This window comes from Macaca mulatta, chromosome 14 (genome assembly GCF_049350105.2).
Source record: "Macaca mulatta isolate MMU2019108-1 chromosome 14, T2T-MMU8v2.0, whole genome shotgun sequence".
NCBI lineage: Eukaryota > Metazoa > Chordata > Mammalia > Primates > Cercopithecidae > Macaca > Macaca mulatta.
In genome coordinates, this window is record NC_133419.1 from 24,513,745 (window position 1) to 24,585,833 (window position 72,089).

The following is a 72,089-nucleotide window of genomic DNA, read 5'->3' on the forward strand; positions in this document are numbered from 1 at the left end:
AGGATATTGGATAGTAGGAACTTATCTGGGTCCATCCTGTACTGATTCATGTATGTATTCGTCAAAAATATCACAAAGCCTTTAAAGAGAATGGAGTAGATCTGTATGTACAGACATGAAAAGATGCTCAAGATTCATATTTAGTAAAAAAAAAAAAAAGAAGCAAGTTGAAAAATTAAATATGCCTGGATCAAATTTTTTATTAAAAAACACAAAGCAAAAATGATTCCATATGTGTAAATGTGTCTAGAGAAAAACTCTGGAAGGATGTATCTCAAAATATTAACATTAGCTACCTCTGGAAAATAAACTTAGTTGGGTATGGGGAGCAATTAAGACAGGATTAAGTATTATTTGTTATTTATACATTTTTGTATTATTCTATTTTTCACCACTATGATAATCACTATAGTAATTAGAAATAAATAATTTATAGCATATTTGTTATTATAAGATTCCATGTATACACAAAGGCCAAAGAGACATTTTTGAACTCAGTGATATTATAATCTAATGGATGGAGCAGACAAGTGAAAATAATAATTATAATACAAAGAAAAATATGTCATTCATTCTATAAGACTGTTGCACATATGTGAATATGAGGGAAATAAAAATAAATAAATGGCATCTGGGTAGGAAAGTAAGGGTTTTCTAATAGCAGAGAGCATTGTTTAACTTGGAGGAATGTCTATCATTTTTCCTTCATGTTGTCAGTTTCCTAGAACATGGTAGGTGCTCAGTAAAATGGGTTGTAGAAAAAAGAAAAGAAGAAAACATAATGGAATGATCTTCTGATTATAGAAGTTTAGAGCTGGGAAGGATGTAGGGGTTACCTCCTTTCATGTCAGTGTGCTTATGATTCTGAGGAGGGGTGGGTGGGACCTTGGACACCTCACTATAGTTCCACCCAGAGAAGTTTTTATTTCAGTACCTCTATTACTGGAAAGTTACAGACTTGAAACAATCTTTATCGTTTTAGCTGTGAAAAAAAAATGAAGAGAGGTGAACATTTTCCTCTTATTATATAAATAATTCATAAAACCCACGAACCTATGTTCTTAGGAGTTTACAGTTCATAGTAGCATTTCTTCAATGAATATAAGTCCAGGTAAAACAGCTAATTTGTCCAAAAATATGAAGCTTGAAATATTTTTGAATACGGAGTATATTGAGGGAGAGTAAACAACTCATATTAAATAGAACATGTGACTTACACTGGGGAGTCGTAAGAGAAAATCCAGGCATTCCTTTGAGCCATTTAAAAAGGAGGGAAGTGTACCTATCAAGAGGCTTCACAGGTGATGAGTGACTTCTACTTTTCACCAAATGAAGGAAGAGATATCAGTTCTAACTTCTTGCTTGAAACAACTGAAAGGAAATGAGGACAAAAATACTCAACACAATGGTAGTCAAGATATTGAATATTAAATTGAGAAACAATGAGAGACAATTATGGAGGGAAACAAATGAAGACCCTACCACTGTTCCAGCTTATTGAGAGAGTTTCCAAGCCCTAGTCTGAGGAGAGGGGACACATTCAAAGAGCTGGGAGTTCAGGGAGGCCACAGGGCTGGAGTTTGCAGGAGAAGGATATCAGAGAGGGGAGAGCTGTGGAGAGAGAAGAATGAGGGGAGTTGAGGATTGAAAGAGAGTGAGAGAGAATGAGAGAAGAGAACTCCAGAGATCTGTACATGTTCCTCCTCAGCTGTTCTGGTGACCTATGAGAATGCCTGAAAACAAAAGCAAAAACAAAAAACAAACAAATAAACAAAAACACGAGTATGGATTGGACTGAGGAGAAAAACATCCTAAGAATAGAGAAAATAGTGCCCTGCACTCACTCTTTGGTTAGGGAGAATTCCTATTCCCATCAGCCAGAGTAGGATATCTCATAATTCACTAGGCAACAGGTAGCATATACAAAAGAGACTTGCCTCAATAGAGACAAAATTAGGCCTGAAATAGGCACGTCTGTGTTATCAACAAACAAAGTTTAAAAGCAATTGAAAGGATCAAATTAGTTTTACATAACTTTGCTGCATCCCGGAACAACAACAGCAAAACCTAAAATTTGTTACCAAATATTTCCCACTTCTCAATTTTTATCATGAAGATATTTTGCAAGTTCGTGCATCACTTTACAATTGGGAATCAAATATTTTTCTAAACAAAACTAATTAGAAGCCAAAACTTTTAAATATAAAAATAGTCATACATGATTAATGTGTATAATTCAGGACATCTCTAATATTCTAAATATTACACTATTAGCCCATATTTCCAAAAGTTAGTCAATGAATTAATTGATAAGGAGCTTTCTCTGATTAAAAAATGTACTGCTTCTGCCTTAACTTTGTTTTTACCCAAAAGTCATTCAGGGCAGTTGTTTAATTTGTATGTAATTTTATGGTTGTAGGAGATCTTTTTGGTATTGATTTCTATTTTTATTCCACTGTGGTCTGATAATATGGTTGGTATGATTTGAAGTTTTTTGAATTTATTGGGACTGGCTTTATGGTAGAGCATGTGGTCAATCTTAAGAGTACGTTCCATGTGCAGATAAGAAGAATGTATATTATGTGGTTGATGGATGCAGTGCTCTGTTAGATGTCTATTAGTTTCAATTGGTCAAGTGTCAAATTTAAGTCTATAATTTGTTACTTTTATCCCTCGATGGCATCATTAACCGTCAGAGAAATGCAAATCAAAACCCCAATAAGGGATCATCTTACAGCAGTCAGAATGGCTATTATTAAAAAGTCGAAATACTTTTATTTTGGTTGGCAAGGCTGGCAAGGCTGTGGAGAAAAGGGAATGTTTATATTGCTGATAGTGATAATGTAAATTAGTTCAGTCATTGTAGAAAGTGGTTTAGAAATTTCTCAAAGAACTTAAAACAGAACTACCATTTGAACCAGCAATCCCATTACTGGGTATATTTCCAAAAGAAAATAAAGTTTTCTACTAAAAAGACATGCACTCATATGTTTATAACAGCACTACTCAGCATAGCAGTCATGGAATCAACCTAGGTGTCCATCAGTGGTGGATTGGATAAAGAAAATATGATACATGTATACCATGAAATACTATGCAGCCATAAAAAAGAATGAAATTATGTCCTTTGCAGCCACATGAATGCAGCTGGAGTCCATTATTCCAAGCAAATTAGCACAGGAACAGAAAACCAAATACTTCATTTTCTCACTTCTAAGTGGGAACTAAACATTGAATACTCATGGACATAAAGATGCTGACAATGGACACTGAGGACTACTAGAGGGAGGAGAGCAGGAGAGGAACAAGGGTTGAAAAATTACTCTTGAGTACTGTGCTCACTCCTTGGGCAACAGGATCATTTGTATCCCAACCCTCAGCATTATGCAATATATAAATGTAACAAACCTGCACATATACCCCCAAATCTGAAATAAAAGTTGAAATTACATTTTTAAACCTAAGACTAAAAAAAAGATTGCGGGTTGAATTTTTGAAACTCGTATTCATATGTATGGATTATTGAATCTTTCGGAACCACAAAAAGTTTCCTGAGATTTACTTGGAGGCTCCGATGGTGTGGTTTTGACTGCCATTAAGGACAGCTTCCCCACCAGGAATATACAGGAATAATAAACTCCTTTCCCTATGGATGGTGGATTGCTTAATCACATCCATTGCTCCTCCCTTTTCAATGATGTAGAAATTATGGGTTACACTGCTGATTCTAATTAACAGCAAAGATTTATCTTGATAAGACCTGTCAGCGAATTTGCATTCACCTTCATGTGACTGATACCAATTTCATGAGTTTTAAAATTGGAGTTGTAAGGACTCCAGTGGATACTACATATTAAGGGGTATGATTGTGTTCAAATGTTCATTATATTTAGGAGTATAGACAGTGTATTTAAATGTTATGCTTTAATTCCTATGGTAAGTTAGTATAAATTGATAGTCAGTATAAATTGATGATTGTTTTAAAAACAAACAATATGCTCATAGGTGGGAACTGAACAATGAGATCACCTGGACTCGGGAAGGGGAACATCACACACCGGGGCCTATTATGGGGAGGGGGGAGCGGGGAGGGATTGCATTGGGAGTTACACCTGATGTAAATGACGAGTTGATGGGTGCTGACGAGTTGATGGGTGCAGCACACCAACATGGCACAAGTATACATATGTAACAAACCTGCACGTTGTGCACGTGTACCCTAGAACTTAAAGTATAATAATAATTAAAAAAAATAAAAAAAAATTAAAAAATAAAAGAAAAACAAAAAGCAGAAAAAAATGTATTAAAGATAATAATATATAAAGCTTTTATCTCTCAACTTGTCATGATGTTTTTTATTCACTATCTAATATTATTCTAAATAAAATATAACATTTTAAATTAAAAAACAAAACAAAACATGCTTCGCTGGCTGATGTGTTAGGGTTTGGCCAAGACAGAAGAAAAACTGCAAAGTTGAACATCACTTAGGAGAGCATGACTGTTACAGCAGAAAAAATGAGCAGAAACGCAGGATTCAACTTGCATAGTGGCATGAGAATACATAAGCTGGAATGAATAGCAAAGATGTAGAAGTCTATATTTTTATAATTTGTTTTCTCTTGTTATTGGCAAAGTATTAGCCAAATGTCAAGTGTTGTTAAATGTTAATATGTGGGCCAAGATTACCAGAAATTGGAAAACTGTTTCGACTTACACTCTAAGACCATGCAAAATTGCCTTTCCTGAAGCATTATTTCAGGGTAAAAATGGTCAAACCTACCAGATGTTTGTGGAATCATCTCGAGGACTGGGAGCTTACTGTTTCTAATCCTCCCTCTGCATTGCTAAGCTTTCCAGAGGTGCAGAAAGGCATCCACTTCAAGAACCCATGTCACTTCATCAGTAGAGAGCTTTTGGGAGATAGAGGTCCTAGCCAAATTGCCCAGAGTAGACTTGTTAATAAAATTAGCAAACTTCACATTATTTCAGTCTGTGACTTTTTAAATGACAGAAGCATTTTTTTTTTTTTTGCCTCCTTTCCGGTGAAGCTGCAAACATGTATCTGTGTTTTGCAAGTCTTGCAGATTTATAATTTTCTGTATTGGATGTGAACCCCTTCACTGGGGTGGTCAGAAAAATTATTCTTGAAAAATACAAATCTTGCAATTGATAGATAAGGATACAATTTCTTTTCCTCAAGATATATAGTGCAAATATATTGCTAAGGCATCTGTGAATGTTTTTAGCTTGGGGGTTTTTAATGCAAATATTAGTGATGAAATCTTAAACTCTTCATAGGTTATCAATAAATATGACTTTTATGTATTGATCGAATTGTCTTCTGACAATTTGTTGGTGTTGAAAATCATTTTCTGCTCTCCATCCAAGGGGAGCTAACATTTTTGGAGTAACTAATAGGTGTTAGACGTAATGATCATATTTACCTTCCGTATTTAGGACAACCTTAAAATAATCCTATTCCAATTAAGGAAACTAAAGCTTGGTGAAGTTAAGTATTTTGACTAATGAGAAATATGCCAGAACATGGATTAAAATCAAGTCAGTCATTTTTCTGGAAGTGGAAATAGGGAAGAGGGAGAGCCAAATGAGTCAGGGCCTTCTGTCTAATCAATGTACCTCTGACCTATCAGGTCAGGTTTCCATGGGTTTTAAACATCTGTGTCATGGTTACTCCTACTTGGAAGTTGAATGTATTCCACATAATGAAGATAATAATGTGTGCAAATACTTTGAAGACTCTCCCGACAGGGAGATAGCCTTGGGGACAACTGCCTTCATCATTTTTTACCCCTTCCCCTTCATTGAAAACAATTTCAAATAGTGTAACACAGCTTATATTAGAATCTGTGTGGTGACTGTAATATTCTATCTAAATGAACTGAATAAAACCTCTCTTGGGGCAAACCAGGAGGTTTGGTTTAAATGATTCCTTACTCTGTTTTAAAGTATACTAGTAATACAAGGAAATCCAACCATAGCCAACAAGTGAGTTCTCAGAATTGCATTTTCTTTGTCAGGTAGATGGTTTTTCTTTGTGCCGGAATGGAAGGTAATGGAGAATAGTGGTTAAGAATATGGGTTTTGAAGTCAAGCAGCTGAGAATTGTAGCACAGTACAATCATTCGTGTGATCATGAGCCAGTTACTTAAACTCAAGAATCAATTTGCTCCTCTATACTAAGGCGTGAGGGGAAATAACCTGCCTGCAGAGATGCTGTGAGAACAAAATGTTATACGTGTGTAAATCACCTAACACAGTACCTAGCCTTTAGTTATTTAGACATTTCTTATGCACCAAAAGTAAGTTAAGTCTTCACACATATTACCTCTCAGAGAACAACTCCATGAGATAAATGTGATTTCATTATGATCCTGCATTTAAGAAAACTGAGGTTCATGAAAAATATTCCTGTAGTCATACATGTGGGCCAAGATAGAAGAGTAGGTTTATGTCTGCTTTCAACACTTGAGTTCCTAAATATACTACTATTTTTTCACATGATCCTGTGTCACTATAAAATAAGTAGTTGAGTAATTGCTGACATAGAAAGTTAGTAATAGGGGTTATGGGGAGTTAAATGACATGCCTCTGTTCATATGGTTGGTATGTGTTAGAGTTAGGATTGGAACCCAGGTCTGTCTGATGTTATCTTTTCTTTATTACTAGTATCTCCATTTTCTTTACCTCTTGGAATGCTCCATCTGAATAGGCTGTATACTTCAGGAATCTTTCTACAGTGCACATCTCACAGTGTCTCTCCCAAGCACTAATTCCTTCAATAATCACACATTATCTACAGGATAAAGCCAAACAACTTTGTATAACTCATCTTGCTCTTCCCAATCTGAATCCGACCTCCCTCTCTGGTATGCTGCATGCCAACACACTTAGGTATATACTCCAACCCTAATACACTACTTGTAATGCCCCCACACTTGTCATTTTGTCCCGTATTTCTACATTGGTTCATGCCTGGAATGCACTTGCCCACCTTGTCCAATGTGTGACTTCTTAATCATCTTTGAAAACTGTAGCACTTTCTGAAGTTCTGGTCCATGAGTAGAAACTAACACTCCCATGACCACTGCAATGAAAGTATGTCATTTGTCCTCTTGCTGGAATTATAATTGACTGATAGACCTAGAAGCTGTTCTTAGGATCCAGTGGGGCTTTTGCTGCTAGATTTTGTTTCCCGTGAGCTGCTTCTAGCCAACAGCTGCTAGTAACTCAGTCCAATTCTTATAAAACACAGGACTCCTCTAATGTGCAACTTCAGCTCAAGGATGCCCCGTTGGCTAGCTAAACCTTTCTTGGAACTGTGCTGCAGGACCAGACTCTCTCTATCCAACCTTTGCCCTTTCTATTCTCCTTCACATGTGTCAGACTTTCACTGTAGTCCGAAAGCTCTCCCTTATTCACTTGCCCATTCCCCCTTTATCCTCTACAATAATTTCTGCCAATAAATGTATTGTAAGTCTAATCCTGAGTGCCTGCTTCTTGATGGACTTGAGCTAACATAGCCATGACAATGCCTTCTCTATCCTATATACATACTATCACAAAATAATTGCCTTCATTTTTTTTTTCTTATCCCCTTCTCTAAATTAAATTATAAGCACTGTAAAATCAGGAAAAAATATTGCCTTACTTCATTTATTTTTAGCATTTAGCATACTGCTTGATCCTTACTGAGTACTTAATAAATATTTGTGTAAATAAGTGCTCAAAGTATAATTTTATCTAACATGAGTTGTTTAGGTTAAAACAATCAAAACTATATGTTTATTTCTCAGGTAGCACTGCCAATCAATGTGAAGATAGCTGGAAGTTAGCTTAGTGTTACTAATGCAAAGATTATATTTCGAAGTATTACCATTTAGCTTCCCCATGCCCAAAATATTTTCTTTTTTTTATTTTATTTTTATTTTTATTTTTAAATTTATTTATTATTATTATACTTTAAGTTGTAGGGTACATGTGCATAACGTGCAGGTTTGTTACATATGTATACTTGTGCCATGTTGGTGTGCTGCACCCATCAACTCGTCATTTACATCAGGTATAACTCCCAATGCAATCCCTCCCCCCTCCCCCCTCCCCATGATAGGCCCCTGTGTGTGATGTTCCCCAAAATATTTTCTTGAGTTCAAGTGAGTTTCCGTGCTTATGATCTTAATTTAACTAAACATGAAATCTTGAAATCTCACTGAATATCTCTCATCACTAAATGAAACAGCCTTGATTAATCACTTTGAGCACTTCAAAATAATCTGTCAGTTAACCTATATTTAACATAAAATCTATGTGAGAGCATTTATTTGTAGGAAAGCGTATTCTTAGACAGCTATAAAATGAAATATCAGTTCTTAATATTTCAAGTAAGGAGTGGGATGTAGAATGTTTCTATTTATTACTGGTAAAGCCATTACAAACCTGTTTTAATCTGTATAGTAATAAAAATTATCATGACTAACATTATTTTCTCTTGATCATTTCAGGTCTTATATTTTTATTGCAACAAAAAAATAAGTATCTCATTTCTAATTTAATTTTTTCTTCAAAATTGTTTAACAATCTAATTTTGAAATGCCATTTCACTGCTTGACTCCAGCCAGTTCTGTTTTTTGTCCCAGTCCATTTTTCATATTTAAGATCTCTGTTGGAATTTTTAAATATATTATCTTCTGAATGTATTATGTGATAATTCTTGTGCCATCAGAACCAGTGTCCAAAAATAAGAAAAATATTTTGTAACTAATTCTGTCAAGCTCTTCAGGCTATGATCCCCATTCCCCAGATAAGATGCTAAGAATTAAATCAGTAAAATAATGAGATGATTGCATAACTAGTAACTGGGTATGAACCCAGATTTACCTGATTTTTGACTATCTAATCTTAATTCAGTTGTCTAGAGTTTTGACTAAAGTTTGAGTATCAGAGAAGTCTGTTTAATATGAAAAGCACAGAATGCTCTTCTAAGAACTTTGTAGCTTATTCTGGAGGCAATAGAGAGCTACTCAGGTTTTAAGAAGGAATAATGTAATTTGATATATGTTTGAAAAACCTATCAAAAGTAGAATGTCCAGATAATGTAAAAGACAATGGTTAAAACTAGGAAGGGGGAGATCTGAAGTAAGTTACTGACAAAGTCCAAAGAGAAAGTGGTTAGGATCTTATCTAAGTATATAGGCAAGAAAGTTGAGAGGAAGAGCAGAGTGAAGAAATATCCCTAACTTCAGTGACTCAGCAATGTGGACATTTGGTCAAATTTCTTAGCCATCATACATTGTTTCCTGCTTGGTAAAATGAAGATAGTACAATATTCTTCAAAATATTACCATGAGCTTTAAATAATAATATACTATTCTAAACTTGTTTGGTACATACTACGTGCCTAGGCTTTTTCATGAGAACTTTGTTTATTCTAAAAATTTAATTCTCACAAGAAGCCCATTAGTTTGGTACTATCACTATCACAGTTTTATAGATGAGAAAACTGAGGCACAATGAGGTGGAGTAAAAAGGGATGACACTGTGACAGCGTGAGGTTCAAGTAATAGCAGGTATTATATGTCTGGCACATAGAAGATGCTTTGTAAATGACTGTAATTAGCCAAGTAGACTAATGTATTTGAGAAATTGAACCAAATTGGACTCAAGTTTGTTACATGGTAATCTAGCACTTGTTGATGTGACCTAAACTCTGATTGGACCTTCATGGATGGAGCGCAGGTGCTGTCCTTGGTGCTGGTAATACGGGGCAAAGTAAACAAACCCCTGTCATCACAATGATTTCTTTCTGATAAAACAAATGATCTAATGACAGGTAATTGAATGAAGGAAGCTGAGTTGGACTGTTTCCAAATTATTTTCTGCAATGCACTGTATTCTGGAAACATTTGCTCAGAAAGATGGCACAGGAACAAGGCTCAGAAACCATCTTCATTTTGCTACATTTTCAGTGAGAACAAAGGAAACAAACTGGCTTCAAATCTCATCTTGAGCCCCTTTTCTCCTAGAGTTCACTTTAAACTCTGGACTGTTACAGGTCCAAAGCTATATACAAAGTGTCTAGGTTCTGTTGAATTCCCAGGTCCCGAAAGTGCGCCTAAAACAGAGCGGGCAGTTAAATATTGTGTCTTGAATGAATAGATGAGTGAATGAATTCAGGTATTTTTCACTTTTTAAGCTATTCATCATTTATAGTAAGTTGATTTCTGAGAAAAAAATGAGTATTTAAAGATTAACTACTAACTTGTATATGTGCTAGGACTGATGGTTTTACAAAGAAGATATAATGATTTTAAAGTGTCTCTTAAGAATTATTTATAACAAACATTGAAGAGATAATTTTAGCCATTTTACTTGAGCACTAAAACCAGAGCATCTCTTTGAATTTCAGAAGTGTCATGGTGCCACCTTTTTTTAAAATTAAATCTCATTCAAAATTCATATCATAAACAACATTGTGAAAATACTAATGTTCAATATAAAAACATCATTTAGTATTACACCATAGCCAAGAAATCATGAGAAAATTATTCCATGTTCTTCCATCTAGTTTTTGTACATGGACGTATGTATCATCACAGAATAATTGTTATTTTAGAATTTCCTTTTTTCATTCACTATTATATCATAAACATTTCCATAACATTTTATAATTATATAATACTATTTTAATATCTGGATAATATTTTCTCTGCTTGTCCCAGCCCTGTGTGGTCACTCACCCACTCACCTTCAGTAGATCTCTGGAATGTTATCGATTCCAGATGGTGTCTAAAATCATGCATTTGCAAGACAGAACCATTACATTGTAGCATTTTCTAGTTTGAGAAGAGCTTGAAATTTGTGCAATTAAATAATTCCCTTCATATAAGGATGAAGACACAGACATCAAGGGAGTTGTGGGAACTTGAGCAGTGTTCTGAGAAGAATGGTAGAGTGTCAGATGAAAGTTATTCAGCTATGATCTGGACCAATCACTTCACTCCCTTGGGCCTTAGTGTAGTCAAGTCTGAATCAACTAGATCATATTTTTAGGAACGTCGCATTTATTTAAGAAGAGGCAGTAGGTGATTAAAACTAATGAGTGACATTTTCAAACATTTATACAACACAGAATCAAAATAAGTCATATAATGTGTTTATCATAATATTGGACACATAGTACGTGTTCAACACATAGGCTTGCTGCCATTGTTATTGTTATTGTTGTTGTTATTTGACAATGTCTCTACTTGGTGTAGTATAGGTATATTTTATAGCTGTTCCTCAATATATTATCAAGTACAGTGAATTATCCATAGGCTTTCCTCACCCTTTGCTTGGATCTTTTCTCTGTGACAGTACAGAATCATTGTGGTGCACTCATCCTAACGGAGAAAGGTCAGAGGGAGATTATGTTTCTTTTCCTGCCAGAATAACTGTTTATCAGGAGGAAAGGAACTGTCAGAACTGGAGGAAGACATGCGCTTGTTCATTCATCTTTGCCCCTTTCTGCCAATGCAGGATAACTACTGAAAGAACATTCTCAAATGATGCTTTTTAAATGACTTCAAGCAGTGGTGCTTCCAATTAGATTGATATTTGTCATAACTATTTTATTGGCTCTTGGTAGTCACAGAGTGAATTACTGCTATTACTCTCCAACATTGCAATGAATCAGTTCACAGAATAAATTACAAAGAAGAGCAGGCTGGGTGAATTACAAGTAGCTCACACTTGTAATTCCAGCACTTTGGGAGTCTAAGGCAGAAGGATCACTTAAACACAGGAGTTCAAGACAAGCCTGGGAAACGTGGGAGACCCTGGCTCTATAAACAAACAAACAAACAACAACAACAACAACAAAAAGCTGGGCATGGTGGCGTGTGCCTCTGTCCCAGCTACTCAGCAGGCTGAGGTGGGAGAATTGCCTGAACACAGGAGTTCGAGGCTTCAGTGAGCCACGATCACGCCACTTCACTCCAGCTGGGGTGAGACTCCATCTCAGAAACAACAACAACCACCACCCTACACACACACACACACACACACACACACACACACACACGCACAGGCACACACACTGAAGAAGACTGAATTATTGGAGACTGAATACTTTGCAACTGAAGAGTTATGCAATAAAGTGATGGTGTCTTAAGAGTATCCTAGTATTAGTTACTCTGTTTTATTTTAAATTTCAACTTTTATTATATTAGACATGGAGGTGTATGTGCAGATTTATTACAAGGGAATATTGTGTGATGCTGAGGTTTTCAGTATAGATTCCATCACCCAGCTAATTAGCATAGTACCTGATAGGTAGTTTTTCAACCCATATCTCCCACCCTCCCTCCCCGCTCTAGTAGTCGGCAGTGTCTGTTGTTAAAATATTTTTATCTCTGTGCTCAATGTTTAGCTCACACTTATAAGTGAGAACATTCGGTATTTGGTTTTCTGTTCCTGGGTTAATTCACTTAGGATTATGGCCTCAAACTGCATCCATGCTGCTGCAAAGGACATGATTTTGTTCTATTTTTATGGTTGCATAATACTTCACATTTATATGTACCACATCTTCTTTGTCCAGTCTACCATTAGATATATATGTACCACATTTTCTTTATCCAATCTGCCATTGATGGAAACCTGGGTTGATTCCATGTCTTTGCTATTGCTAATAGCACATCTGCGGACAATGTTAGTTACTTTGTTTTTAATTCACAATTAGTCTTCCAGATGCTCCCCAAACTTTCTCAGTGAAGAGTGGTTGCCTTCTTGGAACTCTACTGTATGGACTCCAGATTATATAATTCTAATTTCAAATTAAAATTTGTTTTTGTGTTACAAAGCTGTCTAGGTTGGCATCCCAGTTTTACCATTACTGGCTTTGTGTCCTTATGCAAATTATTTAATCATCCTGTGACTGTTTTTATATTTTTAAATAGACAGGATTATAATTGCAGCTACACGGCATTGAGAATTAAATAAAATAATACATGATGTTATCAGTTAATGTAGTGTCTGATGTATAGTATGTGCTTGAAAGTGTTAGATACTGGTCGGGAGCGGTGGCTCACGCCTGTAATCCCAGCACTTCAGGAGGCCCAGGTGGGCGGATCAAGAGGTTAGGAGATCGAGACCATCGTGGCTAACATGGTGAAAGCCTGTCTCTACTAAAAACACAAAAATTAGCCAGACCTGGTGGCGGGAGTGCCTGTAGTCCCAGCTACTTGGGAGGCTGAGGCAGGAGAATGGCGTGAACCCAGGAGATGGAGGTTGCAGTGAGCTGAGATCACGCCACTGTACTCCAGCCTGGGTGACAGAGCGAGACTCCATCTCAAAAAAAACACAAAAACAACAACAAAAAACCACAACAACAAAAAAGAAAGTGTTAGATACTATTGTTGCTATTATTAATTTTATTATTAGTATATAACATATTTCTCAGGCCCCATACATCTGGCAAATATAAATTATCTATTTTTAGATGTTAATAAAACTTATTATGGTGAAAAATAACCTATTTTACAATTCAAAAGACCCAACTTTAATATGGGGTCCACCACAAATTAATTACAATATCTGGAAATCATTGCAGCTCAGCTACATTGCAATACACATTTTTTCTCAGGGCTGAGTTAGGGTTCAAACTATGCTTTATATATATAATTTGGCATTCTTTTTAGTAGTTTTAGTACTCTGGTCACATTTTTACTGATAGTCCCATTTTATTTACTCAGCTTCCTTTTAAGAGTGATTGAGAATATGTTATTACTGTAGTTTATAGCTGAGGACCTGAGATTCAGAATGAAGTTACATTACTAAACATGGTGAAAGAGGAACTAGAACCTAAATTTTCTTAAATCAAAAGAATAAACTCATTTATTCTGTGACTTTCTAGTTATCTGAAGGAGTAAACCATCCAATATAGTTTTCTGCTCCAATAGAATAACTTGGGAATACATTCTAAAAATATGCGTCATTAGGCAATTTCATTCTTGGATGAACATCATATAGTGTATGTATGCAAACCTTTATTGTATACTCTACTACACACCTAGGCTGTGTGGTAATGCTCATTGCTCCTAAGCTACAAACCTGTACAGCGTGTTATTGTACTGAAATATTATAGGAAATTATAACACAATGCTAAGTATTTGTGTATCTAAAAATACCTAAACACAGAAAGGATACAGTGAAAATATGATATTATAATCTTACGAGACCACTGTCATATAAGTGGTCTGTTGTTGACTGAAACATTCACGTGCAGTGTATGACTCTATCAAGCAGACATGGCTCTCTTTTGTCAGGACAGACACAGATGAAAACAATAATAAAGACACAAGATTTTCCTCCGCATCTCACAGTTGAGGAAGCTGTAAAGGGACTGAATTTTGAACCTAATACCATCAATAAATTATTTAGCAATCTACCTACAACGACTTCATTTTTTTAATCAACAAAATATTATTTAAGCCACTACTACATACCTGTTTTGAATATATTTTGTTATTCAGGGAATCAAGGAGTACAGCAGTCAAAAAACTAATGGAAATCCCCACACTCATGGGGTTTTCTTGCTTAATGGGAGGAGAACAACAATTTTAAAGTCTGTTTGTCAAAGATGTTGTATGCTAGTTGGTCATACGTGCTTTGAACCAAAATTAAGGAGGGAAAGAATAAGGTCAACGTGTAAGTCATGTGTTAGTCTTTTTGAATAAGAAAATGGTAGGATGTTGTTCTGACCTGAGACGAAATGGCAGGAAGAGAAAATTGGTAGTGGCAGAGAGCTCCGTTTAGGATATTCTAAATTTAAATAGCTTATTAGAACTCTAAATGTGTAGATCAAGTAGAGAGTTGGCTGGGCTAAACTATAAATCTATCAATTCCAGATGTATAAATGGTATTTACAGTCATAAACCTGGATTAGACCTTGACGGGAGTTAGTCTAATAGGAAATAGGAGATAGCAAAGAGATAAGCCATTTATTGTTACATTTAGAAGGAAACCACAGAGGAGACTAAGAAGGTTTGACCCATCGCGGGAGGAAAACTTGAGAGAATGGTGCTCTGGAAGCCAAGTGGAAAAAAGAGTGTTTTAATTGGAAATAAATGTTACATTATTATAGCATAAACTATAGCAGTACTAACTAAGTCTAATTTACTCCAGGATAGAGTAAGGAGGAATCGAAAGTAATGTGTGAATGTCTATTATTTGCATAAGGCAAGTGGTGATTAAAGAAAGTAAACACACGAGTGCACACACACACGCACATGCAGATAAAGCATTTTTCCTGCCTTCAGAGTGCAAAGGCAGGGACATAGAATTAGGAACACTGGCTATAAATCTCATAAAATATGACAAACAAAGGTCTGTGGGATTACGGATGAAGTACAGATTAATTTTGATTGGCAACTTCAGGCGGAAAAGGTCATATTTGAGCTGGGTATTAAATAATGACTATGAGTTTGTGGATAAGAAATAGGAATAGACAAAAGAATAATGACATTTGAAGTGAATAAGATAGAATGAAAAATGGTATAGAGGCATGAAAAGGCACAGTATGTTTAAATGAGAAATAAACTCATTTGACAAAAATAGACCCTGCAAAAGAAGCAGGGATAAACAGCACCAGTTATGCCTTTTTTCCTTTGTTAAAAATCTTACTCAACAGTCCAATAGAAAGACAAATTTGATAAAGTGAGATTTTTCTCAGAACCAAATATTGTGATTAGCATCAATTTGCAGAAAGCCTTTTTTATTCTGGGAAAGCCTCAAGCATGACATATTATAAAATGAATATACACTTGGATAAACTGAACTGTAGAGAAATATAAATTATTCCATGTAGGTTATTCCATTAGGTCGGTTTTAATTTCAAATAACTTTGCTTGGGCTATTTTCTAACTTTCTTAAATGTAATGCCATGTTTTAATATTATGTCTTTTCTAGAAATGGTTCTCTTTACTGAGAGGCTGCCAGATCACCCAATGAGAGAGGGGCCAAATAAGCTGGAACATCATCTAATACACTGAATGTAAGTGAGTGCAACATTAATAGCTTTAAACAAAAGTAGAAAGAAATGTTGTTTCATATATGACTTATACTGCCTTGGAATAGTCCATGTTTGTGAATTAATATGGTCAATTGCTGGATACATGACATGGACCGCCTGGTGAGTGTGGGGTTGCTGCACACACCTGTGTCAGGGCTCCATTTCTCCTTGAAGCACACAAATTACAGTTTTGCCTGGAGTCGGTTTGTCTCTTGTAATTGCTCTGCTTCTAGTAAAACATGGAAAGCCTGCTTTCTAACTGCAGTTACATGTATTTTCACTTATTCTACTTTCTGACTCCTACTGAACTCATAATTTACCCTTCCTTTATCTTTCTCTATCAGCCTGGTCTATCAGACCCTACACTTAGCTTTATTTGCTGCCCGGGATCTAAAGTCAGTCACTGGGTTCTCTCCAGCTCTCTAGCTCTCTATGAAATCTATCCTCTGGCATATTTTTCTTGCCAGTTGACCGGTTAATATTTATTTGTATAATTGATTATTGGGTGTGCCTTTCACTAGACCAAATATTACATGCAGGCAAGAATCATGTCTGTTTGCTCATACCTCTTAGATATTCAACACAACCATGCTGTCTGACCGCATCTAGTCCTGAACAGGATGTGACCACTTAAAATGTTCCAGCTCTTTCAGCATTTTTCAAAATCTCTATTCTCCATGAGCTCAAACCTTGCCCTGACTTCCTTAGTTTCAAATTAATTAGCCTCCTCGTTTAAAAAAAGATGAGGCTATTTGATGTGAATATCACTGAATTTTTCTTCTTTAAATGTTAAAATATCTATTTATCTTCACCTATACTCTATTTTCCAAAATAATCACTCGTATTAATTTTAATTATAACACTTTCATTCCTTTACCAATTTTACTGGATCAGCTATTTGTCTCTACATTTGCATTTCTCCATTTCCCTGGTTCCTTCCACGCAGACTAAAACCAAACATGTTTCTCTAATCCTAGAAACATATCGCCAACTAAAATCCAAACAAAACTATTCCCCATGATTTCACTCTTTTCCTGTTTTTCCCCACATTAGCCCCTCTTTACCCATTCAAACTACTTGAAACAACTCTCAATATTCTTTGCCAATGCATGATAAATTCCACAGAAGAAGGATCTATTTTTGTTTCATTATGCAATGTATTTCCAGTATCTAACACAACATCTAAAATGGTAGGAGCTCAATAATTAAATAAATACATTTATTTCCCATCTCTCTTCCCACTCTACCTGAGTGTGAAAATTTTGCTCCAAGCACTGCTTAAATTACTCTCACCAAGATAACCAACTGTAATAACTCCCTCCTCTCTTACTCAATTTATAGCAATGCTTCAAATTCTCTTTTATATCCCATATCATAGTCTATCCTAAATATTTTAACTGTGTATATGTCTCATCACTTCTTCAGAGTCTCAGCCCCTAGAGGTCAGGACAATTAACTTGCTTATTTCTTTTGTTTCCCTAACTTTTAGCTAAGAACTTATTTTTCAACGTTTTACTAATGACTTTAGTTAATAGATTTAAGTACTGAAGGATTCTCTGACATTACTCCGACAACTTCAGCACTACCTTTGATAAAATGTTTTGTCCCTGAAATAAAAATATAAAAAATGGAATAGAATATCCTGTTATAAACCATTTCAAAATCATTAGAGGAAGAATTCTAAAACTTTTTACCAAATGAATCATGACATTCATATATAGGCTTCATAATTACATATAATCAATTAAAAATTAATTATAAGTATGCATATGTATGCTATACATACACCACACACACACACCCCCCTTTACCCTTGTCTACTTTAGTGCATTATGATCATATTTATGCATTAAATACCTGTACTATATATCAATTGGGTCTCTATGATAAACAAATATATGCATACGACCTTAGACATAAACCACACAAATAAGCCAAGTGAAATATAACCCCCTATAAATTAACATTCTCACAAAAGAGGCAACATAAAATCTTGAATTAAATCATTAAGACTCTGCTTATTATATATACATAAGCAATAAGAACACATGCATCCTCACATGTCTAAAAAAGTAGTTGTAACTATATAGATGAATAGCCATTGATTAAATTATTTCTAAGAAAATGAAAGCCTTTTCTACTGTCTTTAAATTCCCAGTAAATGCACACAATAGAAGGAAGAAAACCCTAAGCAGCTGTTTTAGGAGTTTGAACAGAGATTTAATAATTATTCCACATTTCCCTTCCCTCTGTCTTCATTTTCTGCAAACCCAAAATTGGGTTCTTGTTTGTTTGCTGTTTGATTCTTTTCTTCCACTAACTCATATGGATCAGCAGATCGACTTGAGTGTATTTGCTCCAGGTCTGATATTCTAAAACTCCTTTGGGACACTGTTTCTTGTAATTACCTATAGCTGCATTTACTAAAACCCACGGATTAAAGTTTTCCTACCACGCACCTTGCTCAGGCCTTTGGGAGATCTTACAGTCCCTGAAAGGGATCAGGAAAATCCAAACTGATTGGTGGCTTGAGGGCCAAATAATTTATTGTTTAATTAACTTTTCTGTTTTTCTATTAGTTGTGATTTCATATAAACATAATAATTTAAGAAATGTTTGGGGGATTTAATTTGTTTTCTCCCCAGTAAAAAGTCTTAAATTTAACCCGTTTTCAGACTTGCATGTAAATGCTATTGCTTGTATGATGTTCACTCATCTGGATCACTGTTTATCATAGGGGCATTTGTAAAATCAAAATAATTCACAAAGTAATAGTATTTTAAAAATCTAGACACAGTAACAATTCAGGGAGAGCCATAAAGGTTTATAGAGAATCACTTTAAGATGGGAGCTCTCTCAGTCTCTAATTTGGTAAGTTGGATGATTATGTGGTTTATGGTCTTTGCCTTCTCTGTAAATATTTGGCATATACATTGGGTCAAGCCTGGAAACGATGTCTGCATGTGATGTATCAGAGACACTAATTCAGAAGGACCCCAAATTCTATTATATTAATTCTATTTAGTTGTTCAGCTAGCTCTCTTTTGTTTGCCTTTTCATGCTGTCCTCTTTCCTGTAAGTTGACCTGTAAAGACTAGAACAACAGGCTCCAGTCCCCACGTTGGCCATTGGGAAGCCCCAGCAGCAGATAATAAGAAAGAAAAAGTGAAATCTGGGTCTCTACTCTCCAGGTTTCTTTGTGTGTTCATCTCAGACTGGCTGGATTCCTCAGTCAAAGATTTGGTATTTTTCTTGGCTACCTTCTAGCCATGAAACATGCAGACACTGCTTACCTGAACAGTTTCCTCCCCTGCTACCTTCCAGACTACAAGTGGTAACAACTCTTTTTCTCTTATTAGCCCCGGGTCCTGCATTCTCATTTATGGTTCCCTAAACCCTGGTTATATCTTTGTAAGAAACCTTCACTGAATTATCTTAATTTGAGTGTGCCACCTATTTCCTACCAGAAATCTGATTGATAGAATTCTCATTGCTGTTCCTAAACTAGCTTCATATTGATTATAATTTTGCAAAATTATGGCTAGTAGAGCTGAATGTTAAATTAAATGTAACTATTTAGGATAATAGACATGAATTACATGTCAATAGGGAAAAGGTCTTGGAAAAAGAAGAAAAAAATATTACATTCATAACATTTGCTCTTTTCTTTCATGTGTTTACTTTGGACACTAAATTACATTTAAGAATTGAATAACTAGAAGGTAGTGCTATTTCTGGTGAACTTTCCCTTTTTTCTATGGATGGATAGCACTGAAGTTACAATGAATTCATCAGGACATCCAAACTACATTTTTCCCCATTTAATTTTTTATGTTTAAAAATGTTAGAGGTTAGTTGACCGATATAGCCAATAGTTGCACTATTTTGTTTTTATTTATTTATTTTTATTTGTATACATTTAAGGGGTACAATGGAATTTTGTTACATGAATATATTGCATAGTAGTGAGGGCTGGTCTTTAAATGGATGTAGCACCTGAGTAAGTTAAACTCTTTTAGACCTTGATAAACTTTTAAAGAAGTATGGGACTAATGTGGCATAAATGGCCATATTTGCCAAAAAGGAAGGCTGGTTGTATTGGTATTGTTGGCATCCAATACATCAAATAATTATTTTAATAATTTGCTTTAAGTTTTGCAACTTTAAAGAGGAAGTGTCTAATATCAATATAATTGGACTTCTTCCATCTGTGAAGAATTCAAAAGAGAAACATGTTTTCTTATTTAATTATACAAACTAGCCTCTGAACACTTTTTAATATTGGTATTAGAGGAAAGAGGCAGTTCTTGATATTAAATTTAACCTTGTAGAATGGTACACAATTATGTACCAAAATGTTGCCACAGCATTTTAGTGTTTTAAATTTGCTTGTTGATTTGAATTTATAAAATAAATTACAGACTTATGAAGTATTTGGGGAATTAAGAAAAAAAGTATAACCCTAGTATAGAACAATTATAATTTTAGTTACCACAATTTTCTTATATAATTTTAATTCACATATGATATTTTTATTCATAGGTCAAATATTTTTCCAAATTTCTACATAGTTTTATAATCAAAATTATTAAATGATTTTAGTAATTTAATAATTAAATATAGCATTTGTACAGAATGTCAAAGTAAACATGCAATTTAGTGAAACTATGACTGGACATTGGCATTCTTAAATACCTTTAAGAAGTCTGCTGGCCACAGAGTAAATATTCAATAAATGTTAGCTATTATTACTTAATGAAAGAGATAATAGAGTTTTAAAAGTGTAGATTACTTCCATTATTGACATTTTAAAATACGTAACTACTCCCATATTGTGAATTAGCAACTTTCACCAATTCTAAGATGCATAATTATTTTTTCAAAACTTTCCAACTCCATCTCATGATGTGCCTCAATTAAACGCAATAATGTTTAATTTTCAATATGTTTTTATTTTATGTGATACATTAAAAAACCAGGAAGTCCATGACATCTTAATATTTATTTTATAAGATTAGGTTGTCAGACACAGGAAACAGTGTGTGTGTGTGTGTGTGTGTGTGTGTGTGTGTGCATGCACATATGGCAAGGGATTCTGAAAAAAAGGTTACGTTAGACCATACTACTTTCATATCATCATCTGGAAGTCCTTCCTATTTTTCACCATGAAAATTGCTACACAACACCGTAAGAGTTAGATAGTGAAACAATAACAAAGCAGTTAATTTCACTACTTGAGTTATAGGATTTTTAAAAAAACAATGTATTTGTAACTAATATTTCCCTTTTAAACTTCTAAATAATGTTTTAGGTTATATATGTTATGGATCCACTTAAAAAAAACTTTACATTGATTCCTTAGGAAAAATTACTAAAAGCAAGTGAAAAATGTTTTCCCCCTTCTGACACAACATCTTTGTAAAAATGAATACGTGGTAGTCTGATACACATACCTCTCCCCAGTAATTCAGCAGAAACTAGGCTCTGTGTGAAACACGTAAGTGAACTATAGTATGTCAAATGCATGCCTTGAAGTACTTCCTACTTATAGGCAAAAACACAATTTAGTTGTAATAATAGAAATTATATTTTAATCAATATACCCTTTGCTATTAATCCATTTTTAACTGCCTGAAGAGGCTTTAATAACATGTTAGGAAAATCACCCATCTAAAGAGTAACTCCAAAGAGAAAAGGGCTAGAATCTTTTCGTTTCCAATTTATTATGTACAAAATTGACATATAATTTACACACTTGTTTTTCCTAGAAAAAATAGCTATTCTTTATGTACTCAAGGTGTCTTTCTTGGCAACTCAAAAAGAATCTGTAGGTTTTATTGGCAGTACAAACTTTATAAAAATTAATAAGTACATATTTTATTATCTTTAGTAAGGACTAGATGTTTGATAATATTCTTTTTTTTTTTTCTCCATTGCTCAGGCTAGAGTCCAATGGCACAATCTTGGCTCATTGCAACCTCAGCCTCTCGGGTTCAAGCAATTTTTCTGCTTCAGCCTCCTAGGTAGCTGAGATTACAGGTGCGCACCACCACGCCCGGCTAATTTTTGTATGTTTGGTAGAGATGGGGTTTCACCACGTTGGCCAGGCTGGTCTCAAACTCCTGACCTCATGATCCGCCCTCCTCAGCCTCCCAAAGTGCTGGGATTACAGACGTGAGGCACCGTGCTGACTGATAATATTCTTTAATTATCAGCGCCTGCTGTATTACAGACACAATCTAGATTTTACCTTTACTCAAATTTGCTTATTTTATTGATTAGCTTTATGTTTTACAGTAACATACCCATTTTGGAAATATCAGGAAATAAATACAAGTCCCTTAATGATCTGAACACTCATGATCCTCCCCTGACAAACATAGCCATCCTTAACACTGATGCACACATATTTACATAGTTTGTGCACATATCTGAAGTTTTTATTTAACGTTTTGTTGAAAATATTTTTCTTGTTAAATATGTGTAACTTTTTTTAACTTTTAAGGTTTGCATGGTATTTCTGTGTAGACTTCTATCTTGATTTATTTAATGAACAGTATTAAAAGAACTCTGGAACTTAAAGTATAATTTTTTTAAAAGTATACTATAACCAAATTTACATGGTTAAAAACAGTGGTTTTTACGACATGCTCAAAGATATTCTGATAAAGTGACAAACCTGCTAGAGACAATCTCTTCTTCATATTTAAAAAACTAAAGGAAACAGCAGATACACATTTGAGTCAAGATTCATGTGAAATAGATTTTTAAAGATGTGTGCCATCCTAAAAGAGGGCTGCTAAAAAAGGGCATGATGAATCTAGTAGACACCTGGCAAATAAGGGAATTGGCAAGGCTGATTTAGAGAGTTCTGGGAAACTCTCCCCCAAATAGGAAATAGGTCAAATTGTTTATTTTAAAAATTTACAAATTTGATTTCATATATATATATATATATATATATATATATATATATATATATATATATATTTGCAGGCATCACACTCTCTCTTTAAATGCAAAACACACACACACAGGTGCGCACACACACATGCACACACATATCCCATATACTAGCATTATTTTAAATTTTGGAATACTATGCAGTTAGCCTTAACACAGACATTCTCACAACTAAAAGACATCCTCCAACTAAAAGGCTGTGTCCTAGATCTCATTTCTTCTTACACAAAGGCTCACTGGGAATTCTTAGTGAAAGACAAAGCTTTTCAAAGGGCTCCTGATCGACCAATCATATAGATTAATATGATCTTTGTCTATTCAACATACTGATATTGAGTTTTTTCTGTGAGCATGGTATTGTTCTAGGCATGTGAAATTCCAAGCAGGCATAATACCTTGTTGCTATGCTCAATAAACAGTTTTGATAGGCAAAGAACGTCAAACCCACACTGTTTTTTGTTATTGCAATGATATTGAATAATGCAAATACTGAACATCTACTTTGTGTGTAACTGTGATGACAGGGCTTGCTTATGTTATTCAAGCCTACTGTATTTCACAATACCAAGGGGGACACTATTTATCTTATATATATTATGTAAATGGTGGCCTCTTGAATTACAGAATGCTGTGGTTCTCCTTTATTTTGTTAAATAACTAAAAAATCACATTAAGTAGTTTTGTTATCTCTTTTTCTAAAGGGAGAACAGTAAGCCTCACTAACTTTATAATCACATAGTGACTAAACGGTGGAACTGGGTTGGGACTTGGATCTGGATGATGCTAAAGCCTCAGTCATTTCATTTCTCCATTATGTCTGTTGTTATAATATTATCAAAATGGCACACAACTCATAATTTAAGTGCCCCTAGGTTCTTTTATAAGTGGAAATCGTACATTAGAGGCCATTTATATCATTTATCTTTGGAGAAAAATAATGTCCTGCAAATGCTCTCAGTTCTTGGTATATGCAGAAGCTGAAGGTCCTGCCCCTTTTAGGGATGAGCATTCACAATTTGAAAAGCTCTGTAAAATGTTCTATTAACCTTCTTATGAGAAGTTACCCAGGAAATCTCTTAGTGATATACGATCCGAGTCACAAATGCATATGTCTACCCTTTTCCTAGCCACATTATGGAGAGAAGGAAAAAACTGACTGGATTAGAGCCACTCCAAAACTTTGGAACTTGCAAATGAAAATTTAACCTCCTATTGAATTTAAGACATATGTAAGTTAGATAAATATTATTGAAGTAAACTCATTAACACGCCTGGGAAACATCTCAAAGCCATGTACCATGATGAGTCACTAGGTTTGTGATTATATATGTATAAATTTTTACTATATAAGTGTATGAAATAAACCATGATTATAGGTCAAGAAAATATTGGAAAATACTATATTACATTTAGTTTTCTTCTAAGAAATAGCTTAATTGAATTTTGTCTGTTGTAATTGCATAAATTCATATAACATTAATGATATACATATTTCATGTTCTTTTTAAAACAAAACTTGTAAATCTATGAATATAAACCTCAACCAGTTTTCTACCCTCCCTCTAAGACCAATTAAGTGTCTCAATAGTCATTGTGTCTTACGAGACATTTTTAAACTTTCTGAATTTTTAATGAACATGGCTTACTAAAACATAGACTTGCCCTTTCATTGAAAGCCTATTTGCTTTTTGAGACCACAACATCAAATGATATTAAAGCTACCTTTTTTTAATTGCTGCGTTGCATATGTGTTAGCTGTATTTCCATAGCCAGATTATAATTTCTTAAAGAATAGCTCTGAGTTTTTTTTCCTCTATGTGTCCATTGATAGAAATCTTCCTATTTCATAATCCTTTCCTTTTTTGTCTTGGGTAATTTGTTGAATAAAATAGATGCTCAATATATATATTGCTGAATTGAATCATGTTTATCTTTCCATCTCCTGTAACACGCATGGCAGTCCAGATCTCACAGAAGGTACACAATACGTTTTTTATTGATTAATGATGGATACATCCTAAGTCTATGCATGAGACTCTTTTCCTTAGTAGAATTGCATTAATATTCCTATCAGGTTGTATAGAGACCAACGAGTTTTAAAAACAGGTCTTATTTTGATCCTTAATATTGTGTGACTGAAAGATAATATGATTCCTAAATTTTAAAGTAGAATTATAAAGAGAAGACATGAAGGAAATAATAGGGAATGTATAAAAAATTTCTATGTTCCATTAAAATAAGTGATTTTCAGTTGTCTATTCTGTCTTCTTATCTTAATCACAGAAACCAGGTAGAGTGAAAAAAAATATGTTTTCTAAGACGCTAAAAAAGTGGCTTGTCATTTAAGCATTGCCTTTCAATACCTTTGTGAACTTAGGCAAAGCATTAACCTTTTTGAGTTTCAGTTGTCTGCTTTAAAAATAGTATAATAATTGTGTATGTGATGCAATATGGTGCTGAGAATTAAATAAACTGCCCTTTGTAAAAGAACTGAAAAGAGAATTCACAAAGGCAGAAGGTCAAAAGATCTGAGTCATGGCTTTCCTCCCACTCTGCTATAGTTACATAATATACATAATATAACTGATCAAGAGAGGATAATAACTCATTGAAAATTGATGTGTAGGACTGGTCTCTATGCTTCATTATGGGAAAAAAATGTTGTTCTCTGTATGAAATTATCTGTGAATATACCACCCTAAAGGTATACACTATCATTAGAAAATTTTCATTGTGTTAGATACTGATCTGCTGTGTTTATTTATTGCTTGTTTTTGCTTATTTCTTTGCTGGCTAATAGCCTTCTGATGTCAATGTTTTTCATTCTTTTCAATGTATTCTATATAATTATTATATAACATTTTTGAATATTGACTTCAAATATTGTCTGTTGAAATCTATACTAGGGCAAATTTAGTCAAAGCAAGCTACAATTTATCAACTTGATAGTTAAAATCACAATGTAAAGTTTTTAAAGAATAGAATCTTACATAAAAGATTGATTTGAAAGGAGATGATAAATAGCTGACCCAGAGAAGATAAAATTCCTCATGTAAGCAGGCACAAAAGCAAGATAATTATTTCCAACCCCTACCCTCAAAGCTTCAATGGGGATGTTACAGGACCATCCGTGTTAAATGTCTGTCACATAAAGAAAATAACACCTACAAAGCCTTAGTTTTTCGTTATGTTATTTCATTTTGCATTAACTGTTCACATAGTAATGATGTCAGGAGCAAAATTGCACTTTGTTCTGCCTATCTCACCTCCTATTTGTATACTCCCTAAATGGCATAGGTAATGCGTGCAAAATACCCAGCCCAGTGCTTTGCTAGAAGTTCAATAAATGTTTGTTGAATTGGATTAGCACATTAACATGTAAACTCTCAGACTGCAGAGTTTACAGCCTGCAAATCTTATTTTAAAATCTAGGTTTATGCAAATTTGCATATTATTTAGAAAATGAATAAATTACACTCATCAATGTCTAATTTATATGCACTTCCACATACTCATTTGAATAGTTTGAAGTATTACCACTGACCAACAAGTTGGATAGGGCAAGAGAACTTCTTCATTTTGGGATTGACAATTTTTTAGAAGATCACCTAAATGTTTGTTTATTTACCACGTAATATTTTTTCCAAATGAACTTTCTTTGGAGGTTTTTTATTTATTTTTCATTTACCACTTTTTGAGTTCTGTTTTGTTTCTTTCGTTTATTTTTATTTTTGGTTCTAATGTATTTCGTTTTTGACGGACAGTTCTTGAATGCTTCTCCAGCAAATAAAGCTTATCACGCCTTGTTAGTAAATGATGAAAGTGACTTAAGCAGTTAAAAGGTTGACTTTTTTGCTTAACTAGTATTTTATTGAGTAGTGGTTTTTCATTCAAGAAAGAGAGTATGCTTTTTTTTTTTTTTGGCTTGTGGCATTATGTCTACATGTACTTTTTCTTTTGAGCTGATATAAATTTATGATAGGTGTTGGCCTCTTTAGTTTTCAATTTAAATAGAAGTGAAACTGGCTTCTTCACAATTTATTTTATCTTCCTATTCTTTTACTCAGGTATGTATATTTTACAAACCTTTATATAAAGTACTAGAGAGAAACATCAAACAAAGTATGTATTCAACTGTAGTGAAATATCCAATGTGAAAAAAAAAATTGCCTTGCTTTTTATGATGCAGTGCCCTTAAACTGAAGTTGTGTGTCTGATTAGACAACAATAATACCTATGTTTCATATTTCAATGGATCTAATTTCGCCTTTATATACTCAAGTAAATACAGAAACTTCAAGTGCACAATATTGGAATTATTTTAGAAGATGATAGTTTGCAAGATCTTTTTGACAGGGTTTCCAAAGAAATAACAACAACAAAAAAAGGTGATAAATTCTAATTTTAAAATAAGTTACATTTTTAAGTGACTTAGAGAAGCCACACTGAGATTTAAGAATTTTAAAATTTTTGAGAAAACATTGCAGCTCTGTTGCCAATCAGAGAAGACATTGAATAATGCATTTTTGCTGAGAATAAAGAATGAAACTCAGTATACAACAAACAAGCTGTAGAGAGGAAGAGTTGTATTTTAAAGGCTACATAGTTTCAAGGTGTTCAATTGATGAAACCTTTGTCTTGTCAGCAAGCTTCTTTCACTGTTTCTATAATCACAATGCAGTTTTTATACTCTGCAATTATCTTTAATTGTGAGGATACGCAACCTCTTATTAAACTAAAAGAAAGATAGTAGCTGTGCATATTAAAGAATCTGTGAACTCCAATAGCCTGTTTTGATTTCTAAATGATTTTGACACTCTCTTGAATAATGATTGCCCCATTATATTCCTTGCATGTGGTGAGTTTCTTAAAGGAAAAATGCTGGCAGCATCCTCTTAGTAACTTTCCTCACTGAAGTATGGTTAACAAGAGACTCCATCTGAAGATGGTCAGCTCCTATGTGTCCAGCTACAGGGAAAAGTTACTCAGCACTACATGGGCTAGCTATTTTAGCTGAAAAAAAAAAGGAAGAAATTCTACAACATCTCAGTCTCTGTCAATGGCTATAGTTTCAGCCAAAGATGTTGAACTATCTGATAGAAGACTGTTTAAATCTGAAAGAATAACAAGCTAGTAGGGTAGAAGTAACTGATATATTTGCATATCTCTATATTTGCTGGACTGAAAACAAACCCTCTGCCTCCTGACAGTGCACACACATACACCCTATATATAACCCCATACATTAAAATAAATCACTCCTTTAACTAGGATTGCTATACAATATATGTAACACTCTTTAGCCTGTATTTTATTCTGCCTTATATAATTATAACCTATTAACACGGCTGATAGATTGTAAGCTCTTTGAGATCAAGTATTAGTGCTTTTTACATTTTATCTTTTCTTTTTATGTGTAAATGTATGTATAGAACACACATAAATACATAAAAATATTCATACATACATATAGAAATTAAGCAGAATACATACATGTGAATTTCTTTTAAATACACACACACACACACACACATACACAGAAACATACTCAGAAATATTGGAGGTTCAATTCCAGACCACTACAATAAAGGGAGTATCAAAATAAAGCAAGTCATAGATTTTTTTTTTGGTTTCCCAGTGCATATAAAAGTCCTGCTTACACTATACTTACACTATACTGTAGTTTTGTTTGTTTGTTTGTTTTGAGATGGAGTCTCTCTCTGTCACCCAGGCTGGAGTGCAGTGGTACAATCTCAGCTCACTGCAACCTCTGCCTCCCAAATTCAAGCAATTCTCCCACCTCAGCCTCCTGACTAGCTGGGATTACAAGTGGGTGCCACCACACCCAACTAATTTTTGTATTTTTAGTAGAGACAGGATTTCACCATGTTGGTCAGGCTGGTCTTGAACTCCTGACCTCAGGTGATTCACCCGCCGTGGCCTCCCAAAGTTCAGGGAGCACAGGTGTGAGCCACTGCTCCCAGCCTATACTATAGTTTTTAAGTATGCGATGGTATTGCGAATCAGAAACAAAGTACCTACCTTAATTAAAAAGACTTTATTACTAAAATGATTGTAAGCTTTTAGCAAGTCTTAATCTTGTTGCTGGTGGAGGGTTTTGCCTCTATGTTGATGGTTGCTGACTGACCAGGGTGGTAGGTCCTGAAGGTTGGAGTGGCTGTGGCCATTTCTGGAAATAAGAAAACAGTGAAATTTGTCACTGGGTTGAGTCTTACTTTCACAAACATTTCTCTGTAGAATGCAGTGCTGTTTGATACCTTTTTACCCACAGTAGAACTTCTTGAAAAATTGGACTCAATCTTCTTAAACTCTGTGGCTACTTTATCAATTAAGTTCATGTAATATTCTAAATCCTTTATTGTCATTTGGACAATAGGTACAGCATCTTTGCCAGGAGTAGATTCTATCTCAAGAAACCACTTTTCTTGGAAATGTGCAGACAGCTCTTGGAGAAAGTGGCCAGGAATGAGGTCCTGCTCAGGCCACTGCCCCAACCTGGGAAACAGGAACAATCTGCCCTGTGCCTGGTGCTGTGCTTGCCTTGGGGAAATCAGAAGGTTGGGATTTGTCCTTGCCTTGCTTTCAAGGCATGTGTAGCCTGTGTAATATTTTAGCAGCAGTGGAAAGCAGAGCATATGGAACCTGTAGTTTCTGCCTATTAGTTTTTCCTTGTTGCTTCAATCCCTGGGGTACGAGGGGTTTTCTTGTGCTCAGAAGAAACCATTTGAAAACTCAGCAACAGAGTTTGTCCACATGACCCTTTTCAGGATGCCTTGAAGATGGTACTTTTTGTTTTCTCCTGCCTTCTATTTGTGAGCCCTGAGATTCTTCTCCCAGCTCAAGGGGATATTCTGGAATAAGGCTAGGGGACTTAGACATGTGAAACTGGGAATGAAGAGAAGAGCTATTTCTCTTTTTATTTTGTCTAGAAGAGCTTTTAAAGAATGCATGCTTTTCCTAGTTGGAATTAAGTAGGAAATGAGGCTACACTTCATCAGATATGGTACAATCAAGTTTGGGGTTTTCCCACCAAAACATTCAAATCCTCCCCGCCTATTCCACCCCTTTTAATTGGTGCCTGCTGGAGAGGATGTCTATATATACACTCCTGTACAACTTCAGACTTGGGCTCTTTTCTCTCTCTCCCAAGATGAGTCTCATCAGACTGAGTGGTTGGGGGTGGGCGCGTGCACGTGCGCACAAATGTGCTTAGCTTGGTTGTATTTTTTGACAAGAGGGGCCTGCAGCTTTCCTCTTGGGACTGGTTTATCATGTCTCACTTTCTTGCTTCATCCTTTGAACATTGACTTTTAAGTCTGATACAGGTAGGGGCTTGATGAAAGTGTATTCCGTGCTCCCCTCTGCTACCTAAAATCAAGACATAAAGAAGGCTTTGCCTAGCATAGGACTTTAGTTTGGGAAGGATCTAGATGGAGAGAGAGAGAACATAAATCTAAACAAGAAGGGGAGATCTTAGCAAAAGGAGAATGGTGCCTAACCTGCAAGCCAGTGACCTGCCTTTGGAAAGTGAATGGGCGGTGGTGGGTCTAAGCTACAGTCATGAACTTTTGTGTCTGCTGATTCTCACCAACTCGTCACTCCCCCACAATTATAATGGGGACCAATGTTTTTAACTTTGCATATTTGTTTGTGGGTGGATTTCCCCCTCATCTCATTCTATCCTAAGATCATGGGCAAAGCTCTTCATTTTGGGGAAGAAGAAAAACTGTTGGAACCACAAAAAATTATATTTTCTTTTATAACACTTGAAATTTGAAAAAAAAATATTTTGCTAGCAGATGTGCTATTTATTTATTTTCTATGTATATGGGAGTCTAAAAAAAATTGAAAGGTGTATAGATTGGATCTAGTCATTAATTCTTTGGGAGCCTTCTATGTGTGACTTATGACTTCTCTGTGTTCTGTGTATCTCTCTGAATTAATTACATGGAAAGAAGCTATGGTAGCTTTCAAATAGGAGATGATTTTCAGAAATTTGTATATTTCACAATTGCCAGCCCCGTAAAATACCTGGTTGAAATACAAAAACAAAAACAGAAAGAAACCACTTTCTTTGATCATCCCTCAGAAGCAACTCTTCATTGGATGAAATTTGATTTTGACATTGCAGCAATTCAGTCCAATCTTCAGGCTCCACTTCCAGTTCTAGTTCTCTTGGTACTTCTGTCATTTTTGCAGTTACTTCTGCCACTGGTATTTTATTAAATATATATTTTTTAAATTTTAAATGTTGGTAGGTATTTTGTATATATATATGAAGTACACGAGGTGTTTTGATACAGGCATGCAATGCATGGTAATCACATCATGGAGAAAAGCTTTTATCCTTTATCTTACAAACAGTATAATTATACTGTTAATTATTTTAAAGTATACAACTAAAGTATTATTGATTACAGTTACCCTTTTGTAACTGTAGGTCTTAATCATTCTTTCTAACTATTTTTTGTACCTACTAGTCATGCCACTGAAGTCTTGAACCCCTCAAAGTCATCCAGAAGGTTTGAAATCATCTTCTTACAAACTGTAATTAATGTTGATAGTTTGACCTCCTCCTATGAATCACTGTTGTTCTTCATGGCATCTAGAATGGTGAATCCTTTTCAGAAGGTTTTAAAATTATTTTGCTTACATCCACCCGAGAAATCATCTATGTCACCTGGAGCCTTACAAAATGTATTTCTTAATTAACAAGACTTGAAAATCAAAACTATTCCTTCATCTGTGGGTTGCAGAATGGATGTTGTGTTAGCAGGTCTGCAAACAACGTTAATCTACTTGTGCATCTCCACCAGAGCTGCTGGGTGAATAGGAGCATTTTCAATCAGCAGTAACGTTTTTAAATGAATTATATTTTTTCCTTAGCAGTAGGTCTCAACATTGGGCTTAAAAACTGTGCTGTAAACAGATGTGCTGCTATCCAGCCTTTGTTATTCCATTTAAAGAGCACAAGCAAAGTAGATTTAGCATCATTCTTATTGGCCCTGAGGTTTTCAGAATGGTAAATGGGCATTGGCATCAATATAGAGTCACCAGCTACATTAGCCCTATAACAACAGAGTCAGTCTGTCTTCCGAACCTTCAAAGCCAGACATTGACTTCTCTCTAACTATGAAGGTCCTAGATGGTGTCTTCTTCCAACATAAAGCTGTTTCATCTACATTGAAAATCTGTTGTTTGATGTAGCTACCTTCATTAATGATCTTAACTAGATCTTCCAGGTAACCTGCTGCAGTTTCTACTTGAGCGCTTGCTATTTCACCTTGTACTTTTATGTTTTAAAGATAGTTTGTTTTCTCAACCTCCCTGAACCAAACTCTGATAGCTTTAAACTTTTCTTCTGCAGGCTCCTCACCTCTCTCAGGCTTCATAGAATTAAAGATAGTTAGGGCCTAGTTATGGGTTAGGCTTTACTTAAAGGAATGTTTGGCTGTTTTGATATATTCAGACCTCTGAAACTTTCTCCATATCAGCAGTCAGGCTGTTTCATTTTATTACCATTCCTGGTCACTGGAGGAGCACTTTTAATTCCCTTCAAAAACTTTTCCTCTGCCTTCACAACTTTGTTTAATATTTGGCACAAGAGGTCTAGCTTTGGGCCTATCTGACTGGCTTTTGATATGCCTTCCTATTTAAACTTGATCATTTCCAGCTTTTGATTTTAAATTGAGTGTAGGGTGACTCTTCCTTTAACTGGAACACTTAGAAGCTATTGTAAGACCATTAATTGATCTAATTTCAATATTGTTGCATCTCGGGAAATGAGGGATGCCTCAGAAGAGGAGGACAGGTGGGAGAACAGCCCATCATTGAAGCTGTCAGACACATACAACATTTATGAATTAAGTTTACTATCTTATATGGTGTGTTCACGGTGCCCCAAAACAATAACAACAGTAACATCAAATATCACTGATCACAGAGCACCATAACAGAGATGATAATAATAATGAAAACATTTCAAATATTGTGAGAATTACAAAAATGTGACACAAAGACATGCTGTTGGAAAAACCCCGCCAATAGAATTGTTCAATGCAAGGTTGCCCCAAAATTCCAAAATGTTAAAATTGCAATATCTATAAAATGCAATAAAGCAAAGCCAACAAAAAAGAGGGGTGTGTGTGTGTGTGTATTTGTGTGTGTGTGTGTGTAGAGAGAGAGAGAAAGAGAGACAGAGAGATGATCTTTTCTTATATGTCAACCTATTAAAAGGCAATAGCATAATTTTACTTACCAGGGAGTTACCCTGTTTCAGTGAGAGTGGTAAATCAGATTAAATGTTATATATTCATATATAAATTAGCACCATAATACAGGCATTTGGGTTCACTCCCTCTGTCTTCCCTTTACAAAACAAAAATCAATTATTTGAGTCAGTCCAGTTGCTAGGGTATTTCAGTATTGTTTAGTATTTTGTATGGTTCACTCTACAAATACCTTTGGGAAGTAATTGTATTGCTTCCTATCTATTCTTTTCTATTCACATTTTATCCCTGCATTCTGACAATAGTTAAGGTTCACTTTTCCTCCTTTTAGGATTTACTTAAAAGATTTAATACGAGTAACCATTAGTAATTTTCTGGGTGAAAAAAAACTGGTAGAGGTACACTGCAACTCTAAACCTTTTGAAAAATGTCATATCAAATAATTGTACATTTTTACTTTCAGTATATATAAACATTCTTGTATGGCCTTCAAGGATGTTTAGAAAGATCACATTTGAATTTTCACGCTTCCTAAAGAGGCATGAGAAGCCGGAGTGTCAATGTGTTTTACCAACAAGCAGGCTACATGGCCCTGGTATTTTACTGCTAACCTTTGGAGTTATACTACTTCCGTGAAATGCATTAAATTTTTATATGTACTCTATTTTATAGTTCAGGTTTACAATTAAACATATTCACAAGTATGACATAGACAGTGCATGTGTCCTTACCAGGAGTGCATTTGCGCCGTTTGTGGCTTCTGCACGTCAAGGTGTTCTGACACTTTTACAAAAATAAGATCAGGCAGTTTGTGAAATTTGTACATTTCAATGTGTTTGAAAAAATATTTTGCTTAAAGAGATATTTTTAGATAAAAGAAAAGGAATTGAAAATGTGATCAAAGAATTTCCCCACACAAAGCAACAGGCCCAGATGGTTTCATAAGGGAATCCCAAAAAACCTTCAAATGCCGTACCATCCCAAACACACCAAATTTTTAGAGTATAGAAAATGGCAGATAACTTCCTAGTTCTTTTTATGATACAATTAATCATATTATTGGTATTAAGTCTTAGTAAATGTAGGGAGAAAAAAACCCTACAAATTAACCTCACAGATATTTATGTAAAAACAATAAATGAAATTGTATTTTAAATTTTTAATTGAATATAGAGCAAAATATATCATCTAAGTAAATTTTAAACATAGTAGTCTTCTGTATATTTGCAATGGGATTACAATCTAAGGATAAAAAGAAATGAACATTATTTAGTAGATTTGGTGTTGATATTGATATAGTTCTTCCAAAATATTTTATATGTGTTATAAATATTAGTATTGTCATTTTGGAGACAGAGAAATAGACATATGACATGAGAAAAGGAGGAGATAAAATCCTGGAATTAGCGTGAAACCATGATTTAACATAGCTATCATCCATCTATTGTTTTCCTTAGTTTGGTCTAAGGATGCATCTTAAAATCAATTATTTCTAGTGGCAATTAGCACAATTATTGCCAAGTGATTTCTAAATACCACTTGCCACTGAGACAAACCATTAATCTTTAGATAAATGTTTAATTCCTTGGCTGAGTTGGTAAAGTGCAAGTTGAACCTGGATCATCTTATTCCATAAATTAAGAAAATGATTGAAATTGATGGGCACATTTCAAACCAACACACAAACTCACCTGAAGGTACTCCAACTGGTCACATTTAGAGCAATTTGTTCATTAAAATGAATAATGGGAAATACATTATAATTTTGTAGAGAATCCGTGAGTCAATATGGGTCTTAAATTTGTAGATAAGCATAAAAAAGGGAAAGCTGTTATTAGCATAAGAATGCCAACTGGTACTTCATGTAAAAAAAAAATGAAACAAATAGAAAGTTCAGCATTTCACATACACAATGGTAATAATTTAATTCAGGCAAAAATCATTAAAATTAAAACACTGAAACCATGGGGCAAAAGACTATTGGGGTACAGGATATTCATATAGTCTTAAAGTAATCCCCAGGCACATACATTTTAATTTTTGACTACAAAAGGAAAAATATATCTTTAAAATGGAAAAAAATCTGTAAACCATACTTTAAGTGATCAAGCATCACCAATAATGTGAAAAGTGAATATCATGCTCTTTGATCTACCAGTTTCTTTTGATCCTAAATTTTGTTTCCATCTTTTCCTTATAGTAGTGTGTTTGTGCCTAAGAATAGGACTACACTAATTAATCTTTTGAATCTTTCTAGAAAACTGCTATGTGTGCAATCACCATGCAGTCTTCTTGTGCCTCTGTAACATATAGCTCTCCTACACAGAAATATTCTTCATTAAGACAGTTTTATAAAGAACACAAATCTATGTCGGGAAAAGCTCAATTTTGTCTAGATAATCAGAAGGGGCCTTAATTAGAGTCGTGCTAGCTGTTTTTAAAAAAAATAAATCCAGAATTTCATGACTCAACAAGACAAGAAAGTTTATTTCTTTCTCAAGAAACAGTCCAGCATAGGTATTCATGCTGTGAAATCCAAGGGACATGATTTCATCTGCTTTTAGTTGATGTCATGAAGAGGGACACAAAGGGTCATGGTACGAAGATTTTCAAGAGCCAGGGACCTTCCAGCTCTTATTCCACTGGAGAAAACTGAGTCATATAGACACTCCTAGTGTAAGGAAGTTCAGACATGCAGCTGAAGAAAGGGAGAACTGATCTGAGGACACATCTTGCAGTTTCACAAATATGGTCCCTCACTCCAGCTCAGGCATTTATAAATGGTAATACTTGGAATGAGTTGAATGAGTTCTTTACTAAATAAAATGCTTTTTTAAAAAAAAAGAAAAAATGACCACATCCATTTTCTGAAATGCACATTCTAAATACTTGCTTGTATGTAATTAAATACAGTAAACCATAAAGAATGCAGTGTTCTCTGTGATCAAAATTCAATAACTTCTTCCAAAAAGTTTGATTCTCAATTTTAATGTACATATCTAAGGAAATAGGATAAGCTAGTTCTTTCAGGAATCTTCTGCAGATACCAAGTAGCTTTGACAGATCTGTGCTTATGATGGCCCGCATGTGCTTAGGGACCCTATTACTGCTTAAAATCCAGTTTAACTGGGACTCGTGATTGGTTAATGTTTTTCTTTTTTGTTTATCAAATAAAGCAAGGAATTTTTAAAACTTATACAATTCATAGCTTAAACATTTTATGTTACCTTTGAATCTACTATTTTTATTGTAACACAAAGGTCTCCCTAATGGAGTTCTAAGTTTTCTCCAATTTATAAGCCAGACTTCAGGATGTATCTATAGTTTCTAGTTTCGTTTTAACTTTTCTTTCCTTTTTTCTTCCTTCTTTTCTTTTTGTGAGTGTGTTTGTTTGTGAAACACAAGTTTAGAGCCATTTGCGATACAATCTGAGATCAGAGTCCTTTACTATTCATATGATTGTTCCCATTCTTACCAATCTCAGGCACAGCTGGTCTTCAATAAATAATTTTGCTAACTCTCCTTTATTGAATATTTCCAAAGCAACTTACAGCTCACATTTCTTTCTTTTTTTTTTGTTTTTTAAGATGGAGTTTCACTCTTGTTGCCCAGGCTGGGCGCAATGGCACGATCTCCACTCACCACAACCTCCGCCTTCCGGGTTCAAGCAGTTCTCCTGCCTCAGCCTCCCGAGTAGCTGGAATTATAGGCATACACCACCACGCCTGGCTAATTTTGTATTTTTAGTAGAGACGGGGTTTCTCCATATTGGTCAATCTGGTCTTGAACTCCCGACCTCAGGTGATCCGCCCGCCTTGGCCTCCTAAAGTGCTAGGATTAAAGGCGTGAGCCGCTGCACCCACCCTCAACTTAACACAGCACTTTTTTTCTTTTTGTAGACCTATTTTATAAGCTTATGAAATATTTAATGGGATTTTAAAGTTACAACGATAAAGGTAAAACTGCATAAACAGTTTTGGGGGCGAGCAAAACATATTCTTGCTGGGCATGCAGATGTAACTCAACGGTAGCAGTATGGCATGGTATGCCATGGGGTAGCCAATTAGCGATGGCTGGTCAGCAAGCTGCGGTCTTCAATCAGTATGTTTTACAGAGTGATCAAGGATGGCTGTGATTAATCTGGCCAGTCAGTTAAAATGTAGGTCAGTCAGTTAAGAGAACTTCGGTTGTGATTCATGTACTTTGGCTATTTATCAGCAGTAATAGCTGTATATTGCTTTTTCCATCATTAGCAGAAGTGTTCCTTCTTCTATCATCCCATGTAAATGCCAAACATGGGATAATGTTTTTTAGTCATTTTGGATAAGAAAAATCATTATTTATAAAACGATGAAGTAAATTTTTGATTTAAACATTTTGGTACTTCCAGTACATTTTAAGTTTTCTTCCTACAGTGTTAGATTGGGTCATTTGTTTGTTTAATTACTAAATTCCCACTATTATTTGGATTACATTTGATCTGATGACATGATGATTCAATTAGTGGGCAGAACCATTATTTTAGACTTCATGACTTGCTTTCTTTGACTCATGGTTCAATTAAGATTTCTTGATTTTTCTCAGGGTTTCTGAATTCCATGGAAACAATCCCCTGTGCTTACCGAAGTCTGTAATTGATTTTCTTGTTTTTAAAAGATATTTTTAAATAAATATGCATACAACACGTATCTTTGCTTTATTTTTGTTCTGAATCCACACCATTCTTCTCAGGATACTGAGTATTCTTTCTCGTCATCTAAATGCATTTCAAGTATTCCTCATGAAAATAACAGGTAGAGAGGAAACATCGATGAGACAAAATTTAAAATGCATTTAGTGATCTGAACACTGAATCATCGTTGCAAATTTCTCTTTTGTTATAAATATACATATTTCAGAGTGTTAGAAATTTTCATTACTAAATATTTCCTTTTAACTTTCTGTGTATTTAATTAAGGTTTATCTTTCTCAAAACTCTCCTAGTGCTTTAGATATTTACTTTTCCTTTGTTATGCCCTTAAGAATTCCTATTTGGAATTAGATGTATCTATCTCACTTCTGTGATGTCAGTGAAGTCAGGTGGCATGCTTTAATATGTCTCCTTGACAGTGCCAAGCACAGCACCTCGTAGATTGTAAGTAGATGTGCACACCTTGTTAAATATGCTACTGATAATTCCTTTGATATTTAACAATGATTTTTTTTCTTCTATCACTGTATATATTATGTTTCTTGGTTAGCTGTATTAATATATACATATATAGCATATATAATATATATTTGCACATACACACATATGATCTTACTCTTTTCTATATATGAAAGAACAAAATACTGTAATTTAGAGTCCCAGATAGTAACTCTCTTTAAATTCCAGTGTTTTAAAATAAAATCTAAAACAATAAATATTTTCTAATTGTGCAGATGCAAATTTCTATCATTTGTCACATTCTCAAGTTAGTTAAGATTTGTAAAATATTTCAAAAATATTAACGTATAATCCATTGAATTTGAGGTACACTCATACTAATTACAAGTAAGACTTGTCAGTGAGAAGATGTGATTTTTTTCCCCTCATGAAGAGCTCAAGGCAATCTCGAAATGATATATTTCAAGGTAATACCATGTGTGTTTCCTTTCTGCTTAGAATGGTTATTTATAGTTGGTTCAATTAATTCCTAGAGTGTGCAGGGCAAAGAATCCCTTTATCCTGCCATCCTATAGAGCTAAGGGTATGGTCTATGCTGAGCTGGAGCAAACTTTAAAGCTGATCAAACTTCTAAGCAAAATCCTATATTATGATTAGTGATGGACCCAATCCTGTGAAGTGAATAGAGGTGAAGGAAACACAAAAGGTTCCAAGGTTGGAGTTGGATGAAAGAATCCAAAAGATGAACTGTGTATGTAAGCCTTATCTAAACCCCCTTGGTGGCTGGAATTGGGTCTGAAATCTTGTTAGGACACACCTTCTCAGGAGATTTTATGCCTTTCTTCATTTTAGTCAGGTCAGAGGAGCCAAGAGAACAGTTTGCGGGTTCAAAAATACTAAGGGAAATGTGACTGAAATTTCAGAGACAGCCCCCAGATTGAAGAGTTGAGCTCAGACGCCAGGATAACTTCAAAGCCTCAAGAACTATTTGGACCTAATTATTAGCAGATAATGATACTTCAAAATCATTTTCTAAGTTATAAAGGCAATTTAGTGTAATTTTAACTGAGAAGGCTGTAGAAAGTAGCCAGTGGCCAAATGAATTTCACTTTCACAAAACAGAGAAAAAGAATAAAAGGTTTATAAAAACATAGTTTTTAGAGATTTGGGTTTGGACAAAGAATAATGCAAAGCTTTGTGTATCTGTATTTCTAAATGCCTTTTAAAATAGAAGGCTCAAACATCTGCTTCAGCAGGCACAGAACATGATGTCCCTGGAATTCAGAAGCCCTGGGGCTCTTATAGACAATTTTTCCATGTACATTTTGGGGGCATTTTTATATCTTCAAAAGTGATTGGATATTTAATACTCACTGTTACTATAATGTTTCTGTGATTATCAACTAAATGTAATTTTGTGGGTTTTTTTGGTATTTTAATTAGTTTAGATAAAATTTAATGAGGGTGATGTTTTTAACATATGTTGTTACTTTAAAATATATGGAAATCATTATAATAACAAAGCTCATTTAAAATTCTAGGATCCTTTACAAATCAAATTTGACCAGGTATCTAACATAAATAATTCTAAGATATAGCTATTTTAAACATTAAATTTTATTGTTTATAATTTAAAAACATTTCTAGCAATTCTGTCAAGTTTTCAGTACATTTTATTTTCCTTGAACAATTATTTCAGCCAAAATCTCCGCTAATTCGCCTCAGGGTAACAAGAGTGACCAATAAATAAATTCTGTACAAAGAATATTAGAAATTAGCTAGCAAGCCAATTAATAAACATTTGTTAACATTATACCTTACAAAAAAGAGCGATATGAATTAGAGGGGCTGTGGTGAACAAGATGAAAAGATACCTACATTCATGGAACTTACAAAAAGATGACTCAGATAAGAAAACAAATAACTATATACAAGGCAGAGTATAATATGTACCAGAAGTCTAAATGTCAAAATGGGTCCAGATCTTATCTATATAAAAGAACATGGTGAAATTAAAGTAGTTCCAGGCCTTGAATTGTGGGTGGACTGTTGTTGATAGGTGAAGAGAAGGGGTAGAGTTTCAAGAAATAGCCATGTGACAGAGTTAACGTATGCACACATATTTAGTTGTTGGGTGGAAAGCTTGATTATCAGACAGGTAAGGAGTGTAAGGCATTTTGACATATTTCTGTTCTTAAGAAATACTGAAATCCTGGGATGCAGAAAGTGACTGGATCAGAGCCAAGCATAAAAAAAGTTTCTAACAAAATTCCATAATCAAATGGTTTCATAATATTTTTTAAATTTATTTCTTCTTTATTTAAAAAAAATAATGCTCAGTGTCAGTATCTCTGTAGAATGAATCATGTTGCATTTCTAACAGATTTAGTCATAGTGTAGACTCCCCATAATCTGCTAAGAAAACTCACACTGGAACATCCCTCAGAAACTGGCAAAATGGAAGTCTTTCCTTTGCTGCTTTATAAAAATTCATGAATCTATAATAATTAGGTACTGATGTGAGGGAATATTTATATTTTGATTAAGTTAACTCATTAGTTACCAAAGCATTTTAGAGACATTTATCAATATGTTTTGAACCTTTGGACTAAAAGACTAGAAACTGAATTTATGGTGAAATTACTGGATATTTAATAGAAAGTATCTAACAATTTTAGCATTAGAGAAATTAGGTAAGGAAAAAATTGATCTGCAAAGCATCAAAGAATTCAATTAACAGACTGAACCAGCTATAATTGGCAAATGATTTCATGGATATTAATTTGTCAAAAACATGTGCAGATTTGTGATCTTGGGGTTAACTGAAAACCATGTATAAATTCCATTGAAAATGTACTGTGCATGTTTTGAATTTATTGTCAAGAAGCAGAGCAGCTCAGATTTCAAAGCTTAGATATACAAGCAAGTAGGCAGAGATATATATGCTTCTGTGTGAATGTGTGTGTGTGTGCGTGTGTGTGTTATAATATGTAACTAAAACATTTTTCGGTCATCCTTTCTGAATCAGAGCCATCATCTCCAAATCTGAAGTCATATACATTATAGTCTTTGAACACTATGACATTCTTCCATGACCATAATTTGGTAAGCATTTTGTAGATCCAACTAAATGACTGTGTAAATCCAATTATATGCCCTTAATAAGAGCCTGTGAGATTAAATCATCTAGCTAAGTTCTGAGAAATGTCTCTTTATAGTTTTCCTTTTTAAAAATTTTTAATTAGTACATAGTAGTAGGGTACACATATTTATGTCTATACACATAAATATAATGTATATATTTATGGAGTACGTGAGGTATTTTGATACATGCTTGAAATGTGGAATAATAACATCAAGGTTAACAGAGTATTCATCACCTCAAGCATTCATCATTTCTTTGTGTTATGAACTTTCCAATTGTACTTCCTCAGTTCCAAAAAGTGCAACAAATTATTGGCGACTGTACTCACCCTGTTGTGCTATGAAATACTAGATCATATTCATTGTAGCTAATCGTATTTTTGTACCTAATAACAATCCTCATTTTCCACACCCACACCCACACCCACACTTGCCTTACCAGGCCTCTGGTAACCATCATTCTACTCCCTGTCTCATGAGTTTTTTAAATTTTAGTTCCCACGATTAAGTGAGAACATGTGAAGTTTGTTTTTCTGCACCTGGCTTATTTCACTTAACATAGTGTCCTCCAGTTGCATTCATATTGCTGTAAATGACAGGATTTCATTCTTTTTTATGGCTGAATAGTACTTCATTGTGCATATAAACATGTTTCTTTGTCCATTCATCTGCTGGTGGACATTTAAGTTGCTTCCAAATCTTGGCTATTGTGAATAGTGCTGCAACAAACATGACTGCAGAAATCTCTTGAATACACTGATTTCCTTTCTTTTGGGTATGTCTAGCAGTGAGATTGCCGGATCATATGATAGCTCTATTTTTAGTTTTTTGAGGAACTTTTTTGAGGAACTTCTATACTGTTCTCCACAGTGGTTGTAGCAATTTGTACTCCCACCAACAGTGTATGAGAGTTTCCCTTTCTCCACGTATTCACCAGTATTCATTATGTCTTTCTTTTGGATATAAGCAATTTTAACTGGGGTGAGATGGCATCTTGTGATTTTGATTTGCATTTCTCTGATGATCAGTGGTGTTGAGCATGTTTTCATATATCTGTTTACCTATTGTTTGTCTTATTTTGAAAAATATCTATTCAGATCGTCTGCCGAGTTTTTAATCAGATTATTAGATTTTTTTTCCTGTAGAGTTATTTGGGCTCATTATAGATTCTGGTTGTTAATCTCTTGTCAGATGGATAGTTTGCAAATATTTTCTCCCATTCTGTGGGTTGTCTATTTCTCTGAAGGATGTCACTGGTATTTTGTTGGGGATTGTATTGAATTTGTAGATAGATTTGGGTGTTACAAACAGAAATGTCTCTTTAAATAATAAAATAATACTTTTAGAATTCAATTGAAATGTTCTATGAAGTTTGCTCTCACTTTGGTTTTTGTTGGTCTGGCAAGTTTTTGTTGTTGTTGTTGTTGTTGTTGTTTTTGTTTGCTTTTGTTTGTTTGTTTGAGACAGAGTTTTGCTCTTGCTGCCCATGCTGGAGTATAATGGCACAATCTCAGCTCACTGCAACCTCCACCTCTGCCTTCCAAGTTCAAGTGTTTCTCCTACCTCAGCCTCCCAAGTAGCTGGGATTTCAGGCACCTTGTACCGTGCCTGGCTAATTTTTGTATTTTTTAGTAGAGACATGGGCCAGGATGGTCTTGAACTGTTGACCTTAAGTAATCCCCTGGCCTCAGTCTCCCAGACTGCTGGCATTACAGGCATGAGCCACCACGCCCAATCTAGTCTGGCAAGTTTTGAAAAGACCTAGCTGTAAATTTGAATTCAGTTCAAATTCTGATTCCTTTCCTTCCCGTAGCCTTTTGACATTGGATATGTTTCTGATTTTTTTTTCAGCCTTGTTGCTCTTATTTTAACATTTGAGACTGACACATTTAACTTCCAGGGTAATTTTGGGGATTAAGTATGTTATGACATAGAAAGGGCCTAGCATGCAACCTGTGCTACTTACGAGCTTGGTAAATGTTGGGAATCCCGTTCTGTATTTTCTATCCATGTTCAGCTATCCTACTCCCATAGAACAATGGTCTCCTCACCAATGACGAACACCATTCTAAAATTTTGATCCAAGTTAATGAGACAAATTGCTCAAATAATGTATGCAGCAGTGCTATGGTTTAAATATGTCTCCCAAATTTTATGTATTTGAAACAATCCTAAATACAACAGTGTTGAGAGGTAGGAACTTCACGAGTTAGTTAGGTCATGAGGCCTTTGCCCTCATGAATGGATTACTGTCATTACTGAGGGAGTGAGTTTATAATCATGAGAGGGTTTTGTCATAAAGGGAATTCAGCCCTCTTTTGTTCTCTCTTTAGTGCTCTCTGTCTCTCTCTTCCAAACCTTCCACTAGCAAGAAAGCCCTGACCAGGTGCCAGTACCTTGATATTGGACTTCCCAGCCTTCAGAACTGTGAGAAATAAATTTATTATATTTTAATATATTACCTAATTTGTGATATCCTGTTATAGTGACACAGAATGGACAAAGATAAGCAGGGTATGTGTTTTCTTTTTCTTATCTCATTACAACACAAATCTCAATTCTCCATATTAACAAATGTGACTAAGGCTTTCCTGAAATCTGAAGATGCAAGGAAGATATGACAGAGACCATTTGACAGATTAAAAAGTGTTTCTGGTCTGTAGAATAAGAATCTAAATATTTAAACTTCCTTTTGGTCATAAATTGAGGAGGTAAGAGACATGTAGTATGTTCTATACTGTGTTAGACTTTTTAATCATACACTGACTGTAAGCCAGGATATGTGCAAACACTACATTCATTTTCTCATTTAATCTATAAAATAATATATATGAAGTAGATCTTATTATTATGCATATTTTGCAACCAAACAAGTTTTCTGGGATTCAGAGAACTTGGGTAACTTATCTAAGTTTAAACAGAATGTGATGGATATCAAGTCACAAACAGAAACAGAAAAATAGTACAGTGCTGCTACTGAAATATTCATATATAACACATTGGAGTTGGTTATATAGGAATGCCAGAATGCAGAACACCCAAAAAGAGATAATGATTGGTTTTCTAATTCATACACACTGGAACTACAAATAATATGCGTTATATAGCATGTATTTTTTATTCAAAAAATATTTTGTTTTTGTTTAATTTTCTTGAATCAAGAATGGCTCTGTTTTTGTTTTATGCTTATTTTAATAAGGAATACCTGTTAATGGTATACAAAATATACAAGAGAAAAGAAAAAAGTTACATAAACTCTCCCCACAATGGAAGCAATTGTTAACATTTTTGTGTATATTCTTGGAGATATATATTTGCATGCAGATATAAACAGATTTGCTGTTCATAAAATTGAAGCATACCGTTATACTGTTTTTCAATCTTTAATTCATATTAAACAATATATTATAAGCATCTTTTCTTGACAGGAAATTCACTTTCACAAAACCTAGCTATATTTTAAAGGACTGTATAGAATGTATATGGATATTCCTGAACATATCTAACTCTTTTCTTGAACATTTAAATTTAATGCTGCAATGAACATACTTTTAATAAAATCTTGGGGCACATTCTAAATTATTTTATTAGCATGAGTTCCTACAGTGGAATAGCTGGGTTATGTAGTACACTAAATTTTACAGCTTTTCATAGGTATTGCCAAATTGCCCTCTAGGAAGGCAGGACACTTTATATAAGAGAATATTTGGTAGTTTTATTAATAATGGCTCATTGCCTTAAATAAAGATATTTAATGTGTTAGTTTAGTCCAGAATTCCTTAAGGAGAAAAAAATAAAGGAAGATAAGCATTTTGGTGTGAAAATTTTATTGGCAGCACAAGGCCATTGCTACTTCGTAAGCATTTACCTCTAAAATCATAAATGTACACATGAGAACCTTCAAAGATCTCAGATATATGTGAAGAGAAGATATTTCATTATAAACATTTATCATATCATGCTCTAAAAGTTTGAGAGTTGGTTAATCAAGAGAAATTTCCTTATTTCAGTGAATAAATTCGCTGTTCCATCACCATGAAATAAAAAAAGTTCCTTCCAATTCTTTTTATGGTAAAGTTGATGTCTTGAATGTACAACTTGTTTCCTTGAGGGAACAACATTTCCAAATAAGTGGGAATCATTTTTCAGCAAGGAACAACTTCCAAGTTGGTGAAAACTGGTTCAACATTCTTCTTGAATTATATATTAAATGCAAGTGTGGAAAAATATATTTTCAGGGTAATCTTTGAATATATACATGCAATAGATTGAATGCTGTTATTCAGATATAAACTTTAAATACTTGAAAATATCCCTTCCACTTAATGGAAACAAATAAACAAAATTTTAAGAGACAAATATAAGAAAGCCCATATAACTTTACCTAAAATATAAATTTTATTATAAATTATTATTGATACATTTCGTGTATGTTTGTATCCATATGGGAGAAAATAAATGTTCACATTTATGATCACATTTATTCTCAGAGAACAAGAACTCATGTACTTATAATGTTTCAGAACCCTGGAATTTTCACAAAATACCAGGATTTTAAGCTACTTAACTAACAGGAACTAAAATGAAATGAGACATATGTTGATTTAAAAATCAAATGGAGACTCAGTGAAGTAGGCTCTGATTCTGATTACTAGTGCCAAAGACTAATTCTTTATAAGACTATGTATCTCTTTTTAAAATAATAACCAAACTTTTACATGTTTGATGAAAAACTTACAATGAAGGAGAGGCATGGGAAATCAAGTATAACAAATGATTTCTATTATAATGTTAATCAATTTTCTAGGCAGTACCTTAATAAAGAGCCACAAGGATATAGGACGCAAACAAAGCTATAAAAATATTTACAACATCGTTAATATTCTAAAGAATTGGCAAAGATGCCATTGGTAATTCAAACTTAGCATGTACACAGACAATGCTTTGCATCTAGAAAATATGTTATGTTAAAACATACCCTGGGGAGATCATAGACCTACCTTTTAATTTCTGCTCCAACCTAATACCAAACTCTAGAACCTTGGCAATGTGTTTCTCAATCTAAGCTGGTTATGCTATGGGTAACAACCAACTCCAATGTGTTTTTTAAAAAACTAAGTTCATTTTGTCTTCCACAAGTTCAAAGTGGGTCAGCCAAATCTTTGTTCTGTACCTCAAATATTTAGTATTTCTCATAAACTGGAATTTAGACCTAACGACTTGATACTATTCAGGTTTAACAGCTCAGCAAAAATATTTTATAGATGGTTCTGTGTAATTACTATTTCAGCATATCAAGAAGTGCATCTAGTCATCCTATTTTAAATGATGCTAAGTTTGATCAATGGAATGAACAGAGACTAATATTTCCATATTTCCTAATGGTTCTAGAATCCACTGATGATCATTATCTATACCAATTGTCTCATTATGGCTTGCAAAATAATGATTTTTCAAAATCTCTTTTTTTTTTATATGTATTAGCTGAAAGACTTTTGTGAAGGAGGATTTATTATCAAATAGTGCCTTTGATTACCTAGAAAGTCAGTTCCAATAGTCATGAAGAATGGCTTCTTAATATCTTCCCCTTTTGATTGCTAGCATTCTAAATAAATACTTGGTACCCTGGCTACTATCTATCTATCTATCTATCTATCTATCTATCTATCTATCTATCTATCTATCTATCTATCTATCTGTCTATCTCTCTATCTATCTCTCTATCTATCTATCTATATTTGCTCATGTGTGTATATATACACACATATATAAATATTTGCTTGTGTCCATATATATAGACACACACACATATATATATAAACATATTTGCTTGTGTATTGATTGTGTATTTGTACTTTGAAGGGGAGGGTCAGCGGAGAGAGGGATAATAAAGTACATGAACAAACAAGGCTAATTTATGTAGACTTTTGTTATAGTTTATCATTTCTTCATTTAGTATAGAGTTTATAGTGCTTGAATATCTTGCCTTTTTTCTAGCTTTCAGAAGTTTCTGTATTTAAAAAGTTGTTTCTACTGACAGAAAATTGAATAATAAAAGATGTTGCATAACTTCAGTAATTAATGTAAAGCAGGACACATTTTAAAATTCATCAGTTGAGAATAAACTCCTTAATTTTTAAAAAAAGAGAACTCCTCTTTGTTTCTACTCTGTTGTTTTGAGAATTACCTTTTCTAGGACAAAAGGGTTTCTATTGTGTTATTAAAATGGCAGGTGTGAGGTTTGTGAGAGTGTGTGCATGTGTGTGTGTGTGTGTCTGTGTGTGTGTAGCATTTGAAACCAGACTTTAGACTACAGTACCACTTCTATTACATTGAATTGGCAAATAACTCCTACTGGCTATTTCTCCAGTTGAGAAGTAGATATTCAGGTTATTTTAGCCAAAGTTACTTAACTGGATTTTTCTAGGGCTAAGAGAAATTTGGAACATGAATCACACCACTGAAATTTTTGACAGTAATTTTGGATTCTAAATGAAGTAAAATCAATACTCAACTCAATAACTTAATAACTAAATAATTGATAGAATTTAGATAAATAAATATAAGTGTATTATTTATTGTTTTATTAATTACTATGCCAATGGAAATAATATCCAAGTTTACAGAAGGAGCAAGGTGCCACTGACAATTTCTCTCATTTTCTACCTACATTCATTTCTACCTACATTTCTACCTCATTTTATACTTCAGACACTATTAATTCTTCAGTAATGAGGATGGGAGAGCCCTGTCTGCTTGCTCCTAGCCCCATGCATTCTGCATTCTGCAGCCATCCAAAATATAGGGGGATCCTTGGAGCAGTGAGGCCCTTAGGGAATTTCAGGTTGATGGAAAATCAATAATGGCTTTAATAAATAAGTACTTAACATGGCACCTGGTACAGGATAGAGGCCAAAATACATTTGTTGAATGGGTATGTTGTTGAAGGATATGTACTCTGACTAAATAGATGCATCGTTTTAGAATGATTCACTTTTGGGGAATGTATATACTCCAAAAAGCTGCCTTACAGCGTTTTTGGTATTTTATTTTCAGTACGATACCTGTGTCTCTAAATTATAGCAGGAAATCTAGAGAGTTTGTCATTGATACTGCCTATTTTACTGTGAGGCTGTTTACCATTCCATTTGGAGTTTAAATGTAGCTCTCAAATCATTACAGAGCTTATGTAGCAGAGGATGAAAATGGATGAACTATGTTTTAAACATGTCTCAATATAAGCCACAAGATCCTTGACCTTTGATACTACGGATAGCTATAGATAATGGGAACACAGCTGCTGCCTCATACAGTGAGTGTGGCCTGGTGCCTGTGTGCAAATAGATGTGATACCACCCACATCTTGCAACTTAGATCTTGCTCCTTATCAAGCTCAGATCTGCTTTCTCTAAAAAGAAGACTTAAGTAATTCTAAAAAAATTCAGTGTCCATATTTTAGCTAAATAAGTGCTAAGCAATAACTTTAACAATTAATTTATTCACTACTAAAAAGTTTATTTGTATATTTGTAACAATGACTAGCAATAAATGTATTTGTGATACAAAAGTAAGCCTAAATAGAGTTTGTATAGGGGGTACAAGTGCATTTTTGTTAACAAGGAAACAATGCTCAATGATGAAGTTTGGGCTTTTAGTGTAATCAGAACCCAAATAGTGTACATTGTTCCCAGTAGATAATTTCTCATCCCTTGCTCCTTTCTCACCCCCAACCTTTTTGAGGCTCCAGTGTCTATTATTCCACTCTTGTGTCCATGCGTACACATTGTTTAGCTCCCACTTGTAAATGAGGACATGAAATATTTGACTTTCTGTTTCTCCATTATTTCACTTAAGATAATGGCCTCCAGTTCCATGGGACATATTTTAAAGGTAACGTTTTTTAAGTAAAACATTCAGAAGCAACTCTAACAATATCTACACTTTTTTCAGGAAAATAAAAATTGCAAAGTATTGTATACATTTACACATCTAGTCTATAGCATCAGTATCAAATTTAACCTAAAACCAGAATTACAAATGCCTTTCAGAAATTAACATGTCCAATGATATAGAAATAACTGTGTAGTAATAACTATTTCTAACACATTTCCTACTGCTTCAGCTTTAGAACAGTTCCTGCTATAAAACTAGCTTATTTCTCTGCATCAATGCTTTCACACCGTTGGTGAGAGTGTAAATTAGTTTAATCATTCTGGAAGAAAGTTTGGTGATTCCTCAAGGATCTAGGACCAGAAATACCATTTGACCCAGCAATCCCATTACTAAGTATATACCCAAAGGATTATAAATTATTCTACTACAAAGACACATGCACACATATGTTTACTGCAACACTATTTACAATAGCAAAGACTTGGAACCAACCCAAATGCCCATCAGTGATAGACTGGATAAAGAAAATGTGGCACATATACACCACGGAATACTATGCAGCCATAAAAATGAATGAGATCATGTCCTTTGCAGGGACATGGATGAAGCTGGAAACCATCATCATCAGCAAACTAATACAAGAACAGAAAACCAAAACTGCATGCTGTCACTCATAAGCGGTAGTTAACAATAAGAACACATGGACCCAGGGAAGGGAACATCACATACCAGGGCCTGTCACAGGGTAGGGGGAAAGGGGACGGAGAGCATTAGGACAAATATCTAATGCATGTGGGGCTTAAAACCTAGATGATGGGTTGATAGGTGCAGCAAACCACCATGGCATATGTATACCTATATAACAAACATGCATATTCAGCACATGTATCCCAGAACTTAAAGTAAAAAAAAAAAAAAAAAAAAAAAAAAAACTAGCTTATCGTTCACATGTAGATGTCAATTTCATTATTTTGGAAACAAACTTGTAAGATTTTTAAGTCCAGCATTTTGAATATCATAACAAAAAGTCATTTTCTATAGAGATCCTCAGCAGTTAATAATTCCATGTTTATAACATGTTTCTGCATAATTTCTTATTAGAAAAATGACATTTTCCCTAAAGTAGCATTTTTAAAGGGAGAAAGAAAAAAAGCATGACTTATAAAGCTCTAACTGCTTATATATTTAATTATATATGTTTAATTATGCAGTATATATGTTGATATACTTGTAACTCAGAATAAGTCTTCTTTATTCCTTGGTGATAGTTTATTTGAGTTGATGAGTTGATTTGATATTTGAATGGCAATTGCACCCATGAATTAAGATTCCTACTATATTAAAGCATTTATATTAATTTTGTTTCTAACCGATTATTTAAAAATTTAACTATCTGCTGATAAAAATCTTTTAGAATGTGAGTTCAGTTTATATCTACATTTTTTCTCAGTATGACTCTGACCAGTCACCTGTAGGAGTGAGTCACTGAAGTCATGTTTTCCTAGAAAATATTTCCCTATCCAGTCACAGTTGACTATAGGGGGACAGGCATTGACTCAAGACTGGAAAGTTACATTTCTTTTTTGAAAATTTAGAGTTGCATATCAGGGACTCTTGTTAACCTCTTTTAAGTAGCTGGATTGGAAGATGATAAATTTAAAAAAAAGTAAGACTGGTTATCTTTAGTGTGCAAGGCAAAGGAAAGACCATTAATGACAGGACATGGGAATGGAAATTATCCCAAAAGAGACCAGGATGACATGTGCACTGAGACCGAGATGGGAAAAGTAGAAGTAGCCTTTTAGTTCCAAAGCCTTTTAAACTTGGTTCCTATACCTCAGAGCATTCATGGTTCACCAATAAGAAAATACCTCTAATATAATAAACCCCATTTTGAAGCAAATTTTAGTCAATTTCTATAAAATGCAACCAAAAGAGTGTTTATTTAGAACTCTATATTCATTAGGTAGTGCATACTTACTAGATTCTAGGCCAAGAATTTAGAGGAAAATAAAAATTAGTAGCCCTGACTCTCCAACTCCATGTTATTTCACAAAAAAAGAGAAAGAAAGAGGAGGAGAAGAAAATGAAGGTCAGTATGGGCAGTAAATAATTACATTGTACTGTGTTAAGTCCTAAAATAGCAATAAATGTTAAATTTTAAAGGAGGACAGAGTTTGGGGTAACATGATGTACTTCATTGGAAAGACGGCATCTGGAGCCTTAGATAAGTACGACATCACTAGGCAGAGAAAGCAAAAAAATGGAAGTTCCAAGAAGTGAAGGAATAGTATGTAGAAAGATACAGAAATGAGCAGGAAGGTGGAATATATATTGGGACATAAGGCTGGAAACAAAGAGCAATGCCAAAATGTAAAGTCTTTGAATTCTAGCCTAATGTATTTGGACCTTGTCCCACAGGCCGTGGGTAGTGTGACCATATGTTGCAGTTTGCCAGGAACTGCCCTAATTTACACTTGCCAACTTGGTGTAATGATTAATAGCACACCTTTTTTTGTTCTCAAGAGTGTCGAAGTTCTGGTAATTCAGTATTTGATATCTGTATCCATAGGGAACTATTAAAAGATTAGGCTAGAAATAACATGAGCAAATTGTTGTTTTCAAATGATCACTTGTGGGGTTGTGTAGAGCAGCAAATTGTTGTTTTCAAATGATCACTTGTGAGGTTGTGTAGAGCAGCAAGCTCAGGCCTGCTAGTCATTCCAGTTTATGGTCTGTTTTTATACACACACTTTTATCGGAAAGCAGCCATCCCCAATATTCATTTATTATCAATGGCTGCTTTCATGCCTCAATGGCACAGCTGAGTGGTTGTGATAGAGATCAATCATATAGTCTGCAAAGATGAAAATATTACTATCTGGGTGTTTATAAGAAAGAAAAACCTGCTGACTTCTAGCCTGAAGCAAAAATGTAAGAAGTAAGAGTGGAAGCAGGGGGGATTAACTGAATCCAAATTTCTGTTTAATAGAAGAGTACCTGCCTTGCTCATGTTCAATAATATTTGAGTTTTGGTTCCAAGTCACAAGTTTATTAAAGTGTATAATTTGGATAGTGATACTTTGTCTTGAGAAAGTCTTCATTAGATCAAGATATTTTACTAGGAATCTTGACAAAATTTCATACAGGTGATTGAAATTTTACATCTAGAACACAATACTGTGAGATTGTTGTGTTCCCAATATTTCTGTCCAGTAAAAAAATAAAAGACTACAATTGCCATTAAAAATCAACACTAAATAAACCTCAGATGTGAAAGTAATTATATAAAGGTCACACAAAATGAGTATAAACTGTTGAGACTGAAAATGGCCTCAGTAATAGAAATCATGGGAACAGTAAATAACCCCACACCTACTTTTATCCTTGGGAAGGAAGAACATGTGACAATCTGATTTGTTTTTATTGCTTTGACGCAAAACACACAAACCCAATATATCTTACCCTTAAGTAACTTGCAAAGAAAAAAGTGTTTGTGTATGAGTTGCTAATGGCCTCAGAAATGAGTAAGACACATGTCCTAGATTTTATTTATGTAGGATATACAATAATCAACAAAAAATGCATGCTGTTGAACTGAATTTAGTAAGATTATAAAATCAGAGAGAAAACAGTCCCTCCTCACGTTTCTAAAAACCCTGTAAAGATTATAAAGCACTGAGATGGGAAAATTTATTTTTAGCTCCCCCAAACCATGTGCCATAGTATTTACTGAGTAATATTATTTGTATCAAGAGGTGACAATATTATTTACAGATAGGAAGACTGAGACTCAGGAGAATGGCACAATTTTTTTTAATCCATGTGACTGCAACAATTTCATGAATTCAGACTTCCATAATGCAAGAATGTCGCTTATTCTCTGGCCCTTGTGCAAGGACCTTCCACTGCCTTACTTCCTATTCTTTTCCTTAAAACATGTGGTAGAATTCAGGGCTCCTTGATCTTGAGAAAGAAAAATATATGTGTATACATATATATACACACACACTTTGTTTGCACTCATGTCTAGGTGAAATTATCATTTTTGTGAATTGTAAATGCAGGCAAGAAAGCCCAGTAGCATTATCAAAAAAATACTTTACCTGTAACATTAGAGTTGTCTCAGATACTGGAATACATTATTTGCACTTAACATTCCTTTGAAATTATTAGATACTAGAATTATTACTAGATGCTATTTGGTGCATTAGTAAAGATATGCATATATTCTTATACCAAGAATAATGTGATATGTTGATAATAATATAGCAATATTATTCATTTCCTCTGTAATGCTGTGTAGTTTGTTTTTTTTTTTTAAATCTTACTCTGAGGAGGGGTTCGTAGGAGTCACCAGATTTCCAAAGGGAACCATGGCATAAAAACCTTGGCATAAAAAGTCGAACTCCTACAAGAGTCAAAAATATCTGTTCAGTTAGCTATTGAATCACCTCAGAATCTAGTGACTTAATGCAACAGCCATCATTTTATTATTTACCAGGGGGATTATTTGAATCTTAATTTCTGTGAAATTGAATCCTAGTTTCTAGTGTTTGACTGAACTCAGCTTACTGGTACTTACACGGAATGTATCAGGCTGTTTCATCCTGCTATTGTCTGGAGCTGAAGTTGTCTCCAAGTCTTCCCCCGTCTCAGGTCTGGCAGGTGGCTAGGACTTCCAGCAGACTTTTTGGCAGTTACACCTACTCATGCCTGCCTGGTTTCCTCATAGCATGGCAACTGGTTTCAAAAGTGACCATCCCAAGAGATCCAGACAGAAGCCACATTGCCTGTTAGGACCTAGCCTCAAAAATCGTGTAACATTCCTTTCTCCATAGTCACGGACTTGTCCAGGTGCAAAGAGAGATGACACAGACCCCAACTCTCAACAAGCAGTGTGGCAATGCCACATCATAAGAACTTGTGGGATAGGAAATATTCGAGTGTCTGTCTTTGGAAAATACAATCAACAATAACATGCCAAGGTTTTCCATGCTTTTGAGACTTTTCACATAATGTATCTTCTGTTCGAAATCTTTTTGCCTTATTTATTTAATGTTATACTCTTGTCTTCCCTTCAAATCCAAAGTAAAGCAGAAGTTCTACTGAAAATCTTCTCTGAATGTCTTCCTCTAATACACACAAACACAGTTAATTTCTTGGTGTGCGTGTGTGTGTGTGTGTGTGTGTGTGTGTGTTTGCTGCTATTTTACCATCCTCCCTTTATCAGTGAGTCTACTTAATAAATTTTAGAATTTACTTGTTTGTAGGTCTCTTTCTTACTTATTGGTGAGCTCTTCGAGGACACAGTTTGAGACATCCCCTCTGTTCTCCCCCACAGGGCTCATTACATATTCACACATTTGTAGGATGAATAACTTTCTTTTCAAATTCCTTCTGCTGTTGCCTGTTAGAACAAGTAAGCCATCATCTTTCTATGAGTTGGGTGACTTTGTGTTATTGACAACTGCTCTGACACAGTTTGTGAAATTTTTGAGCACACCAAGCTATTTCGTTAAGAATTAGGCTAGGCCGAGCGCGGTGGCTCAAGCCTGTAATCCCAGCACTTTGGGAGGCCGAGACGGGCGGATCACGAGGTCAGGAGATCGAGACCATCCTGGGTAACACGGTGAAACCCCGTCTCTACTAAAAAAAAAAAAAATACAAAAACAAAAACAAAAACAAAGAAAACTAGCCGGGCGAGGTGGCGGGCGCCTGTAGTCCCAGCTACTCGGGAGGCTGAGGCAGGAGAATGGCGTGAACCCGTGAGGCGGAACTTGCGGTGAGCTGAGATCCGGCCACTGCACTCCAGTCTGGGTGACAGAGCGAGACTCCGTCTCAAAAAAAAAAAAAAAAAAAGAATTAGGCCAGCAGTTTGAGATTCATTCCAGCAAAAGATGGAGTTTTACAGCTACTTATGATTTTTTCCCTTAAGATTTTAAACCTTTAATATTCAAAAACTTGAGTTTTCTGTGTTTGTCAAAATACCTTTTCAGATGGAAACTGATTTTCCAGTGATCATGACAGAAAGCTCCATGGAGCACATGAGTGGAGAATATGATTGTTCAAGGCACTGTCTAGGAACACTATTGAGAGTACTCAATATAACAGTGTTATTATAGATGATATGGTTTTAAAGATGTCTCTCATGAATTATTTATAGTCAGGGCACTTAGAAACTTTGAAAAGAGTCAACACTTACTGTATGGAACTATGTGAGGCTCACAGACAGACATGGGGATGCAAATAACCCCATTTACTGATTCCTTCCTTCCAAGATTGAAAAATGAGACCAAGGAAAAAGTATCAGTTCAACATAAGCAAATAACATCTCTAATTCTTATAAAACTGTATGTGAATAACATCACTACTGCCTCAAAACCAAAGGCAGAGATACCACACAACAGTGCTAATAATCTGATATAACATAATTTCTCCAAAAGTGATCAAGGTATTTGAATAAAGCAGATAAAATGTTAAGTCATAAGTTAAGTCAGGGATTCCCAACCCCTGGGCCAGGAGCCAGGCTGCACAGTAGGAGGTGACTAGCAGGTGAGCAAGTAAAGCATCATCTGTATTTATAGCCACTCCCCATTGCTCACACTACTGCCTGAGCTCCACCTCATGTCAGATAAGCGGTGGCATTAAATTCTCTTAGGCACACTAACCCTATTGTGAATTGCACATGTGAGGGCTCTAGGTTGAATGCTCCTTATGAGAATGTAATGCCTGATGATCTGAGGTGGAGCTAAGACGGTGATGCTAGTGCTTGGGAGTGGCTGCAAATACAGATTAACATTAGCAGACAAGTTTGACAGCAACAAGACCGTAATAAATCAATTGCTTGCAGACTCATATCAAAACCCTATCAGTGAGTGGCAAGGGTAATTAAGCTGCATCTGGTAGCAGGCTTTACTGTGGCAGGTGAGTTGATGTACTTTAATTGTACAGCTGCATCTGGTGGCAGGCTTTAAGTCAGAATCCGACACTTATTTTAGTCTACACGTGGTCCATCCATTATGTTAGTTACCATTTCCATCCATGACTCTTTCCCACACTGCGCACTTATCTAAGTCAGAGTTTGGCAAGCTCACAAACCCTAGCCAAAATGAATAAAAAATAAACATCACTGGAGAGCTTCTTTGCAAAGGGGGGAAGATCCAATGATGAGACAGCAGAAGACTATAGGACTGCCAACAAAAGGCTGCGTCTAAAAGAAAATACCAAGAGGCCTACTTAAATTACAGGTTCATTGTAATAGCTGATTCCCGTTCTCCAGGGCTGCTTTGTGTAATATGTGTCAACTGGCTTTCCAACAAAGCTATGAAACTTTCAAAACTGCTTCGCCGCATGGAGAGCAAGCACCCTGCATTAAAAGACAAGGCTTTGGAGTCTTTTTGTTTGTTTGTTTGTTTGTTTAATGTGAACATGAAGAACAGAAGCAATATTGAAGGCCACCACTTTGTCAACTGTGTCTGCACTAAGAACATCATTCTTACTGTTGGTGAAGAGTTGATCCTGCCTGCTGCTAAGGATATTTGCCATGAATTTTAGGAGAGGCAGCTGTTCCAAAGGCGGCACGTGTTTCCCTTTTGGCTAGCACCACACCTCGGTGAATTGATGAAACAGCAGAGGATATTCAGGTGCAACTGTTAGACAGAATTAATGAGTCACTGTGGTATGCAGTCCGGGTTGATGAGTCTGCAGATGTTGACAATGAGGCAACAACGCATGTTCTGTGTGACATATTTTTCAGGGGATGTACATGAAAATATGTTATATGCACTTTCATGGCCAACAAACACCAGAGATGCAGAGCTATTCAAGTTTTTGAATGATTACATGTTAGGAAAACTGAACTGGTCATTTTGTGTCTATATATGCACAGAAAGAACAACTACATGGCTGGATGCCTTTCTGATTTGACTACTTGGGTCAGAGAGGTCGCTTGTAAATGTGAGTCTGTGCACTGTATCATCCTCAGAGAAATTCTGGCTCACCAAAAAAAAAGTCACCTGAACTTAACAATGTTTTACAGGATGAGATTAAAAGTACCAACCTCATTAAAGTACATGCCCTTAACGCAAATCTGTTTGTACAGCCCTGTGAGGAGATGGGCACAGAGCACACACGTTGTCTTCTCTTATTCACAAAAGTGAGATAGCTTTCTAAAGGTAGAACACAGGCCAGAGTTTCTGAGTTATGAGAGCTGCTGCTATCAAGATATTTTTTTTTTTTTTTTTTTTTTTTTTGAGACGAAGTCGCTCTGTTGCCAGGCTGCAGTGCAGTGGCACAATCCCGGCGCACTGCAACCTCCGCCTCCTAGGTTCAAGCAATTGTTGAGCATCAGCCTCCCGAATAAATGGGACTACAGGCTCTCGCCACCACATCCAGCTAATTTTTGTATTTTTAGGAGAGATGGAGTTTCACCATGTTGGCCAGTATGGTCTCAATCTTCTGACCTCGTGATCCGCCCGCCTCGGCCTCCCAAAGTGCTGGGATCACAGGTGTGAGCCACCACGCCCTGCCCGAGATTTCTTTTAGAAAAACAGTCACCACTGGGAGCACATTTCAGTGACACAGAGTGGGATGCAAAACTTGCTTACTTATGTGACATATTCAACCTGCTCAATAAGTGCAGTCTGCCACTTCAAGGGAGAATGACAACTGTGTTCAAGTCGACAGATAACATGGCTGCATTTGAAGCCAAACTGGAACTATGGGGATGACAAGTGAACACTGGGATTTTTGACATGTTTCGAACATTATCAGAGACTTTGAACGAGACTGAGCCAGGATCTTCTTTCTCTTAACTGGTGCATGATCACCTATCTTGGCTTTCAAAAGAGTTTTCAGCATTATTTCCCAATGACAAAAACAACAACAACAACAACAACAACAACAACAAAAACCCTGGGAAGGAACGGACTTGTGACCCATTTGTGATCAAGCCAGGTGAATCAACTTTGTCGGTGCTAGAAGAGGATCAACCACTTGAGATCACAAATGACAGTAGCCTTAAAAGTATGTTTGAGATAAATTCCAGTCTCCATATATTCTGAATTGCAGTCAAGATGAAATATCCTGAGGATGCCACAAAAGTACTAAAAATCCTGTTTCCATTTCCAACATTCTATTTTTATAAGGCAGGATTGCCTGCAGTGACAGCAACCAAAATGAGATTACAAAGTAGACTGGACGTCAGCAACACACTTTGGGTGTCACTACCTGCCACCAGCCCTAGATGGGACCGTCTAGTTACAGGAAAACAAGCTCAGGGCTCCCACTGATTCTACATTATGGAGAGTTGTATAACATTTCATATATATTACGAAGTGATAATAATAGAAATAAAGTGCACCACAATACATGTAATGCTCTTGAGTCATCCTGAAACCATCCCACCTGCCTCAGTTCATGGAAAAATTGTCTTCCATGAAACCGGTCCCTGGAGACAAAAAGATTTGTGACTGCTGAGTTAAGGGATTAAATATATGTGATTACTTTAGAACAGAAGTACGGGTTCAATATCTCTTATCTAAAATGCTTGAGACCAGAAGTGTATTGGATTTAGGATTTTTTCAGATTTTGGAATATTTGCATAAATTTAATTAGATATCTTGGAATGAGACCTAAGTCTAAAGGCAGTCCATATTCTACTCTATTGGGAACATTGAGAACTAGATATGTCATACTACTGTCCTAGAGGGAAATGAGTGCATATAACACCCTTTATTTAATTCACTAAATGAGGGTTCTTGACAGTATTATTGACAGTATTCATTTTTGCTGAAAACATTATTATAACATACATTTTGCTTTCTTATTTGATAATTTTTAATATTGACTCAATGTTCCCAATAGATCAGAAATATAACTTTTCGATGATAATATGACCTCATTTGTAAAATCTAGTTAAAAATAAAGTATTGCCTTTATCCTCTTTAGAAATAGACTAGTAGGAGTAGAAACATTTTTAAAGACAAGCTATAATCTTGGAAATATTTCTATTACGTAAATTTTGTCTTGGTTCTAAGAAATTTTGTGGTAGTTTTTGAACATTTAATTGCATTCTTGTGTACTAAAATAATAATAATAAATGTTATATAAATTCTGACATTTTATACTAACAAGTGTATATTTTATTATTTACTAGACTGAATAGGAAATGATAGCTATACTGATTACCTTTTGCAGAAATATGACTCAAATGACTTCTCATTGTTATCTATTTTATAAATAAATTAGTTCTCAGAGTAATCGGAACCATCATTTTATAAACCACATCTTTATTTACTCAGTATCTCCTTAGGGAAAAACAGCAGTGTCTTCCCTCCAGGCTGCTAGGAGTCCATATTCCAATCCCTTCAGAGACGTGGTACTAGGTTGCTCCAATCCCCTCAGAGACGCGGTACTAGGTCGCTCCTGTCCCCTCAGAGACGCGGTACTAGGTCGCTCCCGTCCCCTCAGAGACGCGGTACTATGTTGCTCCAAGGCTACCAGACACCCTGGCCACATTGCAAATCCAGTGAATCCGAATCTCTGTAGATGAGATCTGTGTATTTGTACTTTTCCAAGCTTCTCATATGAGTCTAATGTACAGCTAGGTCAGAGCAACCTGGAAAACATACATAGGATTTTCATTTCTGAATATAGTACTTTCTCCACAATTGTAGCATTTGAGGTAGGTAGGTGAACTTCTGATGGAGAAAGAAAAAAAAAATGATGTGAAGAATATTTTTCAAAGGGGGAGGCATGATGTGACGTCAAAGCTGAGAAAATAATTCTCAAGCTTTATTTATTCCAAAGTAGGACATATGTGTTCTCATTTTTCATGGTCCATTTGGATAGGGCAGTTCAGGAGGGCTGATTCTGGACCAGCAAGGCAGAGAATAATCTTTTCTTGCCTAAGCTAAAAAAAAATGGTGAGATGTGGAGAGTTGCTGGAAAAAAATGCATAAAATCCTTACAGAACATTGGTTTAAATAAAGCTGTGTCTACACTATGTACAGAAGAAACCCTATACATCTTGATTCTGAGCTATGAGGTTTGTTTTTTGAGTGTGGGAGCATGAAAAGAAAACCCCAGTGCAATAAACAAATCTTTATAAACTTGTGCATATCTGACAGGAGATGCTTGAAATCCCCTTGGAAAAAACCGTGTTCCAGTATTGTGCATTTTCTCTATGCCTTTACTTTCTGATCTCTAATATTAAAATGGCCACTTGGCTTGTGTATTATCTGGTATTAGCCCTCTACATAAAATTTAAATGGTACACAAAATTGTGCTCTTATGTACATCATATCTACTCTGTGTATCAATGGTACAAAGACTGGATATTGACATACAGTTTTTACAAATATCCTATTCAGTGATGGGAAATGTATTGCTTTGGATTTTTACCATAAGAAACATGAAACATAGAATATATTTATTAGAAGTCTGTGATTTTGGGGCCAGGCGTGGTGGCTCACGCTTGTAATCCCAGCACTTTGGGAGGCAGAGGCAGGTGGATCACGAGGTCAGGAGATCCAGACCATCCTGGCTAATACGGTGAAACCCCATCTCTACTAAAAATGCAAACAATTAGCCGGACATGATGGCAGGTGCCTGTAATCCCAGCTACTCGGGAGGTTGAGGCAGGGGAATCACTTGAACCCAGGAAGGCAGAGGTTGCAGTGAGCCAAGATAGAACCACTGTACTCCAGTCTGGATGACAGAGCGAGACTCCATCTCAAAAAAAAAAAAAAAAAAAAAAGAAAGAAAGAAAGGCTGTAATTTTAAATGAGAAGTCAACGAAGGCAGAAAAGTTAAAAGAATTTAGCATTGAATTCTCCGCCAGTGATACAAGAAATGAACGTAAGGCAGAGGCAGAAGAAAAATAAAGTCAACTAGAAATGTGAGCCAATACTACTACCTCAGTTGTCTAATCCATGCTGTATGGGAGATCGATATTAATCAATATTCTGGAAAGTAAGAAAGACATTTGCAATTTGGGGTGTAAAAAATGAGTATTGGGTTTGAAATTCCAATGTCTCTCTTATTTTCCCAAAGTGTCCCAGATGTCTTATCCCTTACAGTAACTGACTCCTTACCAATATTCCTTACGTCCAGTGATAGAGGAAGGACCCAGTTTATTTGCGAATTGTGGGTATAGCTACTATTTTATCTGTGACACAAAATAATCTTTAAACTTCTGAGGTCACACCTGAGAGGCTCCATCTGGTGGTCTGGAAGTTTCTGATACAGAAAGACTGAACATCCAGATTTCAAACTGTTATTACAAGCTCACCTATAGAGTGCTAGCCATTATTGAGGCACTGCAGCAGCAAGTTGCATGCATTAATTCCTGTTATTAGTACAACATCCGATTATGGCAGTTCATTGTCGTTATTATTTTTATTATCCTCATTTTGCAGATATAGAAACTGATGCTTATTCGGAGGAAGCAATTTGTCCAAGGATACCCTGCTAATAGAATTTGAACCCAGGTCTTTCTAATTCTAAACATGAGGACTTCACCAGGCTACTAACCTCTCATTGGCTTTTATTCTCAATACTCTATTGCCTCTGTAGTCACATTGAGATATTTTTCCCCTCATCTACATCATTATCCCAAACTGAAAGTTTAACTTATAGCAAATAATAAACAGACCTGATGATAAATTTTCATTTTAAAATTAAAGATTCTAATTCTTGTTTTTAATATCTGGTAGAAAGAAAGCATCAATTAAAAACCGTGATCCTGATTCTCAAAGTGAGATTCTCAGTGAAATCAAAGCAAGATATTTCTGTAAAGTAAATATATTTTTTTCTATATGAGAAATATGTTTTCCCCTTTTACTTGTCCAATTGATTAATGGAATATAAACTTTATGCCACAGTATATAGGCCTCTCTTGATCCCCACTATGTCTTCAAAGCTCATAGAATAGCTGGCATTCTGTAAGCTTCATATTAATATCTTTATGAATCATAAAGGTATACAATTTACCAAATTTGGTAAAGATATGGGTAAACAAGATATCAAAGTGATAGTCTATAAGAAGAGCCATTTGAATAACAGGGAGTCCAAAATTATTCACTTTACCAAAAGAAATATATAAGAAAATGCTGGGAATGTGGTAGGTGCTCAAAATGTAATGGAAATAATGGGAAGTTCTTGCCATAAGTGAATTATTTTGCTTCGACTTTATAAGTGTACCAATAATGAGCTCATAAACTCTTCTCCCAATTATAGAATTAAATTGTTTGTCCTAGAATATATACTTTAGATTTTTAGACAAGCAAAAAACATTTGCTTTTTTTTTTTTTTTTTTTTTTTTAACTTTCAGCCAAAACAGTTTTAAGGAGAGAGCCAAGACTGTTTTGAGAGCCCAAAGGTACATTGGGACTCCAATATCAGAGCTGCTGGCAGGCTTGCCCTAACAGGAAATGAAGGGGAGTTGAACCTGGGTATCTACAGTGTCCCTTTCATAAGATACTTCTTATGCCTAGTTGTCAGATCTTGCCACCAGGGCATCCCTCACACAGGAAACTCGTTTAGAGTGGCAGATGACCTCGTGGCTCTTATCTCACACATGTCCAGTGCATGCCTGCCTAAGCAATGCTCTGGCACTGGAAACCACACGTTGTGTTCTTCCAGGCATTTCTGGGAAAACCTGGCCTGGGGAAGCCCCTGATTCTTCAGAGCAAAGGCACATATTCAATACCAACACAATAGGAAAGATTTTTATTAACAGATCCGTGGCAAGGAAGGCGCAATAAGTGGGTAGGGCAGTTCTCCATCCCCAGGTCATGCAAGACAGGAATAAAGAAGGATAAGAGAGGAAAAGTACAGGGCGTGTCTCACTTTATGTTTGGGAGCAAATGCCTGAATGGTCCTTTTAAAGGAAGCTGCAGGAGAGCGGGGAATCTAGTGTACCAGGTGGAAGAGATACCTGTAAGTTCTTATCTCTGTCCACCTGTTTGAGCCATTTGGATGCAGTGTCGAAGTGATGCTTTGTCTGTGCATATACCGATATAAAATGACCAATTCAGTTTTCCTGATATGTAATAATTCAAGCTGTGTCAAGAGTGACTGGGCCCTAATTCTAATATGAGAAAGTTGAACTTGTATTCAAAATGGATCCCCAAGGGAATATAAAATTATAAGAATTCACAATAGGTGCATATGCCAGATACATACTATCCTCCACACCATAACCCATGCACCACCAATTCACGTAGCACAGCAACCCACAGCTCACAGGGTCCATCTCTGATTAAACATTGGTAAGTTGTAGTGAGAATAAAAGGAGATATTAGAATTGGAATTATTTTGAAAACTATGAAATATTCTGCAGATAAAAAGACTATTAGTAATATTTTTTATATAAACTTTATCCTTGTCCACATGGCTTGTTGTTTTCTTTTTATTTGGCGTTATGCACATTGGAGATAGGGAGCTCCTTGAGGACTGACCCTTGTCTTGCTTTTTATTATATAGTTCTTGGTACATGGTAGTGTTAGCAGTGGAAAGTATCTGAGTCACACGGCACCACAGTATGTTGCGAACAGTGGATTTGTATAGGTCTGCAGCAACCTCCGTTCTTGCCTTCTCATAAGAAAGAATTTGAGGGGCCTAAGGCGGAAGGAGAGACAGAGGAAAGTTTTAGAGCAGGACTGAAACTTATTACAAAGCTTATAGCAGGAATAAAAGGAAGGAAAGTACACTTGGAAGAGGGCCAAGTGGGCAACTTGAAAGGCAAGCGTGCTGTTTGACCTTTGACTTGGGGTTTTAGACGTTGGTATGCTTCCAGGTTCTTGCGTCCCTTCTCCCCCGATTCTTCTCTTGGAGTGTGCAGTGGCCTGCTAGCATGTGGGAGGTGAGCACATGTGTTTACTGGAGCTGTACACATGCTTACTTGAAGCGTTCTCTTACCAGTCAAATGTCCATAGAAAGTCATATGCCAGTTAAACTGCCATTTTGCCTTTTAGTGCATATGCTTGAGCCCACTCACCCAACTCCTGAGATCTCATTGGGAAGTTGCTGATCACCAGTTTCAGATGTTTCTGTCTATTGGGAGACTGCCTTTTCCTGGCTCTGGCTGTAACTAGTTATTATTTTAGAGGTTTGCTTTACTAACCGCCTGACCATCACCTGATGGTTGACTGACATTCCTGATGCTGGGGTGGGGGGGCCCTCTCCTGCCCCTGCTCGTGTTTGCCTGACTACCTGCTGTAAACACTAGGTCTTCAATAATAATACTAGAAGCTGTTATTGTTATTCTTGAAAGCTGGTAGAGATTTCAATACATAATTTGTGAACATGTAATTAATCTGTCTTTTTCTATTTCCTGGAACATACTGGGTTGTGTTTCCTTCAGGTAATCCTAGCTAATGTGCCCACTCTGTGATCAGAGGCATTGTTTATTAACTTCTTTCCATCTCAGTTGCCTTACATCTAAAATGGGAATAATCCATCCCCCACAGGTTTGTCTTCAAGGCTGAATGAGATACTGTGTTTAAAAGTAAACTTAAGCTATTAAGGGTCATCCAAATGTTATTAGTGTTTCTAAGTGAGCTCAAGTAATGTAAGGAACAAAATAAATGTCATGTCTCTGAGACCAAAGTACTTTCTCAGAGAATAACAGAAGATTATTTCCTTCTGTATGACTCACATAATCAGTACAGAGAGAAGGGGACATGATAGCCCAGAAAAACACAGTTTCTTAAATATCATTATTAATATTATGAACAACATAATTTTGAATTTTATCTTCAAAAATATATAAAAGCCTTTTTAATTGCATCTTTGATTATATATTTACAAAGCAGAGAAGTAATCCCCAAAGATGATCAAACACTAAATATTTTCCTAGTTGATCCAACAAGGGAAGTGGCTCTGCTTGAAACTGCTTGAAACTTCGTGGTTGTGGGCAGCCTTTAGGGGTTGGGGGTAGGGAAATAGAAAGGTATCGGAAGAAACTCTCCTCCTCTAGAGTACTGTTTTGGGTTCAGGGCTTTAGAGCTAAATATTCCAAAGTTTATAATGAAAATTCCCATCGGAGTTTTCCTGCTGACTCATCTAAAAATGGCATTAATACGGGTATAGGAGGAGTTTCTGCCATAGGAATGAGAACAAAGAGGACTTTCCAGATGTTTCCTCTGAAAGTAAAGTCCTGATCCTCTGACTTGTCTCTCCCACCAACTTGGTCATAGTGAAATATTAAATATGCATTCTTCAGTAGTTGAAGCTTAAACCATTATGGCAATTAAAACCACATTCCCTGTTCCTTTTCCAGAGTTATATATTTACTGAGGGGTAGCTCAGCGAGGCTTTATCACTTCTCTCCCTGAACCCCTGTGATTTTCACAAGCATCCCCCAGCCGTTCCAGTGTGCACACAATTTAAGCAAAAACAATTAGCTTGTGATACAAATGCTCTCAAGAAAAGGCTCATAGGTTTTCTTAAAACCAGATGACTAATCCTAAGTACTACGTATATGAAAATTCTGGAGCCCTCCGTAGCTCTCTTTTTCTGGAGGTTGAAAAACAGCCACAGGGATCTGCTTTTCATGAGCTAGCATGAGTTTCATTCACTGAATCACGCAAAATTCTGGAGTCACGTGGGTTTCACCAAACCATTTCCCTTGCGCGTTGCCAGAGTGACATTATCTAATGAGCATGGTGGATGGAGTGAGGCAAGCTGAGGTGTGCATCAGGTGCATTTGTCATGGATGCAGACCTCTGAAGGACTGGCTTTCAAGTCTGACTTGCAAATTTGATATGGCTGTCACTTTAGATTGGCCTCCAATTTAAATTCAGCTGTTGTCATTTCCGTCTTAGCGTCATAAGCATACTGGCGGAAGGCCCTGAATAAAATCTCAGTCCCAGAAAGTCTTCTCTGTTAACATAATGCTAGAAAGCAACTTTCGTGGGGTAAAATGAACTCTACACAAATACATTGCCTTAGCAAGAGAACTTGCTTCCTTTTTTCCCCCAAATCGATTTATTTCTACCTTTCAGAAGTCTAGACTACTATCCAAAAAATTGAATGTGAATGTATGGGACAATAATAGTGATACTAATTACTTTAAGAGTCACCAATACTCATATGCTTCTCATTTAACCCTCATAGTCACTTCCAGAGACAGTATTATTGCAAGTTTACAGTCAAGAAAATGATACCTGGCAGGGCTTGACTAACTTAGCCAATGTTTCAGACTAGTGAGCTACTGAAGTCAAACCCTCATCATTCTAAATCCAAAGCCCACATCCGTGTTTCCTACATTGTAGATATATATGGAGTACAACGATGGAAGTAGTTCTAATTTATTCAATACTTAGGACATGTCAAAAACAGTGTTGTGTTGGTGAACAAGGCAATGCTGTCCCCATCCACAGCTCCCTTACAGTATAACTGACAAAAGCAAAATAAGTGATTAAAGTAAGACTTAAGGTTTGAAAGGAAAAGGATAGAATGTTCTGGCATCATATAGCAGAAGAATCTTAACATATCCTGTGAAGGAACATATACAGTCAAGGCTGATAATTGAATAGTAGAATTTGGCCAAGTGAAGATGGAGGGGGCATGAGGGAAGAAGAAGGAATAAAAGGAACAAATATAATGGAAAAGAATCAGAGTTGAGAAAACATACAAGTTACTAAAAATGCAAAATAGTCTGTGAGGCTACAGGATGGAGAATGAGGGAGACATTCATGGGCTATAAAGCTTGAAATAGGAGCAGAAGTCATATTATGGAGCTCCTTATAACGTTGTCATTGTGCTACATGCTGGGCAGAAAACAATAGTAATTATTATTCTGGCCCTTAAAACAACGCTGCAAGTCAAATATCATCACACAATTTTATCAGTCGAGAAGCTGAGTCTCAAAGAGTTCACGTAGCCAATATCCAACTGGCTTGACTCCCAAGCTCTTGATCATGACAGTCCCCCGCACTGCTTTCACGCCTCTTCACTTAGTTATGCCAGTTGACAGGGACAGTGAGTCAAGTTATCTTCCTGCTTGGTCTTTACTGAAAATGTTAGTGATGACCCCGACCACATGTCTAGTCAATTCATTTTGTGATGACAAGTGGGATCATGCCGTCTTAATTACAGCATAATTGAAAATGTACGTGACTTTCATGAAACTTTGCAAAGAAGGCCATCATTAACATTTAATTCTTTGCCCACATTTATCCAACTTTGCTGATTTGACATTTTATACTTTTCTGACCTTTTTGGGTCGTTAAAAGGAAATATCTTTTCTGTATTTCCTCTATTAGAGGAAAAGAAAGCCAACTGTATTAGTATTTACAGAAGAAAAACAGAGAGAGAAATAAAGATAAAGACCACATTTGTTACTGCTTTTTTTTTTTTTTTTTAAGTAGAATTACCCTGGGCTTTCAACCAGAGACTTTGGGCTGCTCTTATTGATCTGTCTGTTCTATATAAAGATCAAACCATATACATCTGTCCCAACTGGCAAGGATTCATTTATAGTCTTCGCCATTCATATTTTAATTTCTTACTATGGCTACAACCTCATATAGACAATTTAATAGAATAAAATCTTCATATTTCATCCACCAGATTAAAAAAACTATGGATTCGTTTTCAAACTCATATTGAACATAGTTTTCACTCTTCGGGAAAAGTGCTTATTTTATTAATAATGTACTTTAAATTAACCCTACAAATTATTCTCTTATCTTTCCTTTCTATAATATTGCAGTTTAATATTTTATTTGTACTCTGTATTTTATATAGGAAAAATATTTACCTTTACCCAAAGGTTTATGCTCTTTAAACAGAATTTTATCTTCCTGGCATCCTTCAAGTTTTATTTCTTTAGATTACAACTGAGGTGTGTACATTCCTCAGAGATAACCCACCTGTTGGGATTTTAGGAATGGCTTTTGTTATTTATTTATATCTTATTACAAATTTATTTATTTTTGAAACTGAGAGATAAAATTACACATACAACATGATGTTTATACACACACACACACACACACACACACACACACACTGTGAATGGCTAAATCTGAATAATTGGCATATGCCTTGACTCATATAGTCATCATTTTTGTGGTGAGAATGCTTAACATCTTGTTTAGCATTTTCCAAGAACACAATATATTGTCATTAACTTTACTCAGTATGATGTACAATCATCCTCCTATCTAACTGTAATTTTGTACCTTTTAACAATCATCTCCCCAAATTTCCCCTTCACTGCACCCACCAACAGCACCAACCTCTAGTAACCATTATCATAACCATTATGCTCTATTCTGTGAGATCAACCTTTTAGTTTGCACATATGGGTGAGATCATGTGGTGAGAGCATGTATTGCTGTGCTTGGCTTGTTTTACTTAACATAATGTCCTCCAGAGTCATCCATATTGTTATAAATTATAGGATTTCCTTTTTTATGAAATTAGCATGTGGAAAACATCTCTGCACTCTCATGTTTATTGCAGCACTATTCACAATAGCCAAGACATGGGAAAAACCCATGTACCCACCCCTTCATATCCATCAATGGATGAATGGATAAGAAAATGTGGCTTTTTGTTATTGTTTGATCATTTGCTGAGGTTAAAAGAACCAGCATCTGGTTCAAGTAACAGTTTTAGATCACCTGTCCACTTATCCTCTTGTGTAATATTTTTTACACATGGAAGGAACTACATGCTGAGTGTAGAGAATATTGAAAATTTGTTCAAAAGCTGACAGCCTGAAAATATGAATCTATAAAATTCCATAGTCCAGATAGAGCAAAGATATCATATCTCCTTTGCCAGTGCAGACTAATTATTAGCTTCTTCTTAGCATACTAAATCAGGAGTCATCAACGTTTCTCTGTAAGACCAGATAATACATATTTTAGGTGTCAAGAGCCTTACATTTTCTATCTCAACTACTTAATTCTGCCATTGTAGTCACAAAGTTGACAAGTATAGTATGTAAGGGATTTTCAGATAAGTAAACTGAGGCAGCACTAGTACATCTTGTGGTATAAATTAGTGTGTGTTGGCTGGGCATGGTACTCATACCTGTAATTCCAGCACTTTTGGAGGCCAAGGCAGGTGAATCGCCTGATGTCAGGAGTTCAAGATCAGCCTGGCTAACATAGTGAAACCCCTTCTCTACTAAAAATACAAAAATTAATCAGACTTGGTGGCAAACGCCTGTAGTCCCAGCTACTCGGGAAGCTGAAGCAGGAGAATCACTTGAGCCCGGGAGGTGGAGATTGCAGTGAGACGAGATCATGCCACTGCACTGCAGTCTGGGTGGCAGAGTGAGACTCTGTCTCAAAAAACAAAAATAAATAAATAAGTAAGTAAATGTATGTCACATGCATTGTTCTTGTAATTTTCCCATGAATATAATTATTTTTCCTTCAATTAAATTGCATTTTTGTGATCTAAGATTTTTTGATAAAAAAAAGGAGAACATGCAATGCTTACTGGAACATGAGCCTATATTGGTAAAGAATATTTTCTTTACAGGTGACTTGAGCAAAATTCAAATAAGTTAAGCAAAAAGGAAAGCAAATTATAATAATACAAAAATATCTTTTTGAAAAATTAAAAGTTGTGTTTGGCCATTATGACCTATTTTAACCATAAGTTTAATGAATAGCAACAAGAAGGATTTCCATCTCTGCTGGTGTCTGAATATTTGCTTTATTCTTCTGTCAGATTGGCCTTTTAATTTCCTCCTTATCTTTAAACCACTTGAAAAGAAATGTGGCTCACAAAATTTTCTGAGCTTATGATTTCAACCTCAGAGAAAGACAGTCTCTTCCTTGAGTTTACTTCCTCAGTTTTTGAGAAGACTTTTGGGTCAAATGCCCATGCCAGGAATGATCAACTAAGAGAGGTGGAGCTGAGGAAAGAGTTATAAGGGCCCAGTTTAGGGGTGGCCCATGATACCATGAGACAGGTTCCTAGGAAAGAGAAGGGGAAATGGTTGAGTAAGAAACATATGTCTGTTCTACCCGTTTATACAGAAACTATGCTGTCCTAAAATTTCCATTCAACATAGTGAATGAGCATTTCTATTTTCTTGGAAAATTTTATGACTGTTGGGCAATTGCAAGGTAGCCACCTTCTGAGTATGTGGAAACATCATGTGACATTCTTGGTAGGTAGACCATGAGTGAGAGCGAATTAGTCTGTCCTTTGTTGTTGGGCCAATGAGCCTTAGGCTAAAAGGTTACTCATGTGAAAACAGTGGAATTGAACTTGAAGAAACCGATTAACTCTGCTCAGTTTTTTTGCTGTGTTTAAGCTACATAATAATTCAATTTTCCTCCTTGCACTGTGATGATAACCTTCAGTGCTTGCATCTCATAATCTATTGAAAGGAGTAAAAGATGATCCAAAATAATGTGTTCCGTGTTGGAGAACCTCAAAGCATGAATACCCCTATCTCAGAAGAAATCACTTGTTCCACACAAGAAATAAGATCTTCCTCCATGTGTGAAGCTGAACTACTATTTAATAAATGCCCCTCGGCAATGCACAGCATTTTTGGATGAGAACGTTCGCTAAAAATGGAAGTGCTAAAGAGGTTTCTTTGGCTTTTCTCCCCAGCTGTTCCTTATACAGCACTTGACACATAGGAGAGTTAAAATTGTGGGTCTAGGTGACAGAATCAGGACATCAACATTCAAGTAGTTTATCCATCTTCCATGATGTCCTTGTATTCCTAACCAATTTTTAATCTAGGAAACTCTCTCTCAGAAGAAAACATTGCTGAGAGATTTCTTCCAGCTGGAAGGAGATGGAAGGTGGCACACTTTGTGTTTCTATCACCAAGTATTTTAACAGTCAGTTGTTTGGGTTTTTAAAGCCATGATATGAAGGTTAGTATTTACACTAGTAAGAGACTATTTAAAAACCACAAAAGCATATTTGGATTTGTTGTAAAATGTCCTGCTTTAGTAAATGGTTTCCATTTTCTTGAAAATATTCTGAACAAATGATTCTTTGCTTCCTACAAATAGCACATGCCATTCAGACTTCATGCATTTGTGAAATCAATTTTTTAAATTTAGATAAGAGCCTAAACCATGGTTCACCACTTTGCTTTCCTTTCCAAAAACCAAAGTCAAAAAAAAAAAAAAGCCAGAAAAAAAACTTCAAAAACCTACATTTTATTTTTCCTACAGTAAGACTAACTTAGTAATATACTATAGAATAGTGTGAATAATTTTATAACTATCTTTTATTTGTATTCAGTAGTATTCCCATGTAACTCAGATGTAAGCTGAAACCATGTACTTGTGTAAATGAATGGACCTTCTTTTCCCTACCCTCCCATGTCCTGTCAGAGGTACAGAGCCCTTCCAAAGACTGCTGATAGGGTTTGAATATTTTGTTCCCTCCAGATTCCACATTGAAATGTGATCCCCCATAGGAGAGGTGGGACCTGGTGGAAGGTGTTTGGGTCACAGGGCCAGAGCCCTCATGAATGGCTTGGCTCCTCCCCGTTGTAATGAGTTACCCTGAGAGCTGTTTGGTTAAAGAGCCTGGCACCTCCCTACCCGCCCTACTTCTCTCACCATGTGACATGTCTGCTCCCACTTCACCCTCCACCATGACTGTAAAC